General features: G+C 38.5%; 1 protein-coding gene across 2 annotated transcripts; it reads left to right on the forward strand.

The window, feature by feature from the left end:
• The first annotated feature begins 3981 nt into the window (after positions 1-3981).
• SSUH2 (ssu-2 homolog) lies at positions 3982-55420 on the forward strand. 2 transcript variants are annotated; one of them, XM_034431640.2, is made up of 12 exons: positions 3982-4190; positions 14969-15067; positions 16334-16415; positions 17716-17845; positions 18186-18246; positions 27887-28011; positions 29115-29177; positions 30326-30423; positions 35596-35688; positions 40858-40963; positions 42270-42377; positions 54440-55420. In XM_034431640.2, exons 1-12 carry the CDS (start codon positions 4163-4165, stop codon positions 54584-54586), a joined length of 1140 nt encoding a protein of 379 aa, XP_034287531.2. In that variant the 5' UTR covers positions 3982-4162; the 3' UTR covers positions 54587-55420. The 2 variants fall into 2 exon arrangements, with proteins under 2 accessions (XP_034287531.2, XP_034287532.2); XM_034431641.2 differs by lacking the exon at positions 29115-29177.
• Positions 55421-55716: the final 296 nt, after the last annotated feature.

A 55716-nucleotide genomic window follows, 5' to 3' on the forward strand; every position in this document is an offset into this window, starting at 1 on the left:
CTACCCTTGAAAAGTGTTTGGAGACTACAGTTGGTCCAGAACGCAGCCGCGTGAGCTGTCATGGGTGCACTTAGGTACACCCACATTATACCAATTCTCCGTGAGCTGCACTGGCTCCCTATTGGTCTCTGGTCACAATTCAATGTGTTGGTTATTACCTTTAAAGCCCTACATGGCTCAGGGCCAGGTTATCTTCGAGACCGCCTTCTTCCGCATAGCTCCCAGCGACCGGTAAGATCCCACAGAGTTGGTCTCCTCCAGGTGCCATCAGCTAAACAATGCTGGTTGGCAGGCCCGCGGGGGAGGGCCTTCTCTGTGGCTGCCCTAGCTCTCTGGAACCAGTTACCTCCTGAGGTCTGGACCATCCCTACCCTATTGGCCTTCCGAAAAGTGGTGAAGACCTGGCTTTTCCGGCAGGCCTGGGGTCATTGATCTCGCTCTTGCGATCTGGCAAGATCTGGCCATGAATGGTATGAATGAGTTTTAATGTTTTTAATTTTTAAATGTTTTTTATTAGGATTTTAAGTGTATTGTGAGCCTCCCTGAGTCTTCGGAGAGGGGCAGCATATAAATTGAATTAAATTTAAATTTAAATTTAAATTGATGGGGTATGCATTGATGCATAATGCAATCACTGATAGCAGCAATAGCAGCCACAAAATTCTAAGCTAGGATTAAAAATAGCAAATAACACTTTGCTTGAGGAAATTCAGATGTATAGACTGGATGATGGACATATAGCAATAGCAACAGCACTTAGACTTATATACCACTTTACAGTGCTTTATAGCCCTCTTTAAGCGGTTTACAGTCAGCATATTGCCCCCAACAATCTGAGTCCTCATATATTTCCCTCATCTTAACTTTGCAATGGCAAGCATAGTAAAACTGTGTGCAACCAGTGATGTTCATACAGCAGACACTACTCATATCACTCAGAAGGGATTTTTACAATAGAAGCTTCACTTTTTACAGCTGCCCCAAATGAATAGTTATCTGCTTTTAGATCTGCATCGGGAAAGATTCTCCTATACTTTTGAAATAAGTCAGTGAAGTAGATTGCAATGAGATTCAGTGTAGTATTTTTGTCTCATAAAATTGGTAGAATAGTAGGGTGAAAGTGTTAGTGGTTTAAAAAAGAATCAACTACTTAATGGAAAATGAGACTTTCCATGAGTAGCTCTGAGGTGCTACCCCCATTTTCAGAATCTGTATATCCTAAATACCAGTAGTTAGGGATTACAAACAGGAGAAAGTGTTTATTCATTACTTTTAGCTGAATCAGGTAGGCATTAAAAAGCATGGATTTTCATACTCTTAAGTAATTCTCATACTTTTTCCATGATGTTAAGGGAACAGTATTACAAATTGCCTACAAATTGAATGTGTGGATTAAGGAAGAGAAAAACTTAAATTCATGAGTTGATAGTGATGTTGTCAATAGATAATAAGAGGGTATGATAAGAAGAGAGCTCTGGAGGAGAAAAGATTCAAGGTTTCTTTATTACTATAGTCATTCTATAAGGGAGATGGGTGGTTTCTAAATACAATAAATAAATAAATATATTGAAGATGAAGAAGCATGGTACAGAAACACTAAGAAAGCAGTTAGAGGTATGGAAATGGAGTTTAGAAGGCTAGACCAAAATATTTATATAGAAGAGGGAGTAATAAAAGGACAGAAAGTAAAAAAAAAGTACAGAAAGTCAAGAGTGAAGCCATGATAAATAAATCTACTACTTAAAAAGTTGAACTGAAGAAAGAGTTTTGAATGTTCAGTCAGATAAGCAGAAGGACTAATTCAAAACATAAATACAGAAATTTAGGGCATAAAAATAATGATTAGTAGACAGTTTCTAAGATGTAATGAGATTTTTCACTCAGTAGTGAGTTGTGGTGGCAGATTAAGAAGAATTCAGGGATGTGGAAATGCCATTAGATAGGATCATAATTGAACCTTGAGAATAAAAAGTTGAGATGGTATGAGTAAATTAGAAGCATCAAAAATGGAAAGCAAAAGAAAATTGAAACTACCTGGGGAGGGAAAATGGGTCGAAGATAGTAACCATGTGATTAGATGGACGATCAATAAATTTTACAAATAACTAAATGAGATGAAGATATTTCTTGAGGCTGGGGTAGTATTGTGTGTTTGAACACAATAAAGAAGAATCAGACAGAAAGAGAGATATGAATTTGCTGGAAATCTCATGATGGAGAGAAATGGCAAGGAAGAAATCAAAGGATATAAATTGATAGTTCAGATAAGGACTGTGGAGTAGTTAGGATAAAAAGTAAAGGAAAGAAGTAGGAGTAGATGTAAAAAGAAGAGTGAAAAAGTGAGTGAGCAGACTCAGGGAAAGTTGACCTTAGCAAAGTATTTATGTATGAGTATCAAAGGTAGAGAATAGGCACTGAAGCTTTCTTAAGACTACATAAATCAAAATGATACAATCCTGCTATTTAATCTTGTAGATCAGCAAACTGTTATGTTGTTAAAATGATACACATTAATGACATTATCACAAATCCTACAATTATATTCTTGCCTGTGTCTGATGCAAATAGATAGTGACATTTGCATGATAATATTATTATACATCTTTTATCATCTGCTGTCCTTTGCTCCTGCTGTCCCCTATTGGGTAGAAAAGATGAATTTATATGAAGTCAATACTTTTGCTTATTTTTAGACCTAGATGAGCAAATGATGTACTGAATGATGCCAGGAGCCAATGCTGGAGACTTAAAAGTCAAATTTGTCAAGACTTGAAGGGAATCAATTGTTGGTGGTAAGTGAAGAATTTGGAAAGCAAATAAAAATACAAGAAGAGGAAAAAGAAGTCAGTATTTCAAAGGAAATTGATAGATCAATGATCTGAATATCACAGAAAGAGCAGAAGGCAAAACATGGGATAGATGGACATGTGTGATGTAGAAGGAGACACAGGGATTTCACTACAGAGTCATCAACAAAAGTAAAAAAGAAGTCAAGGTCAAGACATTGCCCAGGGCACTACATGTGTCAGTGTGGTGTGGAGAAGATAATATTTAGAAAGACCTTGAACTTCTCCTTTCAAACAAACCCATCTTCTGATGATGGCAAAATAAAAGGAACAGTCAGAAGTTCAATAGAGAGATAAGTCCCCCCCGCACCCTTATTGGCAGCTGATACAAATGAGATTGTTGCTTTCTTTTGGAAGGTGAAAGTTTGTCAGTGAATTGAGGAACAAATTGGAACTGAAAAATCTCTACTGAACTGAAGATTGAGCAGCTGAAGAACAAAGTGATAGCTGGAGAGGAAGGAGAAGAGCAGCCCAACCAAGCTTGCCTGCATCTGCAGGGACAAACATAGCAAAAGCAAAGATCATTTCTAGTAATATCAGTGAGAAATGCTACCAAAGGGATCTGTGCAGTAAGTTGGGGAGTTGTCATGTCACCTACTAAAGAGACCCCAACAGGAGAAACCTTGCAGGAATGATCTAGAGAAGCTTTAAAAAATTCTTAGAAATGGGTTTTAGAGACTGTGAAACTTACCCATATTCTGAATATTGCTATTAGTTTAAGTGCAGAATGAAAATTGATTTTCCTGTTTGTATGAACTCTTGTGCTATCATCATATGTTAGATTATTTGTGTGTCCATTTGTGGTTTGTAAAGGCAGTTTTTTCTTCCCTGGTGAGTGCTCTCTTGATATATCGCAGTTTCATTCCCATAATACCTAAATGAATAGGAATTAGGAATTAAGCCCAAGAACTAGAGTGCGTCAAACAGATAAGTCTACCTAGAATGAAATGCAAGTTTGGGGAGCATAGTACATTTTGCTTATGCAACAGTGATTTTCCCCCCCTAAAAGTTTTCTGTAAATTGAATAGAAGTAAAACACAGAGATTAAAGTCAACGTCATATGTAGAGGATGACAGGATGTCTTTCCAAGTAGTGATCAGTGCAACTCGTACTAGCATTGCAGAGCTGAGACTTCATTTCCGTAGTGACCGATGATTAATCACCAGCTTCCAAATTGTTTTATTCGCTGGGAGTGGTTGCAAGAGCTGGCCTGGGATTTTGAACTGCTGCTAACACAAAACTTTTAGTAAACAATACAAATCCAAACAGTTGCAGTGGGACTTTGCCTTGCCTGTATTCCTTGTACTCTCTGCATCATGAGAATGGATCAAGAGCACAAAGACAGTAAGTAAATAAGAAAGGAGTATCTCAGAAAACAGAATTTTCTATACTGTTTTAACCAATGACTTACAATTTGTATTTTAGGGTGCTGATTGAGCCCTGAGCTACAATATGTACTTTGTGATTCCCTTTGTGGTGGAAAGTTGGCTCATACCAAAGCTTGGCTCTCAGAAACCGGAGGACGGATCATAATATTTGCTGAAAGACCAGTGCACTGAAAGACAGTGCAAAATTCTTTTGGCTTTTACTTGTAATTTGAGACCATTCTTAGTTTGCATTTTCTGCTACTCTTAGTGATCAGAAAGCTTAGTGATCATTTATTATCTAACCCATAAGGAAAATGTACACGTAACGGCTGAGTTATAAAAAGCTGGTTATGCAGCCCTAAGCTATTTGAAGGCATTGAATTTATAAGCATGTTTTTGTAAAAAAAAAACCAGTCAAGTTTATTTGTAAGCACATTCAAAGATAGACAACTTAATTTTAAGCACAGATGATAAATTCATTTATCTGGCTCAGAGATTTTTGCTTCCAGATATTTGCATATAAAATCTTGTTGCCAGTAAATGAACACTTCATTTTTTAAAAACAAAATTAAGATGTCAAATTGATATTAATTTCTATCCCACCGGAGACTGACATATTCAACTTTAACCATAGTGAGAATTAGGTTGAAGCCCTTATCTTTATATACAGTAACTGAGATTTTGTTTGGAAAGAAAGCAATTTTTCTGGCATCAAAAGTAGTATAAATGCTTCAGTCTGTTCAATTTACAATTGACTAGAGAAATCAAGTGGTGTAGCTTAGGCTACTTAAACATCTCTATCCACAGCAAATAAGTATGTTCCAGTAAATCATAATTATTGGAGACACTCATTGCTTTCATTTTGGTTTATACTCCTTGACTCTTACAATGGTAAAGTCGCCTCTTCATAAAGACTGAAAAAAATGGAAATATAATTGATCCTATCCAACTCTATTGAATTGTTGAATACTGTTGTTTATTCTTTATTTATGCAATCTAAGTCTGAGATCTTCAAACTTTAAGGGGCCACGTTGAGAAGGTATTTTGTGCATTCCCATAAAATGGCTTCTATGAGAGGGTTCCCCATCCATCAAATAGATATGACTATACAAGTGCTCATTTTCCAAAAGGCAACCTGATAAAGTTGAAATTTGCCCAAGTACAAAGCAGTGAGATCTGGGCTCAAAAGCTTGAAACCTACAGTTGATCCCACTGGTTTTAGTTCAAATGCCTATTTTGCATTGGAAGTTTATTTGGAAGTTGCAATAATACAGCTAGTAAAACCATATTCTACGGGTTTCAAGAATCAATGGCTTATAACTTATCAACACTGTCCAGTTGGTCCACAATGGACAGACAAATGTTTTTGGAAGGCAGAAACAGACAATATCACCCAATTTAATTGCCCACTCACTTTTAAAGTGACCTCAAGACACGTTTTTCTCCTCCATTTCGACAACGCACTTTTCCCTGCAGTTTTCATATGTAAATTACTTGATTTACAAATCAAGTAACTTCCCAATGTACAGTATATGTGTGTGTGTGTGTGTGTGTATAATTTCCAGGTGTTCTTCAACTCCAAAAGACAACCTTTACCAAGGTCCAGTTCTCCTTGTTTAATAGATGTTTCTTTTAGTTTTTCTTTTCTTTTCTTTTTTCATATTAAACTTGGTTTTTATTGAGGTGGATTAAAAATGGGTTGGATTAACAGGGTGAGAGGGAGGGGGCCACAACTTGACCTGTTGTGGAGAATAAATATGAGTTTTTAAATAGCTATACAAAAAAGCTATACAAAAGAGACCACAAAACGTCACAACATTCATTATGATGCAAGTATGTGAGAAGCAGCATGAGGTGAAGATGCTGACCTCCTACTCGGAAGATTGAGAGTTCAATCCTAGGCAGCAACAAACATTTCTCTATCAGGACACAAAGAGAAAATATCTGCTGTGAACTCCATGTAGGCATCAGGAATGGCATCCGGCCAGTAAATGCTCAGCATCACTCAGTCTCCCCAACCCCATGAAGCAAGGGATTACAGGGTTGTAAAAAGAAAAAAAATGTGAGAAGAGGTATTTGTATATAGCATCTCTTTACATACACACATATACTCACCACTGCTGCTTATATGAGTAGCCATGATTCAATATAAAGATGCTATAGATGTGCAAATTTCTCATATTTCCAGTTTCAGTGGCGGCTGATATTTGAGCAGAAAAGGATGAATTCAAGATTTTGTTTAAACCATTGATTTTATTCAGCAATTAACTTACACACTAATTCAATGTGGCTCAAAAATAGTAATTATACAATCTCTTCAGACTGATTTAAAACTTGAGTTTGATTTTTGTACATGCCATAGATAAGGTTAATTAAAGGGAAGAGTCTGTGTATGTGACTCAAGTCATTCCAAAAATAATTTCTCTAATAAAGAACAAAGTTATAAATAGTTCTGCTTGGAGAATATGCTTTCCAGAGAAGACCTGTTGCTATAGCAATCCAGCTGGGAAAATACAATACTATGTTGAAATCCAGCCAGAGAATATTCATGTGTCCTCATGTTTATTTCTATAATGTATAAAGTTGCAGCTTTGACTACTCTCATTTGAAATCAAGAGACCACTTCTGGTCATTTGGGGGGAAATGAATAGAAACAATAAAGTTTTTTGCAGTCACCATAATTACAGAATTAATTCATTTAGATATTCATTTGTATAGTAAATTAACCATTGGGAAAAATTAGCTGTACTTTGTGATTAGGAGTGATATGTCAAAATGTCAACCTAGAACTAAGGAGAAATTTCCTGACGGTTAGAACAATTCACCAGTGTGGACGACTTGCCTTCAGAAGTTGTGGGTGCTCCAACACTGAAAGTTTTTAAGAAGAGATTGGACAACCATTTGTCTGAAATGGTATAGGGTTTCCTGCTTGATCAGGGGATTGGACTAGAACAGGGGCGTCAAATTCAAGGCCCGTTGGCCAGGGGTGAAATTCAAAATTTTTCCCTACCGGTTCTGTGGGCGTGGCTTGGTGGGTGTGGCAGGGGAAGGGTATTGCAAAATCTCCATTCCCACCCCACTCTGGGGCCCGTCAGAGGAGGTATTTGCCGGTTCTCCGAACTACTCAAAATTTCTGCTACCGGTTCTCCAGAACCTGTCAAAACCTGCTGGATTTCATCCCTGCTGTGGGCTGGATCCGGTCCATGGGGTGCTTAGATCTGGCCTGCAGGGCCTCTCTGGAAATGGCAAAGGACCAGCCTGTAGTTCCTCTGCCAGTAAAAACGGAGCTTGTGAGGGCTGCGTGCGAGCTCCGTTTTCACTGGCAGAGTGCTAGCAAAACAAACTACTAGCAAAAGTGTCATTTGATCACACAAGTGACATCAAGCTGGCCACTCCCACCCTGGCCATGCCCTCCCCGCCTCCCCCGGGTCAAACACAACCTTGATGTGGTCCTTAATGAAATCAAATTTGACACCCCTGGACTAGAAGATCTCCAAGGTCCCTTCCAACTCTGTATTCTGTCAAAATAACCTAGGCATTGAAGAAAAGAATGGGTCTCCAGACTTTTTTCAGAGCAGTGAAAGTTCTGAATATTTCCACAAAAAGTCTCTTGTAGGACATCTCCATTTATAAAAAGGACTGCTGTGGAAAGTGTGGCTAGTTGTAGATGGTTATTTTCCAGAGGGAAACTGTTCAGACCAAGCAAAAATACTTTGTGGATAAATCTAAGGGCAAAGCAGAAGTGACATCTCCCATTCAAAAACACACCTGTCCCAACATTCAGGAAAAAAAGAATAATGTGTTGCAACAGTATTCTTGGAAATAAAGGTGATGCTGTAAGCCAGGAGTGTCAAACTCAAGGCCTGCGGGCTGAATTCGGCCCACGTGATGCTTATACCTGGCCTGCAGGGCCACCCTGGAAACTGCAAAGGACCAGACCGCGGTGCCTCTGCCAGTGAAAATGGAGTTTGGGAGGGCTGTGCACAGTGGCCATTTTCACTGGCAGAGGGCTGCAGGAGGTTGTCACAACTGGAAATGGAGCCCGGGGAGGCTGTGTGGGGTCCCACGAGCTCTGTTTTTGCTGGTAGAGTGCTAGCAAAACAAACTACTAGCAAAAGTGGATCCCAACCCCGCCAGATCACCACAGGTACTCCTGACACAAGTGATGTTGAGCTGGCCACACCCACCATGACCATGACCATTTGGACATGCCCACCTGGCCCCCCAAGGTCAAACACAACCCTGATGTGGCCCTCAATGAAATCGAGTTTGACACTCCTGCTGTAAGCTAACATTGTACAGCAGGCTAGTATACTGGTTATTTTCTTAAAATACCTTAAATAAATTACATAAAAAGCCCGATGAAGCATAAATAAGTACCAAGAGTGGTATCTATGGGCATACTATGCACAGCAACTTGAGGGCCTCAAAATGAAAACCTCAATTTATTAAATAACTCTTATTTTAATTAATACTTGATTAAATATATTTAATTAAACATAAACCTCACATGGAACATTTTAATTTCCCCATAATTTATGATGCACATTGTTGCCAGATATGCCTGCACATTGCTTATATAACTAATAAAATCCCATCATTCCTCATAGTGCTCATTAATATTATTACACTAACTGTACAACATATTACGCATATTTTATGGGTAATAAAATATTACCCAAAATATGGGTAATATTACCCATATTTTATACTTTAATGAATTCAGTGGAATGTAAATGCAAGTCATTATATTGGTAGGTCTTACGAATTTAGTGGCTAAATTTCCAATTCCCACAGCTATTCCCACCTATATTGTAGATATATATATAATTTTTAGTTCTGGTACAGGTAATCCTCAATTTACAACTACACTTGGGGCTAGAATTTCCATCATAAGTTCGGGCAGTCAGAAGTCAAGGCATCGTCAATTTTATGATCATTTTTACCATAATCATAAAGTGAATCACTGTAATCTTTAAGTGAATAATATAGTTATTAAGTAAATCAAGCGTTGCGCAAATCCAGTTACCCCGATGGTTAGGTGTTTTTTTTGCCAGAATCATCACAAAAGGTCATGAATTGTGATCACATGACTGCAGGACACCTCAACCAGTAGTAAATGTGTCAGTTGCCAAGTGCCCAAATGTGATCTTGTCTTGATACAATAGTCACACAGTTGTTTGAGTACAGGTCATAAACATGTTTTCCAAGGTTATTGTAACTTTGAACCATTATTAAATAAATGGTTATAAGTTGAGGACTACTTATACCTGACATTGAATTGAACAAGACAAAGCCACACAGGAAATGCTGGCTGGGGAAATCCATACATTTTAAAGTTGCTGAGGTTGACAAACATTCCTCTAGAACAGGAGTGTCAAACTCAGTTTCATTGCGGGCCGCATCAGGGTTGTGTTTGATCTTGGAGGGCCATGATGGGGGTGGCCATGGTGGGGGTGGCCAGCTGAATGTCACTTGTGTTGGGAGTGCCTGTGGTGGCCCGAGCGCTCTGCCAGTGAATATGGGTTCCTGAGCTCCGTTTTCGCTGGCAAAAAAACCTCAGGCCAATCCTTTGCTGTTTCCAGGGCTGCCCCATGGGCTAGATCTAAGCACCCCTCAGGCTGGATCTGCCCCCCGGGCCTTGAGTTTGACACCCCTGCTCTAGAACAAGAGAGCTAACTTGCATTTTGTTTTTCATTTGAATATAAAAATATAATTATAAAAATATAAAACCATTACTTAGAAGACAGATCAATTAACTGCAACAGCCCTTGAATCTAACACTGGAATAAGCTTCAGACAAGGAATGAAAGCTCTATCTAAGTTAACCAAGATCTTGGAAGTGCAGTTGTTAAGCAACTGGAGCAAAATTGGAGCTATTTGCCAATCCGCTGCAATTTACCCCAAATATTTTTGCCTCTGAGATTTCTGCTTCTAAGTTCTCATCTCCCCACTCATGGGGCACTTTTGGGAGGGGAGGTAGGGACAAAATGATAACAGGCTACCTTTCCTGTAAACAACCAGTATTTCAAGCACATTGTCTGCAGTTCCAGCAACATACACATAAGCTATGTCAGCATGCTGGGATTTTTTTCTTCCTGCCAAATCCCCAAGCTACTATTACACTCTTGCTATTTTAAAAATCTGCTTGTTGTTGAAGGGGGCGGGAAAATGGCTCAGGGGAGAAATAAAAATATGCCCATCTGTTAATAAAAAAATGTTGCAGTCTTTTCCTCCAAGACTTCTGGGTTTGGTCATTTATTGAATAGGCTAGCTGGAGGGAGAAAAGGCGGGTACACTTTAAGGATCCATAAATTTGCCTTGTTCTATAATGTTCACATCACAGAAGCAATTTTTACTTCTGCAAGGCAAATGTTTCACCACTGCTTTCATTTATTTCATCTGTTATGTAGGCAGCCAGATGTTATTCTATAGAGTACATACCCTCTGCTAGAAGCTGAACTCGTGTATCTTTGCACTTTAGATAATAATTTGCAATCAATTCACTCAGAACAACATCACACCATCAACATCTAATGAGTTTCAAATGAAAGGAGACCAGTTACATATTGTCTGTGTCCTGATGATGAGTCATACGGAAGATATACCATATTTTTTGGAGTATAAAACGCACCTTAGTTTTTGCGGAGGAAAAGCTGATTGGCAGGTGGATTGGCTTCCTGGAATACCTCCAATCAGCTGTTCCCAGAGGTGAATTTTAGCAACAGGTTCCTTGGTTGTGAACTCTGTGCCTTGCTTTTTTTTTTTTTTTTTGCTTTTTTTCCTGCCTCTGAAAGCCTCCGAAACAGAGCTTCAGAAAAAAAAGCCTCTGAAGCTCTGTTTGGAGGCTTCTTTTCTGAAGTTCTGAAGTTTCTGAGGCTTCATTTCTGATGCTTTTTTCAGCTTCTGAAACCTCCGTTTGAGAAGCTGGGTGGGGCTACATTCAGAGTATAACCCAGATTTTCACCTTCTTTTTTTGGGGAAAAAGGTACATCTTTTATTCTGAAAAATAAAGTACTTGGTGTGAATTATGAAATTTTATAGAGGTGGAAATTAAGTAAAATCTATAGGTAGTCTCCACCTATAGACTGTCTTGTTTAGAAGCTATTTGAAGTTACAACAGGTTAAAAAAAAATTGCAATAAAACTACAAGTTCATCATTTCTTATATTTTTTTAAACCTTCAGGCTTATTCAGTCAAAGTTCTCGACCAACCATCCATCTGGGTCAGAATTTTGGACCCAGTTCTGACTCTTTCCCCCCCCAGAAAAGTCCATCATGATTTTTTAAGGAAAGAGATGAACCTATATGAACCTCAAGACTTTACTCTATTTATGTATTTTACTATAGAGAGTGAAGAGAATTCACAATAAAAGTTACTGCATATTTATATTCAATTTAATGGAAGCAACCTTCATGAGACATCTTCTGCAGTTTGTGTATTTCTTCCATTCTTTTTCATGAGAAGAAAATAGAAAGATTATTTTTTGCTTTGTGAAGAATATGTGAAAGCTTTTAGCAGAAAATTCTGTTCAATCAAGTGATGAATGATGGCATCAAATCACTGCTTTACTTTTAGAAATGTACAGTACTTTGTTAGCAGGAGGCATTTCCTGCAACATCCATGGCTATATATTGTATCTTGTATGGATTTTTAAAAGGATACAAAATACTCCAGCATAGTACTTGAGAAGAAACACATTTTTCACACACAATAGAAGTTTACTAAAAATTGTTTATTTATTTTTTTAAAAAAAGCATTCACATTTGTTGAAGAAGAAGAATCAAAAGCTTCATTTCTTGTAACTCTCATTTGTTTGTAGAATTGCATTTTAGATTGCTAAAAAATCTATTTGACTGGCTGACATGTTTTTCTTTCCATACATGAATTCAATAATTTTACATTTATCTTGGAATATGAAGATGTTTCAAAGGCAAAATGAATGCATCATGCCATCAGGACAATATTTTCTGGCTTTTAGTAGACCATTTCTGACATTGTATCTTATACTGTAAATTCTCTCTCTCTCTCTCTCTCTCTCTCTCTCTCTCTCTCTCTCTCTCTCTCTCTCTGTCTCTCTCTCTCTCTCCCTCCCTCCCTCCCTCCCTCCCTCCTCCCCTCTCTCTCTCTCTCGCTGTCTCTCCCTCCCTCCCTCCTTCCTTCTCTCTGCGTCTGTCTGTCTGTCTGTCTGTCTGTCTGTCTGTCTATCTACTATCTATCTATCTATCTATCTATCTATCTATCTATCTATCTATCTATTTAAATATACTTAAACATAAACCTCACATGGTACATTTTAATTTTCCCATAATTAATGATGCACATTGTTACCTACTATGCCTGCACATTGCTTATATAACTAATAAAATCCCATCATTCCTCATGGTGTAATGGAGGCCGTTATTGGGGGTGAATCTTTGCCCCCCACGGAGAGGGCTCACAATCTGGGTGTCCTCCTGGACACGCGGCTGTCTTTAGAAGAGCATATGACGGCCGTGGCCAGGGGGGCCTTTTATCAGGTTCGCCTGATTCACCAGTTGCAGCCCTTTCTGGATCGGGACGCCCTGCGCACGGTCACTCATGCCCTTGTTACTTCCCGGTTGGACTATTGTAATGCTCTCTACATGGGGCTCGCCTTGAAGAGCACTCGGAGGCTCCAACTGGTCCAGAATGCAGCCGCGTGGGTGGTTATGGCGCAACCCGTTGTGCCCATGTGACACCCCTCCTGCGCGAGCTGCACTGGCTCCCAGTGGTCTTCCAGGTGCGATTCAAGGTGTTGGTTACCACCTTTAAAGCGCTTCATGGCATAGGACCCGGGTACCTCCGAGACCGTCTTCTGCCACCAATAGCCTCCCACCGACCAGTCCGTTCCCACAGAGAGGGTCTCCTTAGGGTGCCATCAGCCAAGTTATGTCGGCTGGCAATGCCCAGGGGGAGGGCCTTCTCTGTGGGAGCCCCAGCCCTGTGGAACGAACTGCCCCCGGAAATTCGTAAGATCTCCGACCTCCGGGTGTTTCGCTGCGCATTGAAGACCCTGTTGTTCCTCCAGGCTGGACTATCAACACAATAGTTTTAAATTGGGGTATTTAAATTTATTGGGGTTTTAAATCTGAGCCAATTTATTTAATTATTTTAAATTTTATATTGTTGTTTTGTCTGTGTTTTTAAATAGGCTGTGCACCACCCTGAGTCCTTCGGGAAGAAGGGCGGTATAGAAATAAAATTATTATTATTATTATTATTATTATTATTATTATTATTATTATTATTATTATTATTATTTGCAACACATTTATTTTATTTTACATATATATATAATAACACTCATTAATATTCTTACACTAGTTGTACAACATGTAGCATATTACCCATATTTTATACTTTAATGAATTCAGTGGAATGTAAATGCAAGTCATTATATTGGTAGGTCTTACGAATTTAGTGGCTAAATTTCCAATTCCCACAGCTATTCCCACCTATATTGTAGAAATATATAATTTTTAGTTCCGGTACACGTAATCCTCAATATACAACTACAACTACTATTGGGCCCAGAATTTCTATCATAAGTCTGGGCAATCGGAAGTCAAGGCATAATAAATTTTATGATCTATCTATCTATCTATCTATCTATCTATCTATCTATCTATCCATCCATCCATCCATCATCTATCTATCTATCTATCTATCTATCTATCTATCTATCTATCATCTATCTATCTATCTATCCATCCATCATCTATCTTGGTACTACAGAGCCTTGGTACTACAGTGGTTTAAAGCACCCTGTTATTAACACAGCTGCCTGCAATTTACTGCTGGTTCGAATCTCTCCAAGGCTCAAGGTTGACTCAGCCTTCCATCCTTTCTAAGATAGGTTAAATGAGGACCCAATTTGTGGGGGCAATAAGCTGACTTTGTATAAATATACAAAAGGATGAAGGCTATTGCTTATTGCTTAACGCACTGTAAGCCGCCCTGAGTCTCCGGAGAAGGGCGGCATATAAATCAAATTAAATAAAAATAAAAAATAAATAAAATAAAATCTATCTATCTATCTATCTATCTATCTATCTATCTATCTATCTATCTATCTATCTTTATCCATCCATCCATCCATCCATCCATCCATTCATCCGTATCAGGGGTGAAATGCAGCCGGCTCTATCCGGTTCACAGAAACCGGTAGCGCTGGCAGCAGGTGGTTCGGAGAGCCGGTAGTGCCGGCGGTGGGAGGTTCCGCCGCCCCCAAACTGGAATATTGTCACCTCCCAGTGTTGACCCTCTGTGCATGTTCAAAAGGCTTTGCTCATGTGCAGACTATGGTGCGCACACAGACAACGGCGCACACACACATTTGTGTTTGTATATGTATATGTATATGTATGTGTGTGTGTGTGTGTCTGTGTATGTGTATATATGTATATGTATATGTATATATACATATATTACAAACTATTCTCTCTCTCTCTCTCTCTCTCTCTCTCTCTCTCTCTCTCTCTCTCTCTCTCTCTATATATATATATATATATATATATATATATATATACTGGTGGTATATAAATCCTATAAAGGTCAGAATTCTTTAATTGATGGGGTCTGCAACATATCTTCCCTGCCTGACCAAAAGGGACAGAGATATTTTAATGGGATGAAGATCGTTCCATAAGTAGTTTGGCCCCATAGTTTATATGTTATGCACAAAAATAAAATGGCTGGACTAAATATATCATTCACTGTTTACATTTAAAATAGCTACCCTGGAACTGGAATCAGAACCTGAAAGTCCTTCAGTGCCCCCTATGGATCTTTTTACGCCAATTGGTCTCGATACATGGACTTTTCGTGATCATGGTATGTATACATAACCCATTGAGCTTTAATGATTGCTGCAGTTGTATAACAGCAATAAAGATGATTAGGGGGACTGGAGGCTAAAACGTATGAAGAACGGTTGCAAGAACTGGGTGGAGGTAGATGAACAGCCCTCTCTCAACAGAAGAGAAGGAATATGACATCATCTATCTCCAATCTACAACACAGTCCTTTCAACAGTTCCAAAAAGGCTCCAGACCAATTTGCACCACTCAGGTGACCCTGAGGACATAAACCTCCAGGTGGCCTTAACAACCTACTAAAAGAATGCAAATGACCAGCTGTCTGCAAGGAGTATAAATCCTTCCATTCCCCATCATCCAGTCACAGCTGAAGAAGTTTCTTGGATGAGAAATGAAACGTCTTCAAAGAAAAAACAGAAAGTCCAGTTGCCTCTTGAAAAAAAAGCATTTTCTGGGACAAGCATGGCCTAGATCAGTGGTAGGCAAACTTGGCTCTTTCACACCCTGTGGACTTCAACTCCCAGAATTCCTGACAGCTTGGCTGTCTTAGGAATTCTGGGAGTTGAAGTCCACAGGATGTGAAAGAGCCAAGTTTGCCTACCACTGGCCTAGATGACTGAGACTCTCCATAGACATTCTAATTAATTCTCATAAAAAATACTAACATTCTTTTTAGTATGCATCAATTTCTGAGTTGCTATTAGTAAAAAAGGAAAAAAGTATACTACTGAAAAATACAGCTGTTCTCATGTGACTCTAAAGATTAATAGCATAGAGTTATCTACCATATAAATCTTCCTCAGGCACCTAGTTGGCAAATACCATATAACAGAATATATAACAAAGTTATGCTGAAGATCCAGATTCAAACTCCAAATACTCTCCTGCTGATTATGTTCTATGACTTTAATTTGGTTTCAATGGTTCTACATATACTTTGCTTTTTTATTTGTATTTTGCTTACCGTTTTCTGTTGCTATTTTAATTGTGTGATTCGACCATACATATGAGATGTGTGCAAATGGAACAAATGAACGAACGAATGAAGAGATAATAAATATGATTCAGAGAATGTAGAGACACATTCACAGCAGCAGCTGGTGAGAACACCTCAAACATCATACAGTAAATCATCTGTAGAGATACCACACGAGCATAGAAAGGGAATCTGATTGAATATGCCATCAGTGCTATGAGTGTTTTTCTCTAGTATTCATCTTGTTCCCATCACTGAATGTATCTATTCATCATTATTCATTCTTCTGTGAACCTTTCCACCTAGGCAGGAAAAAGTTATTTCCACCTCCAGAGATGATGCAAAAACTTAGTGAAGAGAGGAGCAACCCTGTGTTGCTGGAGTGCAGGTAAGTAATTTTTTATTGCTTTTTCTTTTTGAAAATGTCCTTGCTATGGTTCTAGTAGTTGGCTGAGTTATATCCTTGCTCAATTTAGCAAAAGCTAAATTAAACTTGCACATTCAATGAGCTGTCATCTCCAAGCAAGACGATAGAAGACTGGACCATGTTTAAAGTCTTGGCCTCATAGGAGTCTGACAAGTACTGATAGCAATAGCACTTAGATTTATATACCGCTTCACACTGCTTTATAGCCTTCTCTAAGAGGTTTATAGAGTCAGCACATTGTCCCCAACAATCTGGGTCCTCATTTTATCGAACTTGGAAGGACGGAAAGCTGAGTTAACCTTGAGCTGGTGAGAATTGAACTGCAACTGCTGGCAGCTGGCAATCAGCAGAAGTAGCCTGCAGTACTGCATTCTAACCACTGCGCCATCACGGCTCGTAGCAGATAGCAGTTCATTTCAACATAAGTTTCTTCCTGATGCCATCCAGGCACCAGAATCTAGAAAATAAAGATTCAAAGAACACTGAAAATCATTTGTCCTTTCCATCTATATTTTATGTGCAGGTAATTCTCAACTTGCAACAGTTTGTTTAATGACCGTTCGAAGTTATAACAGCACTGAAAAAAGTGACTTACGACCATTTTTTTCACACTTATCACTGTTGCAGCATCCCCATAGTCATGTGATCAAAATGCGGCTGCTTGGCAAGTGACTCACATTTATGACAGTTGCAGTGTCCCAGGGTTGTGTGATCGTCTTTTGCAACCTTCTGACAAGCAAAGTCAAATGGTAGAAACCAGATTCACTTAGCCACCATGTTATTCATTTAACAATTGTAAGGGATTCACTTAATAAATGTGGCAAGAAAAGTGAGGAAATGGGGCAAAACTGACTTAACAAATCTCTCACCTAGCAACATAAATTTTGGGTTCAATTGTGGTCATATGTTGAGGATTACTTGTACTGAAATTAAATGGATATGCTCAGGATCAGAAATTCTGGGATGCAATGCTTTCACAATGGAGTCTTCATTAGGGCAGCCAATGTTGAACCAGCATGCCAAAATCACGTTAATCCTAAAGTAAAAAAAAAAAAAAAGCAGCATGTTATTTATTAATGAAACATGGCCAAAACCACTATGGACCAATGTGGTTCTTCATAGATGATCCTTGTTCTCTGCCAGTGGAGCTGCAAGGCTTAAGTCACCAGCTTCAATTTAGTCTTTTTTACTGGAGATGCCACAGACTGGGTGCATATATGCTTTAGAATTGAAGTGTGCTTACTGTCTCGTTAATTCCCAGGTTCCCTAGAATGACAGATGACATGGCCAGGAGTGCACTGCTCAGTTTTGTCAATTCCAAATGTTGCTATGGCAACAGAGCTGCCGGTGAGCTCCTCATTCAGGAACTGAAGCCACAGACCTTCTACAGAGTAAGTGTTTTGGGATAGGTTTCCAGGGAGTGAACAAAGCTAGGTGGGGGAAATCAATAGCCTTGCACAAGTGAGACTTCTGCAACTGACAGAAACTAGAAAAAGGTGATGTTTGTTCAGAAGTTGGACTAACTCCTGAAGCCCCATAGGGGTAAACAAAATGCTTTAATGACCTCAGTAACATTTTGTTCCATAACCACGTTGATGATGACAGATAGCGTGATCCATGAGTGAGTTAAAATGAGGTCTCAAAAGATCCAAAATGAAAAAAAAATAATTCTTTTTCTCAGACTAAGGATTCTAGAATTAACATTTGATGACAAGATGTCTTTCTCCCCAGTATCGACTGAAAACCTTTAGCGAAACAAGAGTATGTGAATGGACATTTGAGCCTTATACCAGTAAGTAAATGTTTAAAGAGATACATTTAATTCCAACTGAATCTTTTTGAAGAGTTTTTGGCAGAAAAGGGTCCAGTAATGAAATGCAACCTGTGCACACCACTTGTAAACTATCATTTGTATCTAAACATACAAATCAGCTTTAAGACTCACAGTTTCCAAATACATACATATGTGGAATTTTACATCAAATTTATCAAATATGGTGTTTGAGACAACCCTCCACAAATCCTAGTTTTATTTTAAGAAACAATTTGTCCTGAGCACCCATGAGAGACAATATTCAATGATTACAAGGGCATAATTCTCAGTAACATGGAATTAGGAGAATGTATTGGGAAAACAAAAAGAAATCTCTAAATTTCCCATTAATAAATACCAAACAAATTATAAACATTCAGTAGAATTGAAAATAATAATAATGAATATTTTAATCAAAATTATTTACTCTGTGTACATAATAGATGTAAATCATTGCCACAAAATGTTATAATGTTGTATAGAAGATATTTTGATTATCCAGATGCGTGAAATATCCTAAGAAGGATCCTAAGTAACCTCTGATCTCTGAGGTAAAAACGCTGTTTCTACAAATCTCTCTCTTCTCCCCTACATTCCTGTATATTTCAACCCATGAGAGATATTCTGAAAAAAATAATTATTCCTTTAATGGACCTTTCCCAATAGTTTTAATGATTCAAAGAGATACAACAGTGAGAACATAAACTTTTGATAGGATCATCCTACCTGATAAGATGAAAAGTGGAAGGGTAATTCACAATGGAAGTAAGGATAGGTGAGATTCTGAAGGCATGAGAGGAATCAGTCTGTGAGCAAAATGGCTAGTCTCATAAACAAACAAACAAACAAATCTAGAAGAAATTTATTGAGGAAAAAAACTGTTTGGCTCTAAATGTAAGGAGATTCTCAGAAACTGTTCAGCTGCAATATTTAGATGAATCTGGGGGCCAGATGATGAGAACCTCCCAGGAGACAAGTTATCTTCTAGTTCCTGGGGAACATCAGACTTTCATGAATAAATCTGATGACATGGTTAGAGCAAAGCTACAGGGAACCCTGCTCTCTAATTGTGCAGTCCTGAAAGAGAAGGTCCTTGTGGGGTCCTTGGTGCTCTCAGAGCTGGATGGTTTTCTTTCAGACATTTCATTGGTAGCACCCTCAGGTAATATTAAGAGTGTAGAGAAGGTCCTTGTTTTACAAGGCTATAGAAAAATTGGATTATAGAACAAGGAACATATTGAATTGTGAAAATAGAAATGCTGTGCACAATTTGGGCACTTGGCGATCAGCTTGCATTTATGATGGTTGCAGTTTCTTTCAGTCACATTATTGCAATTTGCAAACTTCCCAGATGGCTTCCAACAAGCAAAGTCAATTGGAAAGGCAGCTGGGAAGCCAATCATGTGATTCAATTAACAATCCCTGTAATAATGGTTATAAAATTTAGTCCTGTTCCTTAATGATTCACCTGTTGACTGCATTGCTTAGTAACTGAAATTCTGGTCCCAGTTGTGATCATGAATCAAAGACTATTTGTATAAGGACTAGATTAATTTATGCAAAAGAGAATCAGATAATAGATTTATTGAAAACAGTCTTGGAAAAAAATGTCCCTTTTATTTCAAAGAGATCTAAGTTCCAAGATTCAGAACAAATGATCATGATAGTCAAAGCAAGACAAGGGATAAAAGCTTTGGGCAACAATAACAATGTATGAGAATGGAATGTATATTTACAACATCATATAACAAAAGACAAGGAATAATACCTTAATTACAATTGTCAACAAACAGAGAAAATCAAAGGAAAATTCACATTTAATCTAAGACTACTAAAGAGTTACTAAAGAAGTTCAAAGAGAAAACTATTATGAATCTTTAGATAGAAGTATATGTAAGACAGTAGAGAGAAAATATATTCAGGAAATGACTCCACTAGATGGAGTGATATGACAGGCAATAGATCAGCTGTCAAATAGTAAAACACCATGAACAAGTGAAATACCTGTTTAATTGTTTAAAGCTGCAGGAGAAGATATGGTCAACAACTGCTTCCAACAGTGATTTGTCAACAAAATATGTTCTCTAGTGATTAAAAAGATTTGGAATGTATACTCCTAACAAATAAAGGAAATAGAAGAAAATGTTAAAATTATTAAACAGTTTCCTTTATTCCTCACACAAGTAAAGTGTAGTTTAAGGTCTTATAAGGAAGGTTAAACCTTATGTGGAGAGGAAAATGGAAATGAACAGGCAGATTTTAAAAATGGTAAAAGGATACATCTTTAGATAGCTACTATAAGGTGGAAAATGAAGTGAGAGAAAAAGAATATAGGACAAGTTATCTTTGTTTCATTGACTACAAGGCATTTGGTTATGTAGGCAATCCAGAATGTAGCATACAATAAACCTAATGGGTATGCAAGAACTATTCTTTACTTGTGCAAGAGTTATTCTGAGAATTGAGTTTGGTGAAATGCATGTTTAGAATAGGAAATGAGATATAGGTGCATATTGACCTCATCATATGATTTTTTTAAAGGAAGGTTGAGAAAGAAGACCCCTGATATGAAGATCAATTGAATATTTGAACACTTTTGAAACTGGCAGTGCTCATTAATTATAACTAGAGAAGCTGTCTCTGAATTCTGCACTGTATATTGGTAAATGAAGTGGTTGTTAGATTAGACATTAGTTACAACTAACTCTTTTCACCTGGCCAGAAAAGTAGGAGAGCAGCATGTCTTTCTTGAACAATAACCTTTTGTAGAGATGTGAGGGAACATTTTTATCTCAGAATTTTAATCAATCAGGGTTAATGCTCCATCACATTTCCCCTGTGCCTATAGTAGTAATCACTTTTTATTTTTTAATTTAATCCAGAAGAGCAATAGACAGAACCAAAGTTACAGCAGCTCTACAGCCTTAAGAAAGCAGCTATTGCCAGTTTTAGTAGTTAACATGGCTTGTTTTGAGTTCAAGGACACTTGAATTTCAAGTTCTTCTTTGGCCACTGTGTGACTTTGGGTTGGTCACTTTCTCTTAACTCACTTTCTCATATAGTTGTGGTTGGTGCAAATAGAATAAGCCAAGACTTTATGCCCTCTGCCTTGAGTTCTCAGGGGAAAGATGATATAAATGAATGCATGTATGTATCTTGTTCACATATATACAAGTTCAGTCAGAAGGCAGGGAGATGTTTAGATGGCAGAACAGCCAGCCAAATTAAAAAATGCATCTAAATATTAAAAAGAAGAATAAATTGTTTACAAACTATTTATTAACAATTAATATTTCACATAGTATGAACAATTTGTTTCGGTATATTATAGAAACATAGACCTGGAAGCAATCCCAGAGATAATTTACTCCAGTTCCATACAAGTGCAGGGTCCACTAGAGCTTTTTTGACCAATGACCATCCTCCCTCTATTTGAAGATCCCTAGCAAAGGCAAAGTTATATATTAAGTTGTAGCACTTTTGTGTTCCTTCAGTGTTCTTGGACACTTTGCACCTTGAATCAACAGGAAAAAAATTCTTAGCTACTTTAGGGGAGGAAAAACAGAGCCTTCCCATCAACTTGCCCTTGGCATAATACAAAAGAACCCTAGAAGTCTTAGATACAGACTTGCTTGAACTAATAATTTTGTAAAAGTCAAGTGGGCTAGCTTTTCTAGAAGAGTAAAAGCTTTCTGCTAAAGAAATTGGCATAACCTATGATGAAAATAGGTTATCCTCTGCCAAGAAGAGGATTATGATCTAAACATTTGAGTTACCTCAAGGCGAGATGGGCAAGAAATCAATCAATCAATCAATCAACCAATCAACCAATCAAAATTCTCCTATGCATTACAAAGAGTTTTTAACTCCCCTGATGGCTTTGTGATATGTTTTCATAAGTGGGACAGCCATTGTAATAGGGAAAAAAAATCAACTTTCCTCCAGGATGAGAAATTCTTGCAGTATCTGAAATAATAAAAAAATTTGAGAAGTCTTAGAAAGAGTAACCTCAGTTAATGATATTCCCCCCCCTCCAGAAAAAAGTAAAAAAAAAAAGCAACCCATATTGAAAAACCTCTGCACACTTTGTATATAATACATGAATCTTGATTCCAGTGAAAAAAATCCTTCAAATATAATATTGGTGGATGATCTCTGGAGGGTTCGGGATAGGGGTTGCTCCTCTATCCTGGTCCAATTAGATCTCTCAGCGGCTTTTGATACCATCGACCATGGTATCATGTTGCACTGGTTGAAGGGGCTGGGGGTGGGGGGCACCATCCTACCTCTCTGACCGGTCGCAATCTGTGTTGACAGGGGGGCAGCAGTTGACCCCGAGGCACCTTGCTTGTGGGGTGCCACAAGGGTCGGTCCTCTCGCTCCTTCTGTTCAACATTTATGTAAAGCCACTGGGCTTCGGGGTGGAGTTCCATCAGTACGCTGACGACACCCAGCTGTACATCTCCACCCCAGGCCACCCCAACGATGCCCTTGAAGTGATGTCCCAGTGCCTGGAGGCCATGCGGGCCTGGATGGGGAGAAACAGGCTCCGACTCAACCCTTCCAAGACCGAGTGGCTGTGGCTTCCGGCGTCCCGATATAGCCAGCTGGTGCTATCGCTGGCTATTGCGGGCGAATCACTCACCCCCATGGAGAGGGCTCGCAACTTGGGCGTCCTCCTGTCTGCACGGCTGTCTTTAGAAGACCATTTGATGGCCGTGGCCAGGGAGGCTTTTTATCAGGTTCGCCTGATATGCCAGTTGCGCCCCTTTCTAGATCCCTACGCACGGTCACTCAGGCACTCGTCACCTCCCACCTGGACTACTGCAACGCTCTCTATATGGGGCTCCCCCTGAGGTGCACCCGGAGGCTCCAGTTGGTCCAGAATGCGGCCGCGCGGGGGATTATGGGAGCGACGGGGCACTCCCATGTGACACCTCTCCTGCGCAAGCTGCACTGGCTCCCGGTGGTCTTCCGGGTGCACTTCAAGGTGTTGGTGACCACCTTTAAAGCGCTCCATGGCTTAGGGCCGGGGTACTTACGAGACCGCCTTCTGCCACCAATAGCCTCTCACCGGCCAGTACGCTCACACAGAGTGGGCTTCCTCAGGGTGCCGTCCGCCAGACAGTGTCAGCTGGTGACCCCCAGGGGGAGAGCCTTCTCTGTGGTGGCGCCCGCCCTCTGGAATAACCTCCCCCCAGAGATACGTACAATATCAGACCTCCGGATTTTTCGTCGGGCCCTGAAAACTTATTTATTTCAACTATCTGGGCTGGCTTGATCCCACAGTTTTGGGTTAAGTTTTAATTGATTTTAAATTGGGTTTGTTTTAAATTGCGGCCAAAAATATTTAATTATTTTAAACTGTTTTTAAATTTTTATGTCTTGTTTTTATTTTGGCTGTTCACCGCCCTGAGTCCTATTGGAGAAGGGCGGTATACAAATTGAAACAAACAAACAAACAAATAAACAAATAAATAAATAAATAAATACAGTAGTAACCCCCCTATAAGAAGGCATGTCTATAATCCATTCATTTTACAGGTTTTACATAAATTAACTTTGATAAATTATGAAGAATATGAAAGGTGAAATTATACTATGCTTACTTTTTATGATTTTAAAGGAATGTTTAATAAAATTATCCTATAAGCCTTTCTAACAGAGTTCAGAGATCTTGTGCTCACTATTGTGGAATAGAATAGTCTCTTTGCAGACTAGATTTTCTTATATTCAGGGAGATTAAAAAATGCAGAACATTCACTTTAGCTATTGCTGGATCCCTATGTACTCCCTGGAAAGCAGGTGCTTTTTAAAATTATTATCCTGCAATTGATCCAACAATGGTTTATTAAATTCCATGCTCTGTTCCCAACCTCTTTAGAAGATTGTTCATCCATTCAGCTCTTACATCGCCCAGTGAGTTTCTGCTCTGGCAAATGATGCATATTATCCTTGCTTTCCCATCCCCCCAAATTCTATAAAGCTTTACTTACTTTTTTCTCCCCCCCCCCACTAAACCTTTAAGTAGCATCCTAGACATTTTGGAATGAAGCTACAAACAAGGTTTCATGAATGCTACTTTGCTGCTACGAAGCTAAGGTATCAGCTTTTCCTTGCTATCAAGTTTCAATCTTTTTAGTTGGACTTTTTGGCCTGGATGATTTACATATTTACATATTGCAATACATTTGGGAGAGAAACTCCTGTAGTTGGTTTGGCAAGAGTTAGTACTGTAGCAAGTTAGCACCCACCCCTCTCCTAGGAAAATGAAATATCCTAGGAAATATTAAAAAGGCAGAATATTATATTTTCCCTAAAGGAAAATAGACATAAACTCAGAGCCTCAGCTCCCTGCCCCCCCAGCAGATATTTTGGTGCCAACCTATCTACAAGACAAAGGCTGGGCCAGCTTATCTACAACACAAAAGACCTTCACCCTCAGGACATAATAGGATTAGCCCTCTACTCATCTCACCACATGGCCCCATAGGAGTCTGACAACCAATCAGAATACATTTCTTACATAGGAACAGGAAGCTCCAAGGCGGGGCCCAAGAGAGGGTATAAATCTCTCTCTCTCACACTCACCCATATGCTCTTTTTTGCCCAGGACCTCAAACCATGTGGTCCTGTCCACCATTAAAACTGTCTTTCCTAGCAGTCTCCATGTTTCCAGTGTCTTTCTTCCCACTTGGAACTGAATCCAGATGGACATTTATTCCAACAGTACATTCCAACAACTCTCTGACTTTCTGCCTATTTTTTTTTTTAAATTGATTGATGAAGTTACTTGGATGAGTAATGAAATGTCTCAGATTAACAAACTTTGATCCAGTTGCCAAGATGTAACCTTTTCAGATATTTCAATTTCTAGAGAACAACAGAAAAAACAAAGGATCATCCATGTGTCCAAACATCCAGGAAAGCCAAGAAAAAGAATGAGGCCAAGCAGAAGGGAACAATCCCTAAAAGGCAGCAATTGTAAGACCTGCCAGTCAATAGGGCTTGTTTTGCTCCCCCAATAGAAAGAGGAAGAAGCAGAAAATGATTCTAATCAAGGCCATTTTCTTCTAATTTTCAATTACCATCTGCAGGCAAAATTTCATTCTTTGCTCCTCTTAACTTTTCTCTCCCAAATGAGTCAATTAACCAGTTGCTTTTTCTGCATTTCTAAAAAGTGAACTAGAAACACTTCATAAATAATTTTAAAAATCATTAAAATGAGGAGAAAACATCAACTGAAAATAAATACACACATGCAATGCTTATCATTAAAACATAGTTTACAGTATTTATTTATTAATCAAATTTCTATAGTTGTGCATTTATGGATGTAATTGTATGAAGGAATCAAAGACATTAAAGTTCTCCGTTCAGTAGTTCTATCCATGAAAAATTATATTAAAAAATTAGATTATGTAGTTACAATGTTTTAGAAAGTCTAATAAAATAGGTAAAAACGGAGTGGAAAAACTAAATAAAACTATTCTTAAGGAAAGAGCCAGTTTGTTCTAGAGGCTAAGGCACCAGGCTAAAACCAGTCTGAGAGTTCAAGTCCCTCTTTAGCCATTAAAAATGACCGGGTGATTGTGGGCCTGTCATTCTCTTTCAGCCCAACACACCTCACAGGGTTGTTGTTGTTGTGGGGAAAATAGGAGGAGGAAGGTGTGTTGGATACATTTGTTACTTTCAATGATTTATAAAAAATAATAAAGGTGGGCTATAAATAAATAAAAAGAGTTCTTCAAGACTCTTTATTACTGTGTTTTCCCCATTTTTGCAGTCAAGTACAATTTCCCACTGTAAAAAGCCATTGATCCAAAGAAAATATTGCAGTATTTTCCAGTCATAGACTCAGGAGCTAACAGAAAAAATATTGATTCTGTTTCTTCTGTATCACCAATTTATAAATTTGGGAAAACATAGAAATCATACCTGTAGGAACAGTAATTACTCAAATTTGTTATATATTTTTTTCCTACTTTCCTTAAAACCTTTAATCCAAATGAATATCTAAAAGGGATAGGAGACCACAATATATATCAGTTTGCCTGTAATGCTATACACCAAAAAAAGTCCTGATCAATAAAATGTAATTTTGTACAGTACAATGCCATCTATGAATTATTTCTATAGCCAATTCCAGATGACTCACCAAAATATGGAGGAGAATTTTATGCCATGAAGACTTTCAAGCTGATTCATCAAATTCAGATTATAAATTTTCTTCCCATTTTTTTAAAAAAAGACTTTCATGAAAGCCTATCAATATTTGATATAAAGAATGGTATAATATTGGACTGGTTCCCTTGATTCTAAACAAAGTGGGAATACACCATTCGTGAAATATTTTTAATGGTTGTAGTTGATGTCACACAATAAGCCTTAACTTGTCATCTTTGACTCCAACTGGAACTTGTGAGGAATTCTTTATAAAATATATTCAGCAGAGACAGGTTTTCCATCTCTAATCAATCTCTGGTCCTATGCTACCTGAAATCTTGTTCTATCTGTCTCTCAGATGTATATCAGCAATACAGCACAGAAATGAGGGGATTTATCCAACTTTTTGTTTCTGCCTTTATTTCTCTCTTTCTTCATCTCTTCTATGGCTGTTGGCAAGAGCCTGGCAAGTAACTTGGAAGTGGGAGAAGGAGAAAAGCAATATAAATGACAGCTGGCACAAATCATTTTGCTGCCTGAGACAGAGCAACAAATGAACTTTCTTCCCTTTCCTCTCTAGTCAACATGTGTTGTGCTCAAAGACAGAAAAAATTCTCGTGCAAGCTTTTCTGTTCATCACCAACAATAAATATACATTCAATCTTTGAGCTTAATGGTCCCATTATTATTTTTTGGGGTGTTTTCATGTCAGTGTTGACTTCTGGTGACTGACTGAACAAATCCTTGTAATTTTCTTGCAAGACTTCAGAAGTGCCTCCTTTCTAGGGCTGAGAGAAAGTGACTGGCCCAGGTTATCAGCTGGTTTTGTGCCCAAAGCAGGACTAGAACTCACAGTCTCCCAATTTGTAGCCTGATGCCTTAGCCTCTACAGCAAGATGGTTGCCTCATAGTCCCACATCCAGGCTAAAAGGATGCAAGCCTGCTGAATAGATTCCAAGATTTTGTTGCAGGTCCCAAATCTATACTCTCAGGACAATAAAATATCAATAGCAATAGCATTTAGACTTATATACCACTTCACAGTGCTTTACATCCCTCTCTAAGCAATTTACAGAGTCAGTTTATTGCCCCCAACAATCTCATTTTACCGACCTCGGAAGGATGGAAGGCTGAGTCAACCTTGAGCCAGTGGGAATCGTACTGCCAAACTGCTGGCAGCGGGCAGTCAGCAGAAGCCTGCAGTACTGCATTCTAACCACTGAGCCACCATGGCTCATAATATAATATAATACAAAATGATGTAATAATGTAGTAAAATAAATTCAGTGCTATGGATCAGCCGCAACAGATATCAAAATTGATAGGAATGTCTGATGAAAATAAATATAATTCAAGGATGCACTTTTAAAATGTTAGTTTCATTGATCGCAATGGATTTAAAAGTGCTAAATCTTATGTTGAATTGTGGCATCTATTTGTTTTCTTTTATCAGATGCTTCAGTGGATGGTCCACAAAATGGTGTATCTCCTCGACCTTGGGACATTAAAGTCCAAGTTCCACAGATGTTTCAGGAAGACACAAAAAAGTTTCGTGTTCCTCATTCTTCTTTACTCAAGGTAATTTTATCAAAACAAACAACAAACAAAACAATAAACAATTAGCCTGTTCTATGTAACAGCTCATCCTATATTTGAAGACCACTGTATTTCTGTTTGTTAGTTTTCTCTGTAGATTAAAAGATCAATTTCTGATTCTTTAACCATTCTTCATGGGATTTTATTTCCAGATCTTTCATGGATTTGATCAGTTGAGGGTTTCATATAATGTTCTTTAAAAATATAGAGAAGGTACGGACTAGATTATCATATTTCAAAATTGTGAAGGACTTGACAGGTGGATGAAAAGGCCAAATCCAGTCTAAACATCTGTCTATGTCTGCAACAAACCATCATAATGTTGAATTTGAGACACCTTGAAGCAAAATGGGTGGCAAACAAATCTAATAAATAATAAAATAAATAAAATAATAAAATACAATGCCATGATGATATGGAGAGTGATGTATATCATCTTGTGGAGGTGTGTTGTTCCCCTTTGATGAAATGAAGGAACTGGTGGAGTTGTGTTGCTCTACCTCAATGAAGACCTGAAGTGGGGCTGATGATGACTGGCCTTCTTCTCCATTTAACATTGATTTCAAAACATGAATAGAATCTGCTATTAAGGAGCAAAATACAATTTCCATTGCACTTCTCTAATTTTAAAGAATCAATAAAAATGGCTCTTCAGCCTATATTTCTTTTTGCTATATTATCAGAAACTCCTACAGCTGCTAGTCTTATGTAGCACAAAAGTCTTTTTTTTTCATTGCCATAATTAATAGAACAGATGCATGCTAACACTTGAATTAGGTAAGAATAACTGCCTTTGTTGACAGTCATCCTTGCCTAATTCAGGTATCACCATATGCAATAGTCTATTTTAAGTCACTGTATTTTAAGTGACTGTATCAGTGGTGGGTTGCTCCCGGTTCGGTCCGGTTCTATAGAACCGGTAATAAAACCAGTGGGAGACTCCGCCCACCCACCACAATGTCATCATGGGTGATCTGTGCATGTGAAGCTTTTGCACATGCACGCACAGTTCCATTGTGAACCGGTAGTAAAGGTAAGTAGAACCCACCCCTGGACTGTATGTAGGTGGCTCATTTCTATTTCAGGAATGTCACAAATGCCATGGCCGGGGCCGATACAAATGCAGTGGATGCCATGGTGGAGGCAGGGTGAGTATTGATAGTGTATTTATTATTTTATATTCTTTGATGCTAAAAAATGTTATTACACATGCTTACTGTTTAACGGGAAAGTTGCATGTGTTGCTATTATCCCTGAGTTTGGTATGGAACTGATAAAAACTTAATCTCTGAATTGGCAAAGTGATTTTTTTTGTGTGTGCTTCCAAATGCCACAAATCTCATTTGTATGTCAAGGCAAAATGAAAAGCATTTATTAAGGTAGGTCAGATCTTTCTATAGAATATAGAAACAAATGAGACACCCATTCAGTATGTGTGATATGACAGAAAGCAAGCAATCAGACAAATTGATTACATGTGAGAACTGAACAATAGAAAACATTGATTGCAGATAGCATTCCATAAGTGGCAAAAGTATGGATTACATTACTGTCTTTAGCAGCTGGGTTTGTATCTTTTAATCTTGCAAGTGCATTTAAGGACCTTCAGAATATGTTTTCTATTGTTTAATTGCTGAAAAAGCAAGTTTTCACATACCAAAAGAAATTGTCTTGGCTTAGAAGAAAAACAAGTTTTCCTAAAGTTAGAAAAGAGGCCCAGATTGCCATGTTTTGTTTTCTTTTTTTAAATCACATTTTAAAAATGCTAATAATGAAGCCTAAAATTCCAGGTAAACATTCTGTTTTCTGTGAACTCAAATTAATTTCATTTCTGTATACAATGTTTCACATAGAAAAACACTGTTGTTGTTGTTAGTTGTGAAGTCGTGTCTGACCCATCGCAACCCCATGGACAATGTTCCTTCAGGTCTTCCTGTCCTCTACCATCCTCTGTAGTCAGTTTAAACTCACGCCTACTGCTTTAGTGACTCCATCCAGCCATCTCGTTCTTTGTTGTTCCATTCTTCTTTTGCCCTCAATCTTTCCCAGCATTAAGCTCTTCAGTGATTCCGGACAAACACTTCATAAATAAAAAAATAGACTTAGTTCAAAGCTAGAAGTACCATTCTGAATATTTTCTGCCTGAAGAGAATTAGAGTCTGAGCTAAAAGAATTTCAGCCCAAATCAAATAAAAACATGCCTTAACTATTATTGCCTTAACCGGAATATTGTTATTCTGGGATTATTATTATTTTTTCATCCTGATGTTGTTTTAGCTATTTTGTGTCCCCATAGATGAGGTGCGTCACATGTAATGGAGCCAGGAAAGCCAAAGCCAAACATTTAAAATATCAGAAACGGTGTCAGATGTGCTCAGGTACAGGTCGCAAAAGGTAAGGACTTTGAGAAAGTGATAATGATGAAGATAATGATAATAACAATGGTGACTGCTCTCATTTTATACATATGTTCATATACATGACTCCATCATACTATATTGCCTTTCCATGTTAGCAATATCATATAAAATGAATAAATATAGAAAGAAATGCTAAGTAAAATCAACTGAAGAAAGAGAGAAAAAGAAAAGGAGAAGGAAGGAAAAGCAGGGAAAATCTAGTTTAGACTATTATTCATTATATTCCTTTACACTTTTCTATCCCTCTTAACTATCATTGCTTCCAAAGCGTTCCTATACAGCTATTTGTTCTTTAATATTCTCACTCTTGTCTTCTTGAGGATCTGATCAACTCATCTGGCCTCAACTTCCTTTGTTAACCTCTTCCTCTTGATCCATTTGTATATTTACTGATAAAGGGGAATACTTGTAGCTCAGGGTTAAAATGAGAAGTCCTTGGAACTTTCTGAGCTTGGTTATTTTCTTGCCAATGTTTCTTGAAATGTCTGCATTTCATTTGTATATTTGTTTTGCAATTCAATTTTCATTTACCTTCTCTATGGACAAATCTTCAGCTTCTGTCAGCAGAGGCCACTCACTGCTTTCTGAGCAGGGACAGATGTTGTATCTGTCCTTCCATTATGAGCCTACTGTAAACACATCCCAGCTATGATTCAAAACTGCTGTTTTCCAACTCAAGTCATATTAAATCTTTCAGAGTGGATGGTCACCAGCACTCTATTTTGTTTTAACAACAGTCCCTTCTCTGGTTGCAGTGTCTCACATGTCACCTTCCCCCCCCTCTAGCAAGTCATCATGGAACTGTGCAGTCATTTAATCCTTGGTTCCTAATGGACAGCTAAGATTTTATATATATTAAAAAAGAATCTTGTGGTTGATCCAATCATAGCCTGTTATGTCAATTAACTATCATTCACCCAAGAAGCTCAAGCACCATTCAAACCTTATATCTTCCAGTAGACAACCCGCTAAGTGAAGCATATTCCTCTTGCTTTCTCAGGGGAGTGGGCCAAATGAGGAAGTAACAGTCCCTAAGATGGTGTGTCCTGAACTGATGGATCAATGGCCACAGGAGTTAGCCAATGAAATTTGCCTTTCTGGACAGGTGGGAAGGACAATCTAATGATACATGGGAATGATTCTGGGAGACAGGATGAAGACCCCCAATTTAGGCAATCATCTGATAAGATGGGGCAAAAGCATGGGAAGTGTTTCAGAAGGGACCCTCCCTAGTTTTCCAGAGACTATAAAGAGAGGAAGGGAGATGTACTTGATTGATGACAGCCTTGGGCCCTATTCCAGACAAGAAGCACCTTCAAATGAAGTAATCCTACTTCATCACATTAACAGAATCCTGCAAGACTGAAAATGTTTCTCCTGTCCTTTCCTTTTAATCACCAGAAAACTAGGGAGGGGGACTTCTGAAATTCTTCCCCCATGCTTTCCCTCACCTGAAGACTGAGCTGCCTCTTATCCAATCCTTGTCTAGACTGAGAGCCTTCCTCTATCTCCCAGGGCCATTCCCACATCCCATTACCAGCAAGAAGCAACACACTGCTGCCCATTTTCTAAAGCAGGGGTGTCAAACTCAAGGCCTGGGAGCCAGATTCAGCTTGCAGGGTGCATAGATCTGGCCCGTAGGGCCACCCTGGAAACAGAAAAGGACTGGCCTGGGGTGCCTCTGCCAGTGAAAATGGAGTCCCTCCCAAGCTTGGTTTTTGCTGGCAGAGGGTTGCAGGAGGCCGTCGCAGGTGAAAACAGAGCTCAATATCCCATTTTTGCTGGCAGCATGCTCGGGCCACCACAAGTGCCTCTGACACAAGTGACATCAAGCTGGCCATGCCCACCCTGGCCATGCCCACTCTACCTCCTCAAGGTCAAGCACAACCCTGATGCGGCCCTCAATGAAATTGAGTTTGACACCCCTGGTCTAAAGTGAGCACAGTTCAGCCTCAATTCCAACCAAAAGCAATCTATTGTAGACTGGAATATCTGAGTTTGGCTTAAGAAACACTGGATCTTTCTGAAACGATTGGCTGCAGTTCAGGACTGCTTTATAACCTCAAAAATACACTTCTTCCATACTGCTCTCAGGGTTCAATCACCCATTCATTCTTGATCCAATCATCTCTTTTTATATTACCAGACTCGCTTTACTGCATTCCACATACTTTTATGCTCCTTGTGATGTACGCAGCTTTCATTCCCATATAAGAAACGAACACAATTATTATCTGAATTTTAAAAAAATCAGAGATTATTTCTGGCAGTAGAGAAATGCATATCTTTATATCTGAAGTTATACTTTAACGTAAGGTAATATTGCTTCATTGTCCATTGTCCCTTTCCTGGAATAGAAGATATAAACATAAACATCATGGTTCCCTCCCCCCTTTTCTTTGTAACTGCTTTTCAAGGGTTTTTCATTACCTCAGTGCAATAGCCATAAAATAGCTGGGAGGAAGAGTAATATGACAGATTTAAATCCACTAAAGCAATGATGGAGGTGTTTCCCTACAGGACAGACTGTGGAGGTAGACTATGGATAAAGTAGATGGCTTTTCACTGGGATTAGAAATAAATTATTCTGAAAGTTTTGAAATGTTCATAAAACTTTCTTCCTACTTCCTATGTAGGAAGAAAGTTGTTCTTAACCTACATTTTTAGAAAACATACTCCAAAACAACAAGCTGAATCAAAATGGCTGAACGCTTGTACAGTGTCATTAAGTAGTTAATATGAGATTAGGTTTTCTTCTAAAAGTGCACTGAGAGGAGCATTACTATTGCTCATATACTATCTAGGCTTTAGCCAGAAAGGTTCAACCTCATATATTTCATAGGAGATCAGAGAAAAGAGGCCAGAAAAAGTAAACTCTTGTCTCTTCAGTTGACACCAAAAGTGGAGTCAGCCATGAAGGAAGTATATTACCTCAGTCTCTGAGGAAAATCTGGAAATACTGAATGGGCTACAAATGTTTGTAGTCCATTCATGTGTTTGTGCAAGGTTGAAGATATTAGTGGCATTAGTGGTAGTATTAGTCATATTAGTGCTAGAAGCTTTCTTGAGTGTTATTTTCCCTGAAATGTACAACAGTACATCTAAACAAAATAGGGAATCCAGGAGACCCATTTTCCTGACATTTTTTTTCTTCCTAGTGGTTTCTTGCAACTGAAGGGTCTGCTTTTTTTCAGATCAACTCAGTTTTGATCCAGTGGTTGTGACTGGATTAACCAACCAGTTTGTCACCAAAGCCCAATTTCATGGGCTGAGTGAGACTGACTAGCCCAAAGTCATTCACTAGCCTTCATATCTAAGGAGAGATTAGAACTCATAATCTCCTGGTTTCTAGTCTAGTGTCTTTAACCACTACTCCCTACATTTATATTGGCAAATAAAACAGAGGAGGAAGAGGGTAAATTACTCTGTTGAGCCTAGTTGAATTGCCATGTATGTACAGGTAGAAAAGACAATTATTCTTCTTATTGAAACAAATGAGAAGAAAATAGCTAAGAAAAGACATAGAAACATCAGTTCTCTGCAAAATGCTATTACTTTTTTCTTCTTTTTTACCAGCTGACTCCCATCCCTAATAACAGTGCTATGCTGCCTTTATAAAATACAAGGATTTGATTATTATTTTTTCCAGTGCAAATCTACTGATTTTAGGTTTCCCATTTTTCTACCAATATTTGTCTTCAGCTAATATCTATTTACTGAAGCTTATATGCAGCTCACAAATTGTTACATTTTAGCTTTTCCAGCTGCTAAAATACATTTGCCATGATCTTTAGGGAATGCAAAATACCTCTCTGTTCTTCCAAAGTATTTTATAAGATTCCATTAAGCTTAAAATAACAAAGAACAAATAATCAAGGCAATATTTTGAAAATGGGGATCTTTGGGGACTAGCAGTTTCTTAAAATGGTTTAATAAATCAGTAGGTAATCGTTGCTGATCTATATCACACTAATGCTATATAAATTTACCAACCATAAACATATGCCATCTGCAACTGTTACAGACAGGATAATACATTTCTTGAAAGGATCACCTAATCTTTCACTGTTGAATCTGGAAATAGCCACGATGTGCAGATGTTCATTCTAATTTCCTGTGCTGCCATCTTTGTTTTCAAATGATCTCAGTATTAGTGGGATAAATCACAGAGTTTAGTAAATTAGCTGTTGAGCCAGAGTTAATTAAGAAGCAAGCCAGATTTTATCTCTTTAGTTTCTATACTTTTATCTTAGTAGTCAGAATGGTAATGTCACACAGTGGACTCATATCAGTCACGCTACATTTAATTTTTCCTCTCCTTCACCATTTCTCAAAATTCCAGAGTTAATAAATTTTTAGAAACCATGATAGTGTCAGATTTTACAAATATACTCAGAACAGTTTGGGCAACATGATACATTGATAGGTTATGTAGAACAAATGATCCGCAAAGGATGATACATTTGGAGGTGAAGCTCATTGAGAGAAGGATGGTTCATATATTTCTTCTCCTTCTCCTTCTCCTTCTCCTTCTCCTTCTCCTTCTCCTTCTCCTTCTCCTTCTCCTTCTCCTTCTCCTTCTCCTTCTTCCTCTTCCCCCTCTCCCTCCTCCTCCTCCTCCTCCTCTCCTCCTCCTCCTCCTCTTATGGGTTGTCTCTTTAAATATCAAAAGGGAAAATGACTTTTCCCACCCGTTTGCCTTCCTGGGCTGAATTAAATGCTTACTCTACTAACACAATTAGCAAACATTGGGAATTAAATGTGAAAGATGCTGCAAAATAAATAATACACAAATTTTCCTTATTAGTATCGATACCAAATGTTCCAATTAAGGATCTTCTCTCGCCATAGTCTGGTTGATTTGAAATACAGTACTCCATTTCATGTCAAATCTCCTGCATCTTTAGGGTTTTTTTTCCTCTGGTTTTCCTAGATATCTCTTAAATATTTCAATCAAATGGAATTTTACTTTCACTTTAATTTGCTAACAATAGAAGTCACATTTTTAAGCATATGAGTATGTATGTATGTATGTATGTATATAGAGATTTTTTTTTTAAAAAAAAGGTATTTTTATGTTTAGTTTTATATTTAGCATTTAAAATAAACCAAAAAAATAAACAGGTTTCATTTTTACATCTAAAAGGTGCGACACTTGTTCTGGAAGAGGCAACAAAACCTGTTCCACCTGCCAAGGGGTGAAAAAGTTGCTACATTTCATCCAGTTGATAATAACGTGGTATGTGATCTTCTTCTTGTTGTTGTTATGGTTGATATTAGCATGAAAAATCGATTGCTGCCATTACTAAAGCCTCTTCAAAGAGCCCAACCTATGTGATGAATGTTCAACAACTTTTAGTTTTGCATCCTTTCCCTATCTGTCTTCATTTTTGTCCTTATTACTTTAAATCTTCTTTTTCACTGTTCAGTTGTACTTGGTATTAGCCTTCTTTCCCAGTGCTCAGCCTGATATTTCATTGGCTGTCCTGGTAGCTCATAAAAGAATGGGATAAGGCAAATATTGATTTCAGAGGCTTTTTTAAAAATGTAACTTAGAATACAGTCTGTACTTTGGTAGCCATAGGACTATTCAGATACCCCTCTCTCTCTGAGGTTGGAGGGAGAGATTTATATATAATTATTTCTATTTAGTAAATAATATATCACAAAAGCCACACACACTTGGAATGGCATATTAATTTAAGATCTGAGTTTGGTACCTTAAGATCACTATCATCATCCTCAAAATCTATCAAAACTCTCATTATGTTTATTTGTTCATGTTTGTATTGTCAATTTAGCCCAAATGATGGGATTATGCCACAACAATCTTTGAATCAAGGTACCTAAGATCTTCTCACTTAAAGAATGCATGAAAATTCTGGGATTTCTCACTCTCATGGAACTGAAATTTCCACAATGTTCACATCACTTTTATTTGCAAAGTTGTCACTGTTACAAGAGCCACACAGTCATGTAATTGTGATTTCTGATGTTCCCTGCCAATTTTTCACAAGCAAAATCAAAGAGGAAGCTTGCAGGAAATCAAAAGTTTCTTCCATTCCCACTTCTTTTTTGTTTGCCTGTGATCATTCTGCTTTTTTGTTTAGGAAGTAAATATTGACATTGCTGTAATTTGTTTGCCTGTGAGTGGATCTTAGATATCTTGATTCAAAGGTTGTTGTGGTAAATGCCACCATTTGGGCTAAATTGATGACACAAACACGAACAAATAAAGATAATGAGAGTTTTAGTAGTAGATAGATTTTGAGAATGATGATAGATATCTTAAAGTTCCAAACTCAGATCTTAATTATTTCTTTATTTATTATATAGAATGTTCTTAGAATTGGTCTTGATCACAGGTCTGTCCAGCATTGGAGTAAAAAAATATTGTCAGACTAACATTTACCATTCATTCTGGTCAAATCAGACTGCACTACTTTTTTCTCAAAGGATGACCAAACAGATCACAGACTTGCCCAGTAATACCTAAATTTACTGTTTTTCTAACCTCCTTTACTCAAATCCTCTTGTCTGAAAACGAAAATACAGATGGTGATGGTAATATTATAAAACCATAGATAAAATCCTGGTCTCTAATTGCTAGAAATAAATGCAACCCACAAATACAGATACCACAGGCAGCCCATAACAAGTATTCCAGTTTTCTAATATAAACGCCACAGTTCTCTATGCTGCTCTTTTTATTACATAATTTATGCGATATTATTATCTGATTTAATTGTGCTGAAGCTATGTAAGCATTTGCATGCTTCTGCAGACACACTCATTAAGCATGGATTAAGTTACAGTGAGAATATATCAGTTTTACTAATGAAGATATTCTTCCAAAATATGGGTGGACACATTGTAAGTTAGCCCAAAGATCTTGGCCAAAAATCCAAAAAAAATCTGACTGTGGGCAGAGTTTGCCTGCAATACTGCACTTAACCACTGCATCAGGGCTCATAGGTGAGGTTTAGTTGTAGGGCAGGGGTATTAAACTGGCAGCCCACCGGCCAGATGCATCACGTGCAGGCCACGCCCACCCCAGCTTCGCAAAGGCAAAACGCATCATAATATATCACATGACATCATGTGAGGCAATCAAGTTTGATACTCGTGCTGTAGGATACCCTTTGCTTTGAGACTTATTGAGAAACAAACTCTTTATCACTTGACTAAAACGGCATGAGACAAATACTTAATTGTAATAAATGACATGATTTCTGACAAGACAACGGTTGCCTTTATTCAAAATGACATACTTGTTATACTTCCTTGTCAGTTCTTTAGCAGGATAATAACCAAGATATTTTGTATTTGGAAGCATCCGGGTAGGATCGGTTTGTATTTTTAAAATTAAATGAGAATGTCAAAAAGAGATTATTTGTTTTGAATAATGTTAAGAGCCGTGGTGGAGCAGTGGTTAGAATGCAGTACTGCAGGCCACTTCTGGTGACTGCCGCCTATCAGCAGTTTGGCAGCTCGAGTCTCACCGTCTCAAGGTGAAATGAGGATCCAGACTTTTGGGGGCAATATGATGAGTCTGTAAACTGCTTTTAGAGAGGGTTGTAAAGCACTGTGAAGCGGTATATAAGTCTATGTGCTATTGCTATTTGAAGTCAGCCTTTTACTATCTCTCTATCTCAGTCTCTCCCTCCCTCCTTCCGTGCTCACCCTATATTCATTTGTAAATTCTGCATACTTTCCAAATACCCCTTCCATCTTATTTCTAATAGGAAAAAGAACCTTATTGATCAGAAAACAAAATTACTTGCACCGAGGACATTTACACAAAAAGTCAAAGAACGAAGAACTTGGCCTTTGAATGACTCTTCCTTTCATTTTTAAATCCATGCTCATCTTTTCTCGTTCCTCTGAATCTTGTTTTGACTGTGGGCTTTCATTATGAACTAGCTTTATCTTAGCTGATCTCTCTTTTCATTGCTGTGCTACTCTCCTCTTAACTTGTCTTTCACAAACTGATTACTTTCCTCCCTGTCCAGTTACCCATTTAATGCACCGCAAACAATTAATACAGGAGTGTCAAACTCGTGGTGTCACTTTGCCATGATGTATCGTGACTTTTTCCCCTTCACTAAAATTTAATTTAATTTAATTTAATTTTAATTTCCAATTTATATACCGCCCTTCTCCCTGAGGACTCAGGGCGGTGTACAGCCAAGATAAAAAACATAGAATACAAATATTAAAACATTTAAAAATATATATAAATTTGGCCCGAAAGTTAAAAAATCACAGACTAATTAAAAGAATTTAAAAATTTCTTCTTAAGCCAACCCGGCTTGCTGGAAAAGATGGGTTTTCAGGGAACGACGGAAGGCATTGAGGTCATGGATTCTCCTTATCTCCGGGGGCAACTGATTTCAGAGGGTGGGAGCCCCCACAGAGAAGGCCCTCCCCCTGGGGGTCACCAGCCTACATTGTTTGGCTGATGGCATCTTGAGGAGGCCCTCTCTGTGGGAGCGCACAGGTCGATGGGAGGTCGTCGGTAGCAGCAGGCGGTCTCGCAGATAGCTAGGCCCTATGCCATGGAGCGCTTTAAAGGTGATAACCAACACCTTGAAGTGCACCCGGAAGACCACCAGGAGCCAGTGCAGCTCGCGCAGGAACGGTGTTACATGGGAGCACCATGTTGCTCCCATCACTACCCGCGCTGCTGCATTCTGGACCAGCTGGAGCCTCCGGGTGCTCTTCAAGGGGAGCCCCATGTAGAGAGCATTGCAGTAGTCAAGGCAAGAGGTGACGAGGGCGTGAGTGACTGTGCACAAGGAATCCCGATCGAGAAAGGGCCGCAACTGGCGAATCAGGCGAACCTGATAAAAGATCCCCCTGGTAACAGCCGTCAGATGTTCCTCCAAAGACAGCTGCCTATCCAGGAGGACTCCCAGATTCCGAGCCCTTTCAGTGGGGGCCAAAGACTCGCCCCCAATAGTCAGTGATGGAGTCAACTGACTATATCGGGATGCCGGGAGCCACAGCCACTCAGTCTTGGAAGGGTTGAGCTTGAGCCTGTTCCTCCCCATCCAGATCCACACTGCCTCCAGGCACTGGGACATCACTTCAAGGGCATCGTTGGGGTGGCCTGGGGTGGAGATGTACAGCTGGGTGTCATCAGCGTACTGATGGTATCTCACCCCAAAGCCACGGATGATCTCACCCAGCGGCTTCACATAAATGTTGAACAGAAGGGGCGAGAGGACCGATCCCTGCGGCACTCCACAGATGAGAGGCCTCGAGGTCGACCTCTGCCCCCCTGCCAACACAAACTGCGACCGGTCGGAGAGAAAGGAGGAGAACCAGTGCAACACAGTGCCTCTCACCCCCAACTCTTCCAGCCGGTGCAGCATGATACCATGGTCGATGGTATCAAAAGCCGCTGAGAGATCTAATAGGACCAGAACAGAGGAATAACCCCTGTCCCGAGCCCTCCAGAGATCATCCACACCAACGCGACCAATGCCGTTTCTGTGCTGTGCCCAGACCTGAAACCCGACTGGAACGGATCTAGATAGGATGTTTCCTCCAGGAATTGCGGAAACTGTTGCGCGACCACACTCCCAACAACCTTCGCAATGAAGTGAAGGTTGGAGACAGGACGATAGTTAGCCAATATTGCCGGATCCAGAGATGGCTTCTTGAGGAGAGGCCTCACCACCGCCTCTTTCAGGGCAGCGGGGAAGTGACTGGGGGTAGGTGTGGCAAGCGCATGACACATTCAACCTGCGGGCCGTGAGTTTGACACCCCTGTATTAATACATTCATCTTTTTAAACCAACTTCAGTGTTGCGATTTACCTCTATGTATGTATGATTTTGCATCAGGGATTCCTAAATTTTCATCATCACACTTTCCTTTACTGTCTTCTTAAGGCAGTAGTGGGTTCCTACTGGTTTAAGAACCAGTACAGTGATTGTGTGCTTTGCACGCATGCGCAATTGAACAAAAAAAGTCACCTTCCACATTAGTGCTAGGGAATTAAAACAGCTGAGGCACGGCAATCCGCTCTGCCACGCTAATCAGCTATGAAGATATAGGTAAGTAGAATGCAGGGGTGGGTGGGCGAGCCCAGCTGATCGTCGGAGCAAACCGGTTTGCTCCCAGCTGACCATCGGAGCTACCAGTTCTCCCGAACTGGTTCAAACTGGTAGAATCCCACCCCTGTTTTAAGGTACACCTCCCCTAAAAATCCAACACAAACACAAATGAACAATGAAAACAATACAATTAACATTTGGGAAAGGTGGATTTATTGTGACAATGTGACTACAAAGTTCTTCATCCTCCTCTGGTACACCTTACAGTTTGGGAAACCCCATATTAAATCCCTCTCCCTCTACCCCCCCTCCTTTTCCTTCTCGAATCCTTTTTTATCTTCCAGGAAAAACAATATATATGAATTCATTTCTGAACATCAACTAAGCTTTCCAAGAGATCTGCTCAGTAAAGCTATGGGGGAAAATGTACTTAAAGATGAAAATACTTTGGTAAGTACAATAATAATTAAGGCAAAGTTCCAAAGTTGGTGTCTTCAAATGATGCCCCCAGATCCTTATTGTTTTTCTAATCATCATCATCATCAGTAAAAAAGAAAAAGGAACTAGAAACAACAACTTGATTTAATGTTATAATTCATTTATTACCTCACATAACTTTATCTAGAATTGATATATTGGCCTTTCATTGAGATTTCAACTATATACTTAAATTGGGTTCATATATCGGCTAATTAATTACTAGAATGGTATTTCCAAATCTCTAGTTTCTGGAGCTATAGTCCAATCCACTGGAAAGGGAACACTTCAGAGAAAATGGCCTACTTGAGCTACTTGCTCCTGCTTTTGGTTAAAAGATTCAACTATCTTTATAAATCTTTGATTAGTATTTAATATATTTGTTCTTGGTCTGCAGATGGTAATCATGCCACTCTTGTAGCTTGGCATCTCAAAAACATTTGCACAATATTTTTTTTTTAATTTTGTTAAATTGATATGCCTGTTTTATTTGTCAATAAAGCTAAATCTTAAAAAAATGTAATGATGATATTATATTTAGGCTGTTGGTTTGAGCTCTGAGTTTGGCAAGTTGATTGTAAATGTTTCATCACCATTCGAGGAGACATCATGTGTTTTGAATTCAAACACACTGACAATGTCTTCTCGAATGGTGACGAAACATTTGCAACCAAATTGCCAAGCTCGCAGCTCAAACCAACAGCCTAGCTGTCAACCCAAGCTACTAATATTCAAATACATTTCGATGATATTATATATTAAGGCATAAGCACCAGAAACAAGATGCATTTACAATTTCTACATTGGTGCCTCAAGAAGAACAGATGATGACTCTGAATTTTTCTTATTACGGTCCAGAATTACAAAGTAAATACGTCATGTGCTGCAGTTTCACATTCATCATATGCATATTACTTATCTTGAGATAATTCTCATTTTAAGCAATTGGAGTAGGGAGACTCGCTTAAGCTCTGCAGCTCCTAATATTCTGCTTCTTATAGCTTTAGGGATTGAGCAATCTTCCTGGTAACAGAGATAGGAGAAAGAAATTGTAATAATAGTGTGTTTGTTCTGATTTCATCAGGCTCGACAACGTGTTATGCACAATGCCTGAAGTAATGCCATTACTTCGATTCATGGGTCTGGTGTACTAATAAATAATGGATGGGTGGACATGATCAGAAAGGAGAGAAGGAAAACTTAAAAAAAAAACAACAATAACTCAGAGGAATAGAACATATATAGTAGTTGTTGAAGGTTGTTTTTTTTAATGTTTCAGGTATATCCTCTTGTTGATTTCCCTAATGCGGAGATCTCACTGGCTTCGCAAAGAGCTATTGCAGAACATCATGGCCCGCTCACCAGCACATCTCGCATCCTACGGCAGGTATATCAAAGTAGGCCTTTTAAAATGTGAATTCTATCCAAACTTCAAACTTATTACATATGAGAAATTTGGAAATCACAACACTATGTTAGAAACAACAAGCAAGCAAAAATAACTGTTTGTGATACCGTGTTTCCTCAAAAATAAGATCCTGTCTTATATTTTTTTTGCCACCAAAAAAGGCACCAGGTCTTATTTTGGGGAAATGTTATCCACTGATTCACCTCACTTGCATGCATCACTCCTGGTCTCCTTTTCGCTGGCAGAGGTCTTCAGGAACTTCTTTTTCTGTGGCCGACAAATCTTCCTGAAGGCCTCTGCAGCTGATAACAGAGCTCTGGATCAGAGCTCTCTTATCAGCTGCAGAGACCTTCAGGAAAGCCTTGCTGGCTGAAGAAGAAATGGGCCAGCAAGGCAGGTATCGGGGTGTGAGGCCTGGATGCAACTGTCCAAAAGTAAGTAGTAGGGCAGCTCCACCCCCCCATCCCCACCCTGGCTTAATTTTTACCTGTGTACCCTGGAATGGATGGGGTCTTAATTAGGGCTTATGTTTTTTTTGGGAGGGGTAGGGCTTATATTGGGTGCACATATAAAAATCAAGCTAGGACTTACTTTTGGGGTAGGTTGTATTTTTGGAGAAACACGGTATTTCATTGTATCTGCTGTGTGTTTGTAAGGAAGAAATGCATAATTCCTGGCTATTGCAGGAGCTGAAGGCCATGCAAATTGGGAGAGCTTAATGTTTGTTTGTTTTACTTATAAGTGACTAATTTAAGAAGTGGTGTTGGCAGATGGGGAACATAACCTTTTTCTATCTGCGTACTTTTCCAAGAGAAATATTTCCCCAGTCTGGTTTCTGTGGAAGATTATAAATATTTTCCCCCCATTTTAATCTGGAAGAAATCTAGGTGGTTTATTTGTGTCAAAAGCATAGTAAAAATAATACCAATAAACTAAATAAGTTGCAAGAATGGCTCAAATGAAATATACTTTGGAATCATTATTGCAATCATCAAATGCAGTAATAGCTAAAATGGAAGGTACTTAAAATCTACTCACTTAAAACCCTTCACACAATGATTGACACTGGAAACTTGCTGATTTTTTTTTTATTTGATTTATATGCCGCCCTGCTCCGGAGACTCAGGGTGGCTTACAATGTGTTAAGCAATAGCCTTCATACTTTTGTATATTTATACAAAGTCAGCTTATTGCCCCCACAATCCGGGTCCTCATTTTGGCACACAAAATGAGTGGTGTCAAAAGCATAGTAAAAATAATACCAATAAACTAAATAAGTTGCAAGAATGGCTCAAATGAAATATACTTTGGAATCATTATTGCAATCATCAAATGCAGTAATAGCTAAAATGGAAGGTACTTAAAATCTACTCACTTAAAACCCTTCACACAATGATTGACACTGGAAACTTGCTGATTTTTTTTTTTTTATTTGATTTATATGCCGCCCTGCTCCGGAGACTCAGGGCGGCTTACAATGTGTTAAGCAATAGCCTTCATACTTTTGTATATTTATACAAAGTCAGCTTATTGCCCCCACAATCCGGGTCCTCATTTTGGCACACACATCTCACTGAAACTGATGACTTTAACAATGATTTACTGAATAAGCCACAATTGGGTTGTTTATGCAACACATCAAACCTTTTCCCATGAAAAGGCATCCTCAGACTTTGCAAAAGGTATGATAAGGAGGCATAGCCATTTTGAAGGCCAGAGCGATCCTTAAAATAAAGATAATGTTGGAAGATGGGCATTAATCTTCCATAAATCCTTTGGAATAGGCCATGTTTTCATCATAGATTAGATTAGATTAGATGGATGCAAAATCAGATGGAGTTGGAAATTTAGCAGGAGAAACCAGATCAAAAGAATTGTACATGTTGCAGTGTTTCATTTATGCACCAGATGGCAGAGTGACTACACTATCAGAGAGCTCTTTCTCCCTCATAAGGGATTCACCCTCATTGTTGCTCTTAAAAAACCCTTCTTGCCAAAATTTTAATTGAACAGTTGTTTAAAAATATACACTTTGTTTTAAAACGCCTCTCTTTCACACAACTGGATAGAAGGTGGTCATCATCCATATTATGTTAGTGTATAATCCGTTATATCATAGTTGATGTACATTACACTAAGATGTACATTGAGAACTCAGAAATGTGGAGAAGAGGAATCCAGGAATCTGAACACGAATATTATATCTTCTGCTACATGAAGAGATGACTCATCAACCTACCAGAAGATTCAGAATTAATTTGGAATAAAATCAGAAATGTGGTGAATACATATTAAATTAGATGGAGTTGTTTTAGAAATCTAATCGGTTAAAGAATTAGTCACATATTACAGTTCAAGAAATTTAATTTTTCTGGCACAAAGAGGGTACATTTTATTTTGTGGTAGCATTTGCATATATATATATTGGTAATTATTATGTTACTATTGCCTTTATATCTCTTCCTCTGAACCTAATGTAGTGCGCACACAGGTCTCCTCATTTTATACCCGCAACAACAGAGGCAGTTGGACTGAATGAGTGTGAGTGGTATTGTGTCCCCTTGTGAACTCTGCATTATCCTAATTACCCTTCCTGCTGTTTTTAATTTCTCTATTGTATTATCTCTTTTTAAAATACGTTTTATTAAAAGTTTGTTTTCTTAACGTAAAATACAAATAGAAATAAAAACAATGGAAAAGGGGAAGGAAAGAGGATAGAGGAGATAAAGGGAAGGGAAACAGAAATTTTTTTTAAAAAAAGAAGCAAAAAGCAGTAACTTCCAACTATTTTCCGGTGCAGTAAGATACGTAATAAACTTACGGTGTCAACTTTTTAGTTATACTGCATAGTAACTATTAGCCATTTCTATTGCAGACATCCATTTAATTGGCAAAACCGAAAGCCAAAGTTTCTCCCCCCCCCTTTTATGCAGAAGCCCAGAAGCAGCTTTCAAGTACAGGTAGTCCTTGACTTGCAACCATTCATTTAGTGACTTTCTGAAGTAAAAAAAAAAAGACTTTTGATCGTTTTTCACACTTATACGACCTTTGCAGCATCCCCATGGTCATGTAATCAAAATTCAGATGCTTAGGAACTGGCATGTGTTTATCATGGCTGCAGTGTCCCAGGGTCATGTGATCATCTTTTGTGACCTTCTGACAAGCAAAGTCAATGGGGAAGACAGATTAATTTAACAGTTACTAATTTAATGACTGCAGTGGTTCACTTAACAACAAAGGTAAGATTGGGTAAAAACTCACTTAACAACTGTCATGCTTAGCAATGGAAATTTGGGGATTAATTGTAATTGTAAGTTGAGGACTACCTGTAAGCCCAAAACTATTTACATTCTTGTCCCTAATTAATGCAGCCAGCTTTGCCATCTTTTCAATCCATTCCTTCATTATGGGAGTTATCGCTTCTTTTCATGTCTGGGCATGTAGAACAGGGGTGGGTTCTAAATTTTTTTACTACTGGTTCTGTGGGCATGGCTTATTTTGTAGGCATGGCTTGGTGGGGGGTAATGTGACTAGGTGGGCATGGCCAACTTTTTAAAAAAAACTTTTAAAAGCATTTTTTCTACAACCTTAAGAGGTTGCAGAAAAAAATGCTTTTAGAAGCCTCTGACGATTCCAGCTGAACCGCGCAATCATCAGAGGCTTTTAAAAAAACTTTTAAAAGCATTTTTTTCAGCCGAAGAGATTGTAGAAAAAATGCTTTTAAAAGTAAAAAAAAAAAAAAAGTTCTGATGAGGTGGGCGGGGTAAGTGAGTGGCAACCGGGCCAGAGACCGGTTCTGGGGTGTGGCCAGCCAATGTTATTACTGGTTCTCCGAACTACTACAAATTTTTACTACCGGTTCTTGCGAACCGGTGCGAACCGGGAGCAACCCACCACTGATATAGAATTCTTACAGCTATCAACATGTATAGCATGAAGTTCCACTCCTCCCCCCCATTTTTTATCTAATAGTCCTAGAAGAAAACTTTCTGGTTTCCATTGTAAATCCATTTTTAAATCTCCTGATTTAAACCATGAATCTGTTCCCAATATTTCTTTGCCTTATCATATGTCCACCACAAGTTATAAAAAAATACCCTTCTTATGCTTACATTGCAACAAACATTCAAAACACCTTTATATATCTTTGAATTTCAGTCCTTTAGTCCACATATTTTCCCATTATATTAAAACCAAATTTCCTATAATTTCTTCATTATATTCTCAAGTCTCAGCAGAAGATGACATTTGGTTGACCTTATTCTGACTCAGTAGCTAAGCAGGTTTAAAATCCTAGAAGAGAAAACTGGGAGATTGAAAAATGTGCATTATATATGTATGACCACTGAATATCCAAGAGAGTGACTGCTAGGAAAGAACGATGTTGAAGTATTTGGCCATGGAGACAAAATGAATGAAGATCAAATTGCAAAACGAATATATGAAGGAAGAGTGAATAGTAAGAGGGAGAGGGAGACTGGGGCAGTCATAGTTGGGAAGATATCCTAAAAAAAGATACTATAAAAAGGGAACAGCATATGACATGCTAGAAGTGAGGATGGGTTGCAAGGATAGATATATATTTTTATGGAAAAATATAACAGATTTCTTTTCCTAATCCCATGCTTTTCAATTAGCAATAACATTTAGGGTTTTTCATAGTGCTTTATAGCACTCTATGGCAGTGGTGAAATCCAATTTTTTTTACTACCATGGGTGTGGTGTGGCTTGGTGCATGTGGCTTGTGGCTTGTGGGCGTGGCAGGGGAAGGATACTGCAAAATATCCATTCCCACCCAACTCTGGGGCCAGCCAGAGGTGGTATTTGCTGGTTCTCTGAACTACTCAAAATTTCCACTACCGGTTCTCCAGAACCTGACAGAAACTGCTGGATTTCACCCCTGCTCTATGGGCAGTTTACAATGTAAGCATTATTTGCATATTAACCCCAACAAGCTGGGTCCTCATTTTATCAACTGTGGAAGGATGGAAAGCGGAATCAACTTTGAATCCCATCCCAAACTCAGCGGGCAGAGTTTGCCTGCAATACTGCAATTTAAACACTGCACAACCAGGATCAATTTCTCTGACTTACCTTTCTTTTCCCTTGCTGACCATGAACTTGCTTAGAATGTATTATAGAGGCAAACCATTTTTGAACAATTTCTAAAAAAAAATTGCATGGATGTATCAACAACAATAACCAGAAATAAATCTGGATCTGAAGATTTTATTTTTATTTGTGCTGTAGCAGTTTAGACATGAAAAGAAGATCCTTATATATTAAAACACAAATAGAAGTCATTTACTAGTTCAAACAAGGCCTAGTATATTTACACATTGCTCCTGTAATCCAGGGGTGGGCTCTACTTACCTTTACTACCGGTTTGCATCGCACCCGTATGCTATTCTGCGCATGTGCAAAAGCTTCTGTACATGCGCAGATCACTTATGATGACGTCCGGGTCAGTGGGCAGAGCATCCCGCTGGTTTTACTACTGATTCTTGCGAACCAGTCCAAACCAGGGGCAACCCACACTGCTGTAATCCCTAGCCACAATTTATGCAGTTCCACTTTTCTTGATTCTGTCTTTCACACAGGCCGGTCTTCATACTTACTCAGGAGGAGACATGAGTGAGCATCAAAATATTTGCTGCAATAATCAATTATTGCTAAATGTTTAGAAACTACCAAAGCCTCCATGTGAATATAATTGTTAAAAGATGTGATAAGTAGGGAGCTTTTTCTATTTATTGTCTCTTTTTCAAGAGGAGGATTGATGGAGGTACTAAAGATTAGAGAGACTTTGAAGAAAAGCAAAGAGGATAATCCTATGTGACTGGAAAGAAAGTCACTCTCCTACTTTTAAGAAATGGATTAGGCTATGAGTTCATTATATAGTTTTGAAAAATCTTTGTGCTCTGAAAATGAGGAGTTGACACATTATGCTGTATGATCCAGATTACTGTCAATGATTGGATGAATTACATATAGGTACCTATACTTAGCATATGAGGGGCGGTGTGATGGCTCAGTGGCTAAGACACTGGACTTGCCAGCTGGAAAGCCAACAGCCCAGGTTCAAGACTTGAGCACTGCACAATGGGGTGAGTTCCCCTTATTCTCCCCAGCTCCAGCCAATCTACCAGTTTGAAAGCATGCAAATGTGAATGGATAAATAGGTACCACTTTGGTGGGAAGGTAACAATGTATCATGTTTTGCCGCATGCTCTGCACTGAGGTATATGATGTCATGCTCACCACATGAATGCAAAAAAACCCCCTTCAGACAGCACTAGTTCAATGGCCTAAAAATAGAAATGAGCAGCATCCTCTAGAGTTGACTATAACTATAGTGGAGTAAAAACTCCACTATAAGGGCTCTTTTACTTTTACCTTTACTTATCATATGGATCATTTTTGGCATTAATATTTATTGTGTCTTTAACATTAGGAATGTTTCCTAAGATAACTATATAAAGAGCAAAAAGTATATTTTTACTGTATGCGTATATTTTTCTTTATAAATAATAATAATTAATAATAATAATAATAATAATAATAATAATAATGCATTTTTGAATGTTCAGTTGACTGAGTTTCATGTTTAATGAATAAAGTAAATAATAATAATAATAATATCCTAAAAATTAGAAAAATATTGAGTGGCTTTTCCCTCTCCATTATTCCATGAAAAATATGCCAAATTTCTTTCTCATTTTATGATCCAATTGCAAATCCATGTGAAAAAAATATGATTGGCAGTCCAATGGAAAGACCTTTCTATAGACCACAAGATTACTCAGTTTTCCTTAGAAAGCTCTGATCCAACAACCCGACTACAAAACCACAGATTATATAGATTTCTCATTCCAGTAGCCTGTAGGGTTTTTTTTTATGCTGTTACGTTCTACTTTACCTTTAAGGATTGAGGCCTAGGGCTGAAAGATCATAGCACATGACAATGTGACAAATATTGGTGGTACTGAAATTCCTATTGCTTTCTTATGACTCCATATTTTCATTCTAAGCATATTAAATTTTAGCTGATATGAAGCAATTCATTCTGGAAATGGAAATATATATATAAAAGGAAAATAACTTTTCTTTCTTAATGCAGGCAAAATATATTATTGCTATTGTTACTTCTGCTCTGATGATATACCAGAAAAAGGAGGATATAGAAATCCCATACTACTGGCAAAGACATGGATTGGTTATGCCAAAATTCTACAGTTGCATTTTCACTATTTAGGGCCGTGATGGCGAACCTATGGCACATGTGCCACAGGTGGCACACAGAACCATATTGGTGGGCATGTGAGCTCAGCTTTGGAGAACATGCATGCACTGGCCAGCTGATTTTTGGGCCTTCTGGGCCCACTAGAAGTAGGGAAACAGGTTGTTTCCTGCCTCTGGAGGGCCTCAGAGGGGTGGGGGTGGGGAAGGCCCATTTTTTGCTCTCTCCAGGCTCCTAGAAAGGCTCTGGAGCCTGGAGAGAGCAAAAAACAGGCCTTCTGGGCTCACTGGAAGTCAGCAAACGGGCTGTTTCCGGCCTCCGGAGGGCCTTGGGGGGGGGGTTGAGGAAGGCTGTTTTTGCCCTCCCCAGGCACCTAGAAAGCCCACCATGCCATCGCGTGCCAAAAGCAGGAGGAGTGCAGAGGGGTCGCATGCACGAGGGGTGGGGGGCATAGAATTATGGGTGTGGGCACGCAACCTCCCATGCTCCCCCCTGCTTTTGGCATGTGATGGCAAAAAGGTTAGCCATCACTGATTTAGGCAATCTTGAAGCTGCAGTTAGGATATGGATACGTGTTCTCTGTTCTGCTTCTATAACTCTGGCATCTTCAGGTTGAAGTGCCAATAAAGCCAGACGGTGGTTGTGGTAACACAACTGAAGCCATTTGTACATGTGTATGAAATTGACCCATGTATCAAAGAGTAGGGCTTCCACCACTACCATCTTGCCTTTTTTTGAACACTTCCGTTGGTGCCAATGCAAATAAGATGTATTTGAGGGAAAATCTGAATTTCAAAAATTCCACTCTTGTCACTCTTATTTGGGAAGAAACCTCTGTAAAACTCTGTAATCTTTCTTCAGGATACACAGCCAAAGGATCTGGTTTACTCTTAAAGCAGAGGTCACCAAACTTGACAACTTATAGACTTCAACTTCCAGAATTCCCCAGCCAGTGTGAGGAAAACTGGGAATTGAAGTCCACAAGTCCTAAAGTTGCCAAGTTTGAAGACCCCTGCTTCAAAGGAGTCCCACAGCTTGGAAATGCTTTTTGTGTTTTCCTTAAAGTTGTTAGGACTCGGGGCAGAAGGAGTCTACTATGGATGACACCAGCTAGCACTGATGGTGCTAGCAAAATATTTCTGGAATTATGGCATACTGAATCATTTTTATTCCTTCACTTTGCTTTTGTTTTTGCTGAGCTTGTTTTTCACTTAATGGAAAGGGTTTGCTCACATCAAGGAAAGGATAAATAAAAGCAAGTAGCTTTAAAAGTGTCTCTGACATCAGCCTTTTCAAGTGAGAAGTACTCTTCCTTTTAAGAAATGTATTTTTCTGACTTTGGGGATGTATATAAAGGTGAAAAAAAACCCCAAATAAAGTGTTTTCTAAGCAGAAAATTGAACCAAAGGGAATATGTACTCTTTATTTCCCCATCTCGCTCAACCCTTGCCATTCTCTCTTGTAAACATCACTTGCCTTTTTTTTTTCTGAACGTGAAGTCAGGGTGCAAATAGTTCTGCTTCTAATATAGGACAGTTTAGAATGAGTATTGGAGGGATATTAGTGCTGCTTGTAGACAGATGGGAAAGTGGATAGGTCATGGAACTAAGGGCACATTACTGCCCTCTCCCCATAGAAGACCATGGAAGATGGACAGAGAGATTGGAACTGGAGGAATAGCAGAAAATGAGCAGGACACAATATTAAACTACTTGGGAAAGCCAAGACTTGTTTTGTCCTGGCTTGTTGCTCCTGCTCCTATAAGAGAGGCTGTCCTGGTTGAAGAGATGAACCTGAACACACTTGCATTCTAAGTCAGTAGCATTATGGTCACTGGAGGGGAGATACATTAACATGCAACCAAGGTAGCATAGCAACTCTATCCTAGTAGTACTCAGCAAAGAAAGTGAACTGGGGACTAATAGGTAAATTGTTTCATGTGAACAGAAATCGACTTATCTCTACTTCTGAGAAGGTAACTCCTTTCTGGAATGTAGGTCATCCGATTGTCAGAATTCCTTGCTTCAAAATGTTGCAGGTCAACTCTAGATCTATGAATAATAAGAGTTCATCCATCCATGTCACATATATAACTGAGACTCAGTTGGGTAAGGACAGTGATGTCATCCTGTCTGAAATCTATCTTGCACCAACCTCTGACCAGAGAAAAGGGGTGGAATTGATCACACTCTTGGGGAGTGTGATACCTGAAGAGTATTCGGAAGCTGCAACTAGAATGCATAGTTCTGGGAGGATGTAAGACTGCACACATCACTGTTACTGTGCGAGTTGCATGGGTTACAGTTTGCTTCTGGGTACAATTCAAGGTGTTCGTTGTTAACTATAAAGCCCTACATGGCATGGATCCAGGGTATCTGAGGAGCTGTTTTTTCCTAATGGGACACATTCACCCCACTCACACAAGTGAAAGAGGCCTGCTGTGGATCCCATCTGCTAAGGAATTGAAGCAGATGGAGGCCAAGGAGAAGATCTTTTTCTGCTGTGGGCCCATCCCTGTGAAACATCCTACTGCCAGATGTGAGAATTGTCCCCTCCCTTTTGGCCTTTCGGAAGGGTGTTAAAAGCTGGCTTGCTGGTTGGCCTAAGGCTGCACTGGAAGTGGCTAATGGGGTAAGAAGACCTCATCCAGTCTCGTCCATCTCTTGGTTCTCTTAATTTCAATTTTAGTACTGGTTTTAATCATACATTAATCTGTGCAGTTTTAATGTTTTAAGTATGTATGTATGTATGTATGTATGTATGTATGTATGTATGTATATATATTACTTATTTTATAGCTTGTAATTCAACCAGGGTCACCTTGTAGGGTAGATGGGCAGTATAAAAATTTAATCAATGTGTAAATAAAATAAATAAATCTCTCATAGGTTCTGAGACAGGGATGTGAATACCTATGTGGTAGGTTTATTTATTTATTTATTTATTTATTCATTCATTCATTCATTCATTCATTCATTCATTCATTCATTCAGTCACATTTCTATGCCGCCCAACTCCCAAGGGACTCTGGGCGGCTTACAACAAAGAATAAAACAATGCAAACAATCCCATAAAAAATGTTAAAAAGAAAAACATTAAAACATTAAAAACTTTAAAAACGTTAAAACACATGCACTCCAATTCGTGGCTGGGTCTCGCAAGATCATTATAACAAGATCAACGGCCAAAGGCCTGCCGGAAGAGCCAGGTCTTCACCGCTTTGCAGAAGGCCATTAGGGTAGGGGCGGTGGGGGGGTGGGGGGTAGAGTTGAAGCTGTGTGGAAGCTATGGTTGAATTTGTCTGAATTATGGAATGATAAAGATGTCAGTAGCTTGGGAGAGAGCTACATTTTTCCCTCTTCCAGAACTTCTGGCATTTAAGGGTGGCACTAGAAGAATCAGGCAGTCATTATGGTTAGGCACTTAAACAATGGCAGTAAATTGTTCAACTATTTATTTACATCTATCCTTCTTGCTTATTTTATCCCTGTGAATAAGGCAATTATGTAGTAAAGACACAAGTACATTGCAAAGTATCTGCCTTCTGTAAGGCATGTTTGTTTCATTGCACAAGGATCACATTATATGGTAGAAAAATGGAAATCCTCATGCTGAATTTATAAAAATATATTTTGTATTAGTACAGATTAAGTATGTAATGTAAATAATATTGCCCATTGCATATAGCATCCAGCCCAATAAAGCAATGTTTTTTTGGGGGGGAGGGGGATAGATATCTTGATTGTAATAGCTGTGTATTTGCTGACGGACTCGACCAATTTTCTATGTCAGTCACACAATCAATACTTTTATGTGGTATTTTAAACTGTGTGGAAGGAGTGTCAAATTCATGTATGGAACACATTCAATAATATTATCAGTTTAAAGGGACAGTTATTAAATATTTCTATTTTTGACCTGTGCTTCAATAGCCCAGGAAACTAAAACATATGATATGCATTTTATAAATTTTGTTGAGTCTTTTATACGATCCACTGTTGGTTTCCTTTTTATCTTGCAAATGGCACATTTACTAGACATGGGTATACTTTGCCAAATCCCTTAATAGAAAGACCTTGATACATTTATTGTATGCATACAAGATACAGTGCCCCACAAATTATACCCAGTATATTAAATGTAATGGTAATAATTTCAAAGTCCACAATCCACTTATTTCTTACTATATATATTTTATACACACACACACACACACACATATATATATGTATAGTTAATATTTCGGGTTTCTTCCCGTGTAATTGTGGATATATCCCTAAAAGGGTAGAAGCGACGTTTCGGCAGAATCCCATCTGCCATCATCAGGCTTATGTCAGCAGTCATTTTGCACTAACATATATATCCACAATTACACGGGAAGAAACCCGAAATATTAACTATACACATATACATACCCGTGAAAACTTACATAAACAAATATATATATATATATATATATATATATATATATATATATATATATATATATATATATGGAAAATAATACAGAGAAAGAGGGAGAAAACACAAAACACATTAGCATTATCTATTTTATTTCTGGGTTCTATTGTGACACACAGTAGATTTCATTGTTTAAAGCATGCACACAACTCTAGAGTCCACATTAGTGTGTCAGAAAGCTCAACTAAAATATTCATGAGATGCTAATTGTGCATGCCCAAAGAATGCATATATTTTAATAAAACAAGAGATAGAATTTCCAGTAGATAGCAGAGTGCAGACCTCAGCGTGAGAACGTTATTATATCTGATGACAATGATATTTTATTTTATTTTCTCAGCGACAGACCATAGAGCTAGTTCCTGTGACTGAAGTCCATTATCGATATGCTGCAAAGTCATATATTTATTATATCTACGGAACAGAGAACAAAGTCTATGCCCTGGACTATCCAGAAAGATACTGTTGTGGCTGCACTATAATCTGACAGTGAAATTCTGTGCAAGTATTTTTTATATAAAACAAGCTGTTTTTATGTCTAAATTATCTAGAGTGGGATGATATGGATTTCCTGCTTACTACTGTGATAAGCTTTTTTATCCTACTCCTCCAGATAAGAAAGCTGAAGGCATGGTAATAAAATGTCCTAAATCCTATTTCTACTTTTGTCTAAACAACATATATCTAAATATGCATCTTTAAATATATGTGTCTAATATATATTTTCTGGAAAAATAACACCTTGAAGCATGTACTATGTATCTATTCTCTAAATCTACAGTGTTGTAGAATAATCACTGTTACATCTATAGGAGTACAGACTTAAGCAGAAGTATGAGATGATGGAAACAGGAATAATTCTAGAAACCTCTAGACAAGCAAGTTATTATATATGGCTTAGGCCATTTTCTTTAAAATTTGGATTGTTTTGCATGTGATTTTGTTAAGTGAGAGACAATGAAATTCAGTTCCTCCCCTTTAGTTATTAAGAAACAGTTGCATGCATATTGTATATAGAGAAAAAATATGTAGCGTGAAACTAGTTGTTCTAGGTCAGGAGTGTCAAACTTGCACTGACATGTTGTCGTCACGTGATGTATCACAACTCTTTCCCCCTTCGCTAAACTGAGGGTGGGAATGGTCAGCGTGTGATGCATCCAGCCCATGGGCCGCGAGCTTGACACCCCTATTCTAAGGCATAGTAATGTACTAAATTACAAGCTTAAGATAAAACACTTGTGTTAGTATGTTGTACTGAGTATATAATATATTTTTGTAGGGAAAACACAACAGTATAATAAAACCATGTTTTCTTTTGCTGTGAACTGTTTCATCAGGATTAGGCAGAAAGCAAGCATCCTAAGATTTATCTGTATATAAATTTCAGACTGACAGGCAGAGTAGACAGGTGGATGAGGACTTCATAGTATATTTTACAGCGACTGTAATTTCCAGAGATCAATGAGATTTTTATATTTAAGTCCTAAACTCATTCATAAATATGTTTGTCTATGATGTTTTTTTGGAAAAATATGACTAATTATGAAACATAATATCTCCTCCCTCAAAAAAAGAAAAAGAAAAAAAGAAAAGAAAAAGAAAAAAAGAAAAATTCTG

Source organism: Pantherophis guttatus, chromosome 2, assembly GCF_059756535.1.
Source record: "Pantherophis guttatus breed Tessera chromosome 2, ASM5975653v1, whole genome shotgun sequence".
NCBI classification, from domain to species: domain Eukaryota; kingdom Metazoa; phylum Chordata; class Lepidosauria; order Squamata; family Colubridae; genus Pantherophis; species Pantherophis guttatus.

What these genes read in the sequence shown, in the direction of transcription:
- SSUH2 (XM_034431640.2), top strand. Translation starts at nt 4,163, where the DNA reads ATGAGAATGGATCAAGAGCACAAAGACA. An exon ending in CCTGTGTTGCTGGAGTGCAG is followed by an intron (nt 16,416 to 17,715) that starts GTAAGTAATTTT and finishes GTTAATTCCCAG; the next exon opens with GTTCCCTAGAATGACAGATG. An exon ending in ATCCAGTTGATAATAACGTG is followed by an intron (nt 35,689 to 40,857) that starts GTATGTGATCTT and finishes TTTATCTTCCAG; the next exon opens with GAAAAACAATATATATGAAT.